The sequence below is a fragment of the Mytilus edulis genome, chromosome 13, assembly GCF_963676685.1.
Source record: "Mytilus edulis chromosome 13, xbMytEdul2.2, whole genome shotgun sequence".
NCBI lineage: Eukaryota > Metazoa > Mollusca > Bivalvia > Mytilida > Mytilidae > Mytilus > Mytilus edulis.
This window is the reverse complement of record NC_092356.1, coordinates 47,891,237-47,952,184: the sequence shown is the minus strand read 5'-3', so window position 1 is coordinate 47,952,184 and position 60,948 is coordinate 47,891,237. Positions and strand designations below refer to the sequence as shown.

The 60,948-nt window shown below is 32.9% G+C and overlaps 2 protein-coding genes and 1 long non-coding RNA gene across 3 annotated transcripts in view; 2 read left to right on the top strand and 1 right to left on the bottom strand.

Moving 5' to 3' along the window:
• Window positions 1–1,376: 1,376 nt before the first annotated feature.
• Window positions 1,377–46,029, top strand: LOC139501446 (large subunit GTPase 1 homolog). Its single transcript, XM_071290524.1, has 15 exons — window positions 1,377–1,541; window positions 4,856–4,982; window positions 6,336–6,456; window positions 10,153–10,239; window positions 16,608–16,694; window positions 25,124–25,267; window positions 26,494–26,581; window positions 27,192–27,605; window positions 28,434–28,535; window positions 30,124–30,267; window positions 31,208–31,331; window positions 32,196–32,275; window positions 32,520–32,630; window positions 33,774–33,821; window positions 45,771–46,029. The coding sequence occupies exons 1-15, from the start codon at window positions 1,449–1,451 to the stop codon at window positions 45,984–45,986; spliced, it is 1,986 nt and encodes a 661-aa protein (XP_071146625.1). The 5' UTR covers window positions 1,377–1,448; the 3' UTR covers window positions 45,987–46,029.
• On the top strand, window positions 35,382–38,508 carry LOC139501447 (uncharacterized). The gene is made up of 2 exons (XR_011658570.1): window positions 35,382–35,494; window positions 38,322–38,508. It is a non-coding gene; the product is annotated as an uncharacterized lncRNA (long non-coding RNA).
• Window positions 46,030–53,994: 7,965 nt separating the features above from the next.
• Window positions 53,995–60,948, bottom strand: part of LOC139501163 (uncharacterized) — a 7,747-nt gene continuing 793 nt past the window's right edge. The window contains exon 2 of the mRNA XM_071290153.1: window positions 53,995–56,092. Coding sequence (XP_071146254.1) covers window positions 54,036–56,084 — 2,049 coding nt within the window. The 5' untranslated portion in view covers window positions 56,085–56,092 and the 3' untranslated portion in view covers window positions 53,995–54,035. The remainder of the gene's footprint in view (window positions 56,093–60,948) is intronic.

Genomic DNA, 60,948 nt, shown 5'->3' with positions numbered 1-60,948 from the left:
AATTATGTTTAAAATATGAAATTAAGGACTTGTATGCTTATTTAAACAACCCGTTATCAAAATTTCAATGGAAAAAGCTAGTTAAATCCAAAATTCATGACTATTGGACATCTAAAATTATTGATGATTCAAAAGGTTATTCAACTCTTAAATTCATGGACCATGATAAATATAATATTGGATCCGTACATCCTTCAGCAATTTCAGTTAGTGCAAATCTAAAAGACATCAGAAAAATTCCTGTACGACTTAAAATTTCAACTGGGAATTATATCCTACAAACCCACAAGGCATCATTCTCAAAGAAGCATTATATGATCCCATGCAACTTGTAAACTCTGTAGTAAAGCGGATGCAACGGTGGAACATTTTATTCTATTGTGTGAAAAGTTAGAAGAGGCAAGAATACCACTTTTGTTAAAAATTCTAGATAATGGAAGCCTGATCCTAGCCAAAGTTGCAACTTCGTTTCCAATTGATCTTATCCAACTAATTATCAAAATTAATCCGTTTTGTTATGTAGACATTATTGAAAACAGAACTGTTTCTGAGGAAACCAGTAACCGATTTTGAAACCCCTGTGTAGACAGTTGCAGTTATAATTTGCTTAACAAACGCTATGCTTTCTAGCTAATATAGATAAGCAAGGCAGTAGAAAATCTAACTTCCAAATGCTTAATAGTGTAGTATACATGGTATGGGAAGCTTGGCCTTGCAATAACATAACGGGCACACATGGTCCCAGAATGAGTTGTTATTGCATTGAAAGAACATTACATTTATTTCTATCAAAGATTTTTTCTTTTTTTTGCTTTATTTGTGTATGTAACATAAATTCTTGAGGTGGCGGAAATTTTTATATTTTAATATATAAAGTGATGCGCGTTGTATTGTGATATATTGTGTACTTGTTTTATGCTTTATTCTGGCATAAGTAATTAAACTAAAGTTCAAGTTAATAATGTTCTATTCTTCAAAAACACATCTACATGGTATCGTAACAATAAATCAAGAGAACAAGATCAACTAACATATCATACAAATACGGAATGCAATCCGCATATCAATACACCAAAGACTGGTTAAGGAGAGATAACTCTCATAAAAGTATGTTAACTTTACCAAACGACTTGACATACCAAACTGACATATATATAAACACTTGTCATTTTCCTCTATGTGAATGGAGGTGTGCCTTGATTGGCAGAACTACGTTAACAGACAGATAGAACTGAGAAAAACATATCTTGAAATGAGTATTGCTTTAATATATTTTATAAAACAAATGTAACAACAACTCGTCGAATATTATTTTATGCCAGTGACATGTCTTGAAAATAAAAATGAATCCGGAATTGGATTAGTCCGTTGTTGTACTACACTTATTTTGTCTACAGCGCTTCCTGTTTATATTTCTGGTGCAACACGTGAAAGAGAAAATTATTATTATGGGGAAAAAGAAGAAAGAAGGTAACCTGGGGAAGATGTTAATCAGAGACAGATTTAGTCACAAAAAGCACAGATCTTCAGGGGACCAGTTTGTAAGATTATAGATACTGATAAATAATTATGTCATACATTGTTCGATCCTCTCATACTTTATTTTTTTACATAATTTCATTGTATGATCCGCTCATGTATTTTTTTCATATTCATTGTACGATCCTCTAGTATGAGGCAGGCATTACCTGTGAATGGGGACAATGATCCCTCTGTTGGCTGACCCAACTCCCCTTTAGTGTCATTAAAAGTTACATTTGTCACACGCTATACCCTCCTCAACAACAAACTCTGAACACATAGGGCAAATTTAGGTTGAAGGCTTAGATATGGATTAGTCTAACTAAGCAGTTTTTGGAGAGCCGGTAGAAATGTCCAAGACTTGTGGAGATGATAAAGGGGACAGTGCAAGGCAACACGTCGTGGATTTCCCCACTATTGGTTGCCATGACTTCCCTTTCAGAATGGATGAAGCAGAATTTCCCAAATTTTAATCTTTATCTTTATAATTAGCTGATGTCCTCCAGGTAATTAGCTATTTCATTATTTAAAATGTCAAAAGAATCAAAATAATGGTTAGGTAAGCACAGAGATCTTTGAAAATGCCATTTACAAATAAATCAACTCTACTGCCGTTGATCATGACCATGATCAGGCTATAGCTAGTTGTATTGTATACATTAACTACATATTTCAGTTGTGAGCCAATTTGTCCGTTATTTTTACAGTTGTAAATTCTGTAACAGTGATCTACAATAATGTGGGTTGAATCAAGATTTTTCTGCCTCTCACTGCCAAATTGCTGTTGAAGTTTTCAGAAGTGAAATGAGATAATAGATAGTATTTTGTTGCTTCAAAAGCTGCTGTCATGGCTGTGGAGAATTCAATTACAAAGTTTTTGCCTGGTTTCATCACGTATTGAATATGTTGTTTTTGACATGTACATGTATTCTGTTTTTTGTCCAAGGCTTTTGAGCGATTGAGGGAGTATTTTTTACTTCTAGTAGATATATTGTCTAAAGTTGAATCTTTGGAGTTGCTTACATTTTGTAAGTGATGTGACCCCTTTAGCAAGCCTGTAGATTTTGATTTTGATAACCAAGACAAAAATAATTACTGGTCCAGTTGTTTAAATGTACGAGTCGGGCATAGCATTTCCACATCCCTGGTCACAGTCAGAACATGTATTGATAATTTGCAGCATTAACTACCAGAAGTTTCGTACTCATTTTATAAAACGCTGAAGAAAAGATTTGGAGTGCAAACATTTACAACTTAAATTTTTTTTATAACTTTACATAACTAATTTCATAGAAAATACTATGTCGTATGCAACATTCATTTTTTGATTCTGAATAAAAACCAGAAGACCAGCTGTATCAATATGATTGTAAACTATGGAATGAATTCGTAATTATGATACGGAATTTATCAGATATTATCAAGTTGCAGTTAATACAATGTATTTAAGTATTAATTTTTAAACTTGTAAAGATACATGTATTATTGATAATTGTTGTGCTCCTGTTATGGCATGATTAATGTTTAGTTTAACATCTTATTTTGCAAATGTTTTGTACTCGTTTAAAAAGGGGATGCTGATTGTGTAAGTCGTCAATGTAAGCACATGTTCAACTTGTAAAACTTTTATTCTTTATTCATGTTATTACTCATCTTCGCTAGACAAGGGTTACGATCCACTTCCCTCATCTCCACCCTTGGCAGATTGAGATAGAATTTCAGAAATACAAGATGATGATTTTCATTGGTTGCAGTCGAAACATACTGCATTCAATCAAAAAGCGCCTATAACATGATCATGTGTTAATGTAGAAAGTGTATGTAAATTATTGCCACATGCTTATTGTGCAACAAGTCTACACATCCCTAAACATACAACTATATTTAGTGACAATTTGAATGTTTTTAATCAACTAATAGAAGTTCCTGTGTATGTTTCTTGCACAAATGCATGAATGTCAACGTATATTTTCGTTTCCTGCTTAACCAAGTGTGTAGAATCTAGACGCTACCATGTTTTTACCTCCAAATTGAAGAGTTTAAGCTTGCTACCATTGGTCAAAAATAATGTATTCGGAATGGGCGTGACTTTAATCTACCGATAGATGGCGTCTTAATCTGCCAAGGGTGGAGAGGAGGGAAGTGGATGGTAACCCTTGTCTAGCGAAGATGGTTATTACTGGATTAAACATTTCATTTTTTATGCCCCATTTATGGGCATTATGTTTTCTAGTCTGTGCTTTCGCTCGTTCGTTTGTAAGTTCATCCTTCTGTCCCACTTCGGGTTACAGTTTTTGATCGAGGTAGTTTTTGATGAAGTTGAAAGTCCAATCAACTTGAAACTTATTTCACATGTTCCCTATAATATAATTACTCCAATTTTAATGCCAAATTAGAGTTTTACCCCTTTTCATGGTCCATTGAACATAGAAAATGATAGTGTGGATGGGGCATCTGTGTTCTATGGACACATTTTTGTTTTTATCTAAATTTCCATTTGCTGAAAACTATATTAAATTTTGCAATCAGTCATGTCAGTGGTCTATCTTGTTCTCCTGTCAAGTGTATCAATCTGCCTGTACAAGTGATTAGTGATCTTTAGCCAGAGATCCCTTAGGGCTTTAAAACTATAACAAGGAGCCTCCACCTTTTGGATTAGAATGCAATAACCTTAGGAGTAAATTATTATAATTGATAAAAAGAAATGGTGGTGGATAGAAAGACGACAACAAATTTTGACAATGACGGGTATCATTTGACGATGGTGGAAGATAATTTAAACATGTTAAAGACGGCAGGATCTTTAGACAGTGGCGAATGATATTATTATTGGTGGCAGGCCGCCATCATAAAACAGGTCATGCAGATCCCTGACCTATATAATTCTGTGAAAACTATGTTGGGTATATTTCAATTATTTGGGCTGGATGTACATGTATTTGTGTCAATGCAATTATCAAATTAAATATATACATTTTGTAACACATTCCAAACATACATGTGGCACAATGACATAGTCAATGATAGTGTAAAAAACATGATAGATACAGTATCTTGAAGTAAATTTTTGAAAATACTAAACTTCCCTAGAAGGTTATACAGGAATAGTATATATATATATCAAAAGAAGTGCACACATTTTCTTCTTATCATGCTTATTGCTCCTTGCTAAAAACATGAAAAAATTAAAAAAAATTATAAAAATATATCCAGTTGTTAGTTGATGTACACTTAATATTGGTTGCTGTACTTCATAGAAGATTTCACACAGCAAGAAAAGTGTTGCATGATTATTATATGAAATGATTTTTAAGTTTAATGTTTTATTTACTAGTTACATACTACAGACTTAAATGATGGCTATGAATGGGGAAGACTTAACTTGCAGTCAGTCACAGAACAAAGTAATTTAGATGATTTCCTGGCTACTGCAGAGCTAGCAGGAACTGAATTCACAGCAGGTAACCAGTATATATTTACTATTAAATGTACACAGGATGTATGTTTATACTGAACAAACAAAAATAAGGACCAGCAATAAATATTTTCATTTCAAATACTGATTTCCTGATCTTACCTCACCAAAAAAAATAAACTTATGTAGCATCACGTTTTCCATTTTGTCCTTGTGATCCTTGTAAACTAGTGATTTCTGGAATCAGATATTCCCCTATAAGTAATCAGACCATATAAAAAAGTAAGATGTGTTATGATTGCCAATGAGACAACTCTCTACAAGAGACCAAATGACACAAAAATTAACAACTATAGGTCACCATATAACCTTCAATAATGAGCAAAGCCCAGACCGCATAGTCAGCTATAAAAGGCCCCGAATGACAATGTAAAACAATTCATACACGAAAACTAATGGCCTTATTTATGTAAAAAAAAATAAAAAATATGTAACACATAAACAAACGACAACCACTGAATTACAGGCTCCTGATGTACATGTACAAAAATAGGTCTATCAATAATCATATAGGATTTTCAAAAAGCAGCTTGAAAATTTGTGTTATTTTTGTCAAGTATGGAATTAATATAAATTCTAATGAACATGTGAAAAAATACATACATCTGACAGGATAATAAATACATTATGAAACTTTGTGGGTTATAAACAAGCCACCAATACTGTGGCATTATTTTTTACTGTATATTCAGAAATTTGTTTAATGTTTTTTTATAATTGAGAAGATAAGAGTGGTAGTTTTAAACATATTTATTTATAGTGGATTGGGAAACAAGTTTTGCAACTTATATTAATCCCTTTCCACTTTGCGGATGCGAGTGCTGCCTTGTAGCGGCATTAGCCTGCTCTTTTTCGAAATCTACAAGGGTGTCTTTAACGTGCAAGAGATATGGCTCTCTCTTAACACGGGTCAGCCATTTATCGTCCCCTTCCGACGGACTATCATCGTTTCCTCGAGACCATACTCGCAAATGGTGTCAAGGGAGAGCCGAAAATTTAGTTCCTGAAATTTTCATCCCAGACGGGAATCGAACCAGGAACCTTTGTGTTAGTAGTCCGATGCACTAACCACTACACCACGGCTCTCATCAAATAAGATAAGATAAGAGTGGTACATGTATAACAGTATAAGTTTTGTTCTCTAATGCAATAATTTTCTGTTATTTAAGCAATCTCAATTATAAGTGCAAGAAAAGTTCTGAATTTAAAGTAATTAAGAGAGTGATAAATATTTCAGGAAGCTGGCAAAAACAAAACTAAGACTTTGCCAACCCTGAGTTAAGCTCAGAATTACCAGCAGTTCAAATTGATGTTAACTTTTATTGCCTATATTTTGTAGAGAAATTGAATGTAAAGTTTATAGACCCAAATAAGAATTCTGGACTACTATCTCATACTGAGCAAGCTAATGTAGAATGTCTTCAAGAACAACACAAGGATCTCCTTAGAATCCCAAGAAGGTAAAGATTAAATGAGATTCAAAATGTTTTATTGGGCATCGTAGAAGAGGGTTTGGATGGGGTTAAATGATTAAAGAATAATGCCCTTAAAAAATGAAGATTAGAGAATAACAGGCAAAAAAAAAATGAAGATTAGAGAAAAAAGGGGTTAATTTTTGGAAGATTAGAGAAAAAAAGGGGTTAAAATTAAATGTTTACAGAATAACAGACCCCCCCCCCCATCCAGACCCTCATAGAAATACAGTCAAATGTGCTACATGTAGCTGTCTATAGGATATACTTAAATAATTTTGATTTTCCAATACATTTACATAGGCTAACCATTTTTGCTAAGATTATTTACAGATGGGAGACAACACACTTCTTCCTTATTATTTTTAATTTTAAGTGGAGAAAGAATTAAATTTCTAGAATCCTCTTAATATAAAAAAGAAGATGTGGTATTATTGCCAATGAGACAACTATCCACAAAAGATCAAAATGACACAGACATTAACAACTATAGGTCACCGTACAGCCTTCAACAATGAGCAAAGCCCATATCGCATAGTCAGCTATAAAAGGCCCCAATAAGACAATGTAAAACAATTCAAACAAGAAAACTAACGGCCTTATTTATGTAAAAAAAGAACGAAAAACAAATATGTAACACATAAACAGACTTAAGTTGCATTTTTATGGAAGCTCAATATGTATTTTTCCTAGAGTAATGTTATACAAAATAAGTTTGTGTATGTCAAAAAGGACAATTATGAAAAAAACTCCTGCATGCATTTTGTGAAACTTTTAATTTTTAGTTAGGAAAATTTGGCAAACAGAATAGAGCTTTATTCACATCATAAAAATCTAACAGCAGAAGCGACCTTTGAATTTCTAGAAGAAAATTTAAATCAGCTAGTAAAGTTTTAACTCCATCTTTATTTTGTTGTTATACATGTAATACACTGCAAACAAAGGTTGGGGGGATACATGTATATCTGAATCACCATATATGTCAGCCTATCCAAAACATTTTCCTGTGTGGGGCACAGGGGCATAACTTTTTTACTGTAGAACTTTCATAGAATGGGGTATGTCATACATGTACCAAAGTCAGGTCACTCTGATCTCAACCTTGTTCCATTTTTAAGTAAATCCTTTTCAAATTTGTGTCAGGCTCATACATTGTTGTTATAACTAGTTTACAATAAAATGTAAGGTCATCATACTTGCCAAGTTGGTATGCAGTTGGATCATGGGCTGGTAGTGTGTCATATACATAAAGTTAGGTAACTCTGACTTTGACCCCTTTGATATTATACTGAACCTGACACCTATGATTGTAAAACATTGTGACTTTGACCTTTGACACCTATGATGGTATAACATTGTTTGATGTGTGTACAGTGCATAACTTGTGTACCATAGAACTTAGATTACCAAACTTTGTATGCAGAAGCATCATCATATTTGGATGTGTCAAATACCAAATTAACTCTTCTCTGTAGAACTTGTCTAAGTGTGCAGATAATTTATGGATCTACAGTACATGTATACAAACCTCAGATTTTGTTTTTGAGTCAGTATAATTCTGTGTGATTGACCTATCAGTAACAAATTCTTAGGTTCTAACATAGAGAGGAAATGATTTTCAAAACTCTCAAAATGTCTAGGATTGTCAATTTCCTACCAACAGTTAGTGGTTCTCTTTTAGCACCCTGGCTTCAAAAGGTTGGGTCAAAAAGATCGTGAATTATGTTAAAATGACCGAAAAAGCCTTGAAAACTAAAAAAGTATATGACCGTTTGATGCTTTGGCAAGCCGGATTTTACTGGACAGTATACAAATGTCTGGAATATATGACCGTTTTGGAAGCCCTGTTGAACACAGCGAAATCACATAATGATGATGAAAGTGGTTTGACCACAGCGAAATGACACAATGATGATGAAGGTGGCATTAAACACCAACCAATCAATCTGAATGTCACAGCAGCAACTGAAATGCATCTATGCAGGGTATTAGTCGCAGTGTGTGTGCAGCCCTAGTCATCTATGCAGGGTATTAGTCGCACTGTGTGTGCAGCCCTAGTCATCTATGCAGGGTATTAGTCGCACTGTGTGTACAGCCCTAGTCATCTATGCAGGGTATTAGTCGCACTGTGTGTGCAGCCCTAGTCATCTATGCAGGGTATTAGTCGCACTGTGTGTGCAGCCCTAGTCATCTATGCAGGGTATTAGTCGCACTGTGTGTGCAGCCCTAGTCATCTATGCAGGGTATTAGTTGCACTGTGTGTGCAGCCCTAGTAATCTATGCAGGGAATTAGTCGCACTGTGTGTGCAGCCCTAGTTGTTTTTACTTTTCAACTTCCCTTCAGTAGCATATCTCGTTATTTTTTATTGGCACTTGTTTATTTTATTTTTCTGATTTCCTTACAGTAGGTATTTATCAATGATATAGCGACAGATATTTAAAGTTCAGTAATTTAACAGGTTTTCACATACAATGTTCAGAAAAACATTGGCAAAGAAAAACAAATATAATTGCTATTTCTGTTGCTTGATTTTCATTTCACATCAAACTTTACAGTTATAGTTACTAAATTTTTTATTAAACACATTAAAGTACAAGTGTTATTTTTTTTTTTTTTTTTTTTTTTTTTAATAAAACTGTTTTCTCTTGTTATTTGATATACCCCGGTAAGAATTGAAATAACATTATAAAAGTATATCTTAGTCTAATAAAGTCATATACACACTAAGACAGTCATCATCACTGGTAGTTGATTGTGTTGGTGTCTTAGTGTACAGCAGAAAGTAATGCATGTCAAAGTTTATACAAGTACACGGCTGAGGTATCAAATTAGGAATACATTCTCTAAGAGTGCAGAAAGTGGTGTTAAACATAAAAAAAATCATTCATTGGAAGGAATTTATATTATGTACTTGCACAATACAACGGACAATGTCCATGGCTTTCAAAGTTCAGTTCCTAACAAATGTTAATCCAGAAAGCCCTTTGAATGAAACATATCTGCAGTTCTTTTTAGGTAAGACTTGGTTGATACTACTGCTGTTGGACTGTTGGTCCCATAAGGCACCAGTAGTCTGTGCTTTGCCACTTATAACCAACCAGGGGCTATTTATTAAATTATCTGCCGATCTATTTTAGATATAATACAAAACTAAGATTCCAACTTCATCAAGCAATCTAAACTTATATGGATTTGTCTATTTTTTTATGGTTCATATTTGTATTAATACGTTCTTGACTTTCATATAATGTGCTTTTGAAGTTTCTGATGAAGGTAACTCAAGAAAACCTATATGTACTCACTAAACTTATAAGTGATATTTTTATTGATAAAGAATTTTTTGGCTAAGGCTTCATTAAAAGTGCAACAGTTTGTTTTTGTTTTGTTTCAAACTTCATTTTTTTTAAGGGGCCAGCTGAGGACGCCTCCGGTTGCGGGAGTTTCTTGCTACATTGAAGACCACTTGGTGGACTTTTGCTGTTGTCTGCTCTATGGTCGGGTTGTTGTTGCTTTGACACATTCCCCATTTCCTTTCTCAATTTTATTCATGAAAACAAGTCATGTTATAGACAAAAGTTATACATATAGTCACTTTTTTTGTATCAATGCTATGTTGTGCATTAATTTTCAGATTTTTTTTGTAACAATGATATATATATTTATGTTGTACTATATATTTTCAGACCACCATGGGATATTAATACTTCCCCAGAAGAGTTGGACAGAAGAGAAAAAGCTTCTTTTCTTGACTGGAGGAAATCTCTGTCTGTGTAAGATATTTATTTTGTATTTGAATGTTGTAGAAGGGAGTTTATTGTTTTGCAATCTAGATCAAAACACTCACCAACTTAATAACTTCTAAAGAACCTTATGTTAAGTTTATGAGTATAAGGACAAATTGACACATAAATTATCTCTAAAAAAAATCTTTTTATAACATACACATATATTTCTTCTCTTTCATACACATTTATTTCTTTCCCTGTATCCTTTTTGGAAAATGACGCGTCAGCGGCATTGTTCCAATACCATTGACCAGAACAACAGGAAGTCGATTATTGCCTCCGCCTACCGCACTCGGTTCCATATTTACTATTTTACAAACTAACTGATATCTGCTTGTATTCCGCTACACTCAAACAAAGTGTTGTAGTCGGAAGGGAACCAGTTTACATACTTTATTGTATTTACAACAAAAATGTTGACCTGTCCATAGGAAGGCTTGTATAGTCCTCGCTTTTATTCTCCAAAATTGGACCTTCCAGTGGGGATACGGACTATTATAGTACAATTAGCAAGAAATAAGAGAACAAGTTCAATATTCGCGGCGAGGTGGTTTGTTTACGTTCCGCCATCTTTGTTATTATACGACTGCAAAAATTTTAATTTTTCGTCGTATATTGCTATCACGTTGGCGTCGTCGTCGTCATCGTCCGAATACTTTTAGTTTTCGCACTCTAACTTTAGTAAAAGTGAATAGAAATCTATGAAATTTTAACACAAGGTTTATGACCACAAAAGGAAGGTTGGGATTGATTTTGGGAGTTTTGGTCCCAACATTTTAGGAATTAGGGGCCAAAAAGGGCCCAAATAAGCATTTTCTTGGTTTTCGCACTATAACTTTAGTTTAAGTAAATTGAAATCTATGAAATTTTGACACAAGGTTTATGACCACAAAAGGAAGGTTGGGATTGATTTTGGGAGTTTTGGTTCCAATAGTTTAGGAATAAGGGGCAAAAAAAGGGCCCAAATAAGCATTATTCTTGGTTTTCGTACAATAACTTTAGTATAAGTAAATAGAAATCAAAGAAATTTAAACACAAGGTTTATGATCACAAAAGGAAGGTTAGGATTGATTTTGGGAGTTTTGTTCCCAACAGTTTAGGAATAAGGGGTCCAAAGGGTCCAAAATTGAACTTTGTTTGATTTCATCAAAAATTGAATAATTGGGGTTCTTTGATATGCCGAATCTAACTGTGTATGTAGATTCTTAATTTTTGGTCCCGTTTTCAAATTGGTCTACATTAAGGTCCAACGGGTCCAAAATTAAACTTAGTTTGATTTTAACAAAAATTGACTCCTTTGGGTTCTTTGATATGCTGAATCTAAAAATGTACTTAGATTTTTTATTACTGGCCAAGTTTTCAAGTTGGTCCAAATCGGGGTCCAAAATTAAACTTTGTTTGATTTCATCAAAAATTGAATAATTGGGGTTCTTTGATATACCAAATCTAACTGTGTATGTAGATTCTTAATTTTTGGTCCCGTTTTCAAATTGGTCTACATTAAAGTCCAAAGGGTCCAAAATTAAACTAAGTTTGATTTTAACAAAAGTTGAATTCTTGGGCTTTTTTGATATGCTGAATCTAAACATATACTTAGATTTTTGATTATGGGCCCAGTTTTCAAGTTGGTTCAAATCAGGATCCAAAATTATTATATCAAGTATTGTGCAATAGCAAGAAATTTTCAATTGCACAGTATTCAGCAATAGCAAGAAATCTTCAATTGCACAGTATTGTGCAATAGCAAGCAATTTTCAATTGCACAGTATTGTGCAATAACAAGTAATCTTCAATTGCACAGTATTGTGCAATAGCAAATATTTTCAATTGCACAGTATTGCGCAATAGCAAGAAATATCTAATTGCACAATATTGAATTTTCAATTGATTGGAGTTATCTTTCTTTGTCCAGAATAGTAGTTGAATCAACATAAATCATTGTTTTATACAATATACAATGTATATTCACTTTTACTACCAACTGATAAATTAAAACAATCTTTACCATTCAGTGATAACAAGCACTTTATTTTACATTTTAATATTTTATGATGTATTTAAATGAGTAGTTATTGTTGCAAACTCCATTAGGAATTTGAATTGAGATCAGTTTTGGAAAAAGGGAAAGGGGGATGTGAAAAAAAAATGGGGGGGGGGGGGGGGGGGGGGGGGGGTTAAATTTTTCTCATTTCAGATTTCATAAATAAAAAGAAAATTTCTTCAAACATTTTTTTGAGAGGATAAATATTCAACAGCATAGTGAATTGCTCAAAGGCAAAAAAAATATTTTAAGTTCATTAGACCACATTCATTCTGTGTCAGCAACCTATGCTGTGTCAACTATTTAATCACAATCCAAATTTAGAGCTGAATCCAGCTTAAATGTTGTGTCCATACTTGCCCAAACTGTTCAGGGTTCAACCTCTGCGGTCGTATATAGCTGCACCCTGCGGAGCATCTGGTTGATATTGTAGAGGGCGCTCTCATGATTTTTCAAACTTGTAATTTTAACTCATCCATATTAATAATTTATTTCTATTTAATATCAAAATAAAAGTGATAAATATCAAAATAAAAGTGATAAATATAAAAATAAAAGTGATAAATATAAAAACTAAACCTTTCATTACAAATTTCTCCTTTCGGTTCAATGCATTTAGAATTTGTAAACTACAAAACGTAATCGGTTATTGTTCATTCCGTTTTGGTGTTTCATACCGACTTAAATGGTTTGTATAAACTTAAGACCCTTCAAACATTAATGTGATAGGAATATTAAAGACTGTTTTACAAAAGGATAGAACTGATTTATTTTCAAAGTCGTATTATAGTGATATCTGTCATGTACGGATTTCGACTCTCACCGATCCATTTCTTCTTTTACACATGCTTTTTAAACTTCCTTTCAAAACATCGCAAAGTTCAAAATTGTTTTTTACTTCTACTTCTTCTACTTCTATGTGGTTAATCTGCAGTCGGAAATTTAGGTGAATTAAACTTATTTTAACAATCATGAAGCGTTCTAGAATCATTTTAAAGCAGTTTCTACTTCTGTTTGATGATCGAAAACAGGGTGTCTCAAGAAAATACCGCAAACGATCACAGAGGATTTGAAATGTACAACTCAAATCGGCACCTGGTTAAATCGGCATCTAGTCAAATCGGCACCTATTTGAACTCAATTCGGCATCCAATAATATTTGTTATAATATTTTCTATTCAATTAATTAATAACTTTTACCAAGTACATAGTTAATATGTTGTTGTGTATAAAGGTAAACAACGAAGCCCTTACCTACGCTGTTGTTTTAACAATGAGACAATTAGAAAAATAAAATGGAAAACTACGAGTACCTTTCAATAAATCCAACTTTCATGCCAAATAATAGCAAATTTAAGGTGTTCTTTTTCAGGAAAGTTTAAACAGCATTAAGCCAACACTCCTGTAAAATGCTCAACTGATTAAAAAATGCATAACAAAATATCCAATACCGTTAATTCCTAAATATACCTCATATATATAATTAAAAATACATGTTCCAGACCATAACATGAGTATTTGGACGGTACGTGCACGGTCCGGACTGTTTACGTATAATCGTACGGTCCCACCTGCGCGTACGGTCGGACCATGAGTAGACGTGTATGGTCCAGTACGAGCAAACCATTTATCACAATCTTTATTTTTAGTTTTATAAATTGTGTTCATTACAATTACTTTTAGATGGATAAATTGAACAATACAATTAAACATTTGTTTAATTGTATATCTGAATCAAGGGTCGGAAACGGTCATATATGCCAGTCTTGACCTAAACTGAAAGTAGTTTGTCCTAAATGAGTAATTGGGATTTAGGACAAATTTAATTTTTTTACAGAAATAATTTCAGTCATTCAATGTCATTTCGTTGAGATCGAGTTTCTAACATTGTCTAATAAAATCGCCATTTTGAACTTATTTTTTGTTGTTATCCTTTACCTGTAATAAAACTGCCACTCCAGTAAAGTGTTATAATCCTGAGGGCCCTCCTAATAACTATAGTAATGCCTCCGGGAAATATTGGCTAATGATCGCTAATCTCTTTACCTGTGTTTTTAATTAAATTTTTTATTGATCACGAGCTCAGAACTAATATTTTAAAGAAATTAAAAGTTTATAACAACTGTCTGCATTATTTAATTACTTTTCTCAGCTTAGCTAGACAATTGTCAATTCTGATTTAAAATTAAATTAAAATTAAATTAATTTACTAATTTACGTAGAACAAAATATTGTTTCACTACAAACACACGTGCTTTGTTTACTAATACGCATGCTTGAAATTCTCTTCCGCAAATTAGACACTAAATCGTAAATTAAAAATGATTTCATGCTAAATTGAACAAGTCCAACTATTATAATTAATATTCAAACACTATTAAAGGTAAAACAGTTAAAAAGCCGACGATTTCCTGTGAATTTGATAAACAAAACTAATCCCGGAAATGAGTCCGGAATTGGTCGTTTTACTATTGTCGTAAAACATCCGGTTATAATTTTGTCTTCAAAATCGAAAGAAACGTAAGCGAAGTTTGAGAAATTTATCGTTTTGAGTCATTAAAATCATTTCATTTTTAAACTGGTGCCTTCCTTTTATTGCTCAAGATCGATTTTAAGGAACATGGTAGGGAAATTTCTGAAGTAAATGCGATGCAACAGTTAAACAAGTTCGTTGATGCTACGAGTATGACTGTATGAGCATACACACAATCTTTGTTTAAAAAGGGCACCAACTTTTAAGTTATCCCAAAATGACCGAAATTAGGTGAAAAAATTTCCGGATCTTTGAATTCTGAATCCTATTTTGGTACTCTCGCCCAAGGTGACACTTACTACTACAATAAATGATATATTTTTTACATTTACATGTTTGCAGTTCATTCATGTTCCTTTGCATTTGCATTATTTTGTAAAGTTTCTAATATTCTAAAATTGTCGTCCCACATCATGTTAATTGATATCGTAAATTTCTATGATCATAATTCAATTAATGTATTACTGATCGACATGCTAAATACAAGATATTAACAGATTTAATAAGCGTGAATTTTTGTATTAGTTAAAAAATAAAGTTTTTATTCCAATTACAATTGGAACTTTTCCATATTAATTTGAGAGTTAAGTTATGTTGATCTGTACATGAACTTTACATGCATTTGTAACTTATAAACTTTAACAACTTCTTAACGATATTAATCAGACCGTACGCATACGGTTCGACTGTATGAGTATTTTGAAAAAGTATGCATACGGTCCAGACCGTACATGTACGGTCCAAATACTCATACGGTCCGGAACATACACATTTAGTTGAGAAAAATAAATATATACAAAATGTACATGAACCCCCAAAAATGTGAAAGATAATATTTTTGGACAATCCCTTCCTTAGGTATTCAACTCTTTTTGCTTAAATACTGAAAATAAATCTGGCAACCCCTTTCTTATTTTTACTCTTTTTGCTTAAAATACTGTTAAAGATATATATTTAACATGGGTGACGAATTGAATATATCAGGTGTCGATTTAACCAGGTGCCGGTTTGACTAGAATTCTTTGAAATTACCCGAGTTTCATAAGACCTTTGATAACAGTAACAAAAAGATTATTTAAAATTACCTAAAATTTTCTGGGAGAAGGGGGTTTCGGACTATGCACCAGTGAGAAATATACAAGCCTTTCTACAGTATTTATTTGTACAATTCAGGTAGTCTTGACCTATTCATTTGTCTTAAAAAAAACAGCCAGTTGTCATCTTCACTTCACACACACATATATACGAATATCAATTATATGCTTACGAGACATGTTGCATTGTTAAACTAATTACGGTATGTGAAAATCAAGACTTGCATAAAAAATATTCCAATATTAGAGACAGTGGTGTCATTTTTCCTCAGAGCTTTCAGCTCTTTGATTTTTATTGCTATTGTAATTGACCAACACTTAAAATACAAAATTGGAGTGATTAGAATATTTCTAGCTTATATAAAACTTTATACTTAAAATGTTACTATGGTATGTTCTCAATGACATTCATTATATCAACAACAAGTAAGGCTGATTTAATTACTAAATAATTGCCAGGACAGTTTGGTCTACAACATACTGCACTAACCATCAACACTGTATAAAACATTAAGTCTTGATTTAGGGTAAATTATTTTGTAAATTAGTTTTAAAGAATTCCCTTTGAAAAAAAGAAAATATAAATACTATCTGCATTTGCAGCTATTAGATTTATCATGCAGTTAACATGGTTAACAGTTTACTAAATTGAACAAATGTATTTGATATTCTAATGTATTTGTAGGTTATCTGAGGTAGAAGGCATTATCTTAACACCATATGAAAAGAACTTGGACTTCTGGAGACAGTTATGGAGAGTTATTGAGAGAAGGTATTAATTAATTATTGTGTGTGACTCTATTTGTTATGTTTCCGTGTAATTTAAAATTGTTCTGCAATAGTTAGGATTTTCCTTAATTTTCCTCAGCATCTTATTATGTTCATCCTAGGTCACATTTATAACCCCATATAAAAATTAGAAATCTTTTGAAATTCAAAAAATGACTGCTCCTAAATTAAGAAAATTTTAGGAAACTAAGGAGCCAACTCCATCCAGAAAAGTTGACCTTTGATGAATTATACTATTTTTGGAAAGATTAGAACTTGTTCTAAATCTTTACTTAGGCACCACCCTCCCTAACAACAGGACAGGTTAGCTACTGTTACTAAATGTATTCACACTGAAATATAGTTCCCTATGGTTCTCATGTATGTGCACATAATACACATATAAACTGAAAAAAACTGGGTATATTATTGGAGCAGTTCATTCAAGAATGTATGTCATTAAGGTGTGTTGATGTGCAGGCTTTTTAAAAAACACTTTGATTAGGTAACTGGGTATTGATTCAACTAGTATGATTGACAACTGTCATTATCACTAAACAATCAGAGACAAGGTGGACCTTTAATTACAATGCCCCACCTCCTAAACTGCCAATAAATTGACCACATTACCTATCAACCTCAGTCTTACATAATTAGACAGACCACTCAATATCCATATAATTCTTAATACACAAGTATTTGACCTCATAATTGAATACACAAATGTGTATATTAGATGTTTGATATTTATAAGGATGATAGATTTATTTATTGCCAATTACCTTTGATCAACATTACATAAAGTGATTCTGTAAATTTTATCTGAAAGATAAATGATTAATGGATTAACAAGATCTTAAAAAAAATGAAATATGAATATAAATATGAATAAATAAAAGGTATTCAAGTAAGGCCTATAATTTACTTGATAAATTTCCAATAATCATCTGTAATTAATCAACAATTAAATTAGTACACTTTTTTTTATCAGGAATTGGCTTGAAACAGTTTAAAACTTTTAACTATAACAAACCATTTTTTATTAGTTTATTTCCCATCAATCATCATGTCTATTTAAGTCATTTGAATTTTTATTAGAAGTGAATATATATTTTTGCAATCAAGAAAGAATCCACATTTCAATAAGATAAGTTTTTTAATTGGTTTACGTTGAAAAAGTACATTTTCAATGCCCTGTGTTGAAAAATACTTTAAAAATTGATCAAAAGGCACTCTGAAACTTTTAATTTACAATGCCATATAACCTCTGTTTCAACTTACAAAATGCCCCAAAACAACATTTTCAATTTTTTTTGTTGACACTTTAAAGTTTTAAGCTGTTGGTCCAGATTTATGTCTTACAAGGATAGTTGGTAACATTTACTAGAAGAATTTTTGCATTTTTTTGTTTTTTTGAAACATGTTCAGAACCGGCAACATAATTTTGATAAGATATAATCTGCAGTTTAAATAAAATTGTGCAAATTAAGAGACCCATATTATTTAATTTGAGCTCATTTTATCCTCATACTGGAAAAGCAAGTTTACTTCTAAAGACCTGCTGTAAATGCAATTTTCAGCAATTGTGCTTTATAAATGTAAAATTTTTCCCCACCATACCTTAATATGAAATAATTCAAACTACTCTTCTAATCTTTCCATGAGTGATTTCCATCACTTTGATTGGAAGTCCTTTTAGTCATATATATATTGCTTTTCAATTCTTTTGGTTGTGTATATCAGTACCTTTGGTAGGAATACTGATGTCCCTAGTCAATTAAGTTTAGAGTCCAATGCACCTGCCCAGAGCAAGGTCCAAACTCACAACCTCATTGTTGACAGGCTAGTGTTTGCTGAAGATAAACTACTTGGACCACTCAGCTGCTGAGGCACCGAAATATTGTTAAACCATATCTATGAAAGTGATCAATTCTAAGAAAATTTTGTTAACCAAGAAAGTTTACAGCAATGCTAAAACTAGTTTTTTCATGCATCTGTATAGTTTTTGCATAACTATTTCGACTTAATAAGATGTTGATTGCTCATGTGCTTATGCAAATTCAGGAAACCCTTCACTGGTTGTATTTATAATTATCTTATAATTTGTTCCCCGGTTTGAGATTATGCTGAGATGGCAGATCTTTACAAGTCCTTGGTAAGATATTATCACAAAGAGTATTTTAAGATATATGTTGTAAATTGAAGTCAAGGCCTGTTATCACCATTATTCATTGGCTAGCACATTAATTTCTCACAAAATTTGCAAGATGGTTCAAAGTTGATTTAATAGGTATAGAACCACTAATTCAGGCCCAGTCAGAAAGAACAGACAAGAAAGTAGTACATATTTTAAACGAATTAGTTCCTACGCATAGCTGTATCTTTGTCAATAGTGCGTATATTTGGTTAGTTGTGGTATCAAATGAAACTAAGGGACTTGGGAGCACTGTAGAACCCTTGTTGAAAGATTTGTTTTTGAATAATAAAGAAGTATATGAAATTTTGAAAGAAGGGCACATTTGAACTGTTGTTCAGATCAGAAGTTCCTGTTTTTGTACTTTATCAAACTTCCAGAAACCAGTACACTCTAATATGCAATTAAAGATATATGTTGATTTTTTCAGCACAAGTCAGCATAAGGTACAGTTTTGACAGGAAATAACTGCCACTTTATTTGAACTTAAGATAAAGTAGCTATTAAAGCTTGAAATTGCAGAATTTAATATAGAAAGCAATATATGGGGCTATGAATTACTGATTTTATACCAATAACTCAACCAAATGATATTTTTTATTTTTTTAAATTTAACCACTGAAGCTGAAAACAAGTCTTCTACAATCAACAGTAAAATGGTATTTTTCACAGATTTCTGTGCCTGATAAAAACTTAAATTATCATATAAAACTGTTAAATGTCATCATATTTTTGTTCAATCCTTCAAATCAGAAATATCTCGACTTATATTTCCTTTTGTCTTCATGGATAGTTTTCTCACTGGCAAGCATACCACATCTTAATATTTTAGGACAATCATTAAGAAAATTTAGATACATTATGATAAATAAAGTCATGGCCTGTTTTCATCTTTATGATGGATATTTTATTATTTACGCTAAATTCAGGAGTGATTTTGGGAAAACAAAATTTGTGTCCAGTACAGGAATAAAGGATTTAAAAGAACCATGATAAGTGCTTGACATATGGTGAAGACACTGAATGTTGACCTTTAGATGCCCTTTTCTGATTTCTTTTGTTTAAAAGGTTGATGGCTGATCAAACTCCACATCTATTTATTTTCATGCTTTATGATGTTAAAAGCTCCTTTAGAATATAACTTTTTAAGTACTGTAGATTCAGAAACTATTGCTTGCATTTATTATTGCTATTTTGTCATTACAGACTGAAATGCAATTTCAATTTTTACAATTTTGAGAAAAAGTCCTGTATAATTCATATAAAATATTTCAAAATGCGAGTTTAAATTATTGGTTCACAATTGCAAGTTTCCTGTATTTTTCGCAATAATAAAAACCCTGCAATTATTTTTGAATTTATAGTTTCTAAATATATTTGCAGAGCACCAATTAGTTATAATAACTTTCCCTTGCAAACAAGATATGAAAAATGAGGATAAACACCAATTAAATAGCTGCACTCGTGATATATTGGTAATTCCCTCTGACTTCATAACATGAGGTAAATGTACATTTACCTCATCATTTCTGCTCCAGTTTATAATTACTTCTGGTGGATTCTTCAGTAATCACTAGACCATCACCTTTGTGGTTGTGAGTATGAACCAAAATCCTAGTGAGGTGTGTTTGATTTCTTCAGTGATCACTAGGCCAACACCTTTGTGGTTGAGAGTATGAACCAAAATCTTAGTGAGGTGTGTTTGATTTCTTCAGTGATCACTAGGCCAACACCTTTGTGGTTGAGAGTATGAACCAAAATCCTAGTGAGGTGTGTTTGATTTCTTCACTGATCACGAGGCCATCACTTTTGTGGTTGTGAGTATGAACCAAAATCCTAGTTAGGTGTGTTTGATTTCTTCAGTGATCACTAGGCCATCACCTTTGTGGTTGTGAGTATGAACCACAATCCTAGTGAGGTGTGTTTGATTTCAGGGTTATTTGACAATGTTTCTAGTTCTCTCCAGTCAACCTGGTTACCTTTAACAGCAAATGACAAAAAAACAATACTAGTATTAAAGTTTGTTCCTTTTTTGTGTCTATGTAATTGAATCATTACATTTGAATCTGGATTATACTCATTGCATGATGAAAATAATAATCTTCAAAGTAAATAATTTGATATAAGAAGATGTGGTATGAGTGCCAATGAGACAACTCTACATCCAAGTCAAAATTTGTAAAAGTAAACCATTACATCCTTCTACACAGAACCTTGGCTCACACCGAACACCAGGGGCCTCGGTGGCAGAGTGGTCTGAGTAGTTACTACTGTAATCACTAGGTTGTGAGTTAGAAACCTCGTGTGGGTGCACTCGACTTCAAACTTATCTGTCTAGGATTGTCAGTTTTCCTATTGAAGGTCGGTGGTTTTCTCAAGGCACTCCAGGTTCCTCCAGCAATAAAAACTGGCCGCAACAATAAAGCCTAAATGTAGTGCTTAAAAGTGGCGTTAAAACGCCAAAAATCAATTCAAATCACACCGAACACCAAGCTATAATTTCCCTGTTTTTTAGGCAGTTAAGCTGCCTTATGCGAGCGCCCTGGATTTATGTGCTACCCAATAAATGCTGAAATACGTGCCATTGTTATCATCTAGCTGGCTACTATATTATTTATAACTTATTGGACAGTTTTTTCATACTTTTCATTCTGGATTACAAAAAATATGACCAGAAAAACCTTAAATGATCGTCGATTTCCCCAAAAGTTTTGAAGTTGCACATAGGAAGTAGAGCACATTAGGAATCCTTATGTAGTTTATTATCCCCTTAGCTTTTGGCAAAGATGTCAAAGAACAAATGTATGAAATATTTAATCGCCGAAAATCTCTAAAGACAAGTAGTTGAGATTTCCCAAATTACAAAAGTCGTAGGAATATTGTTTGTCGTCAATACGTAGTCAACTACGTATATATACGTCAGTAGTCTATTAATATAAGTTCAACTGATCACGCCGTTGGCGGCAATTTTGAATTAGAAGACGAAATTTTCGTATCTTTTCAATTTGGACGCAGGGGTTCAAAATAGCGGTGGTCCGAGGTCTGCGACCTTCCACTTTTGCAGTCGGACTTTCTACTTGGTTACTAGCTACGCCCGACGGACCTTGAAAGAAAATTAAAAAAATAACTTTGCAAACATTTTTACCGAAGTTTCCTAATAAACGATTTCAAACTTATTTTCATCATTACCATTCATGACAGCGATGTTCAATTTGTTCAACCGCTAGCTTTATACAGAAAATCGCCGATAAATAATGTGTAAATCCGAGTAAAATCTTATCTCACTATCTGTCAAAAACAACATTGAAAACAAAATGGCTGCCGCGAGATTACAATATCGGATCCGATTCCGGAAGCGGATAAGGGTAATCCCGGGTTTTGGCTATTAACTAAAAAAATCCAGACATGTGAAAATACATCTATGCCTGGTAAATAAATATAAACACTAGAATTTAAAACCAAAAGATATATGTAAAAGAAAGAAAAAGCAGAAAATATTTTGTACACCAATTTTAATGTCAAAATCCAATACAATGTGACAGCTGGGAACAGTTTAGCTAACAATATGTATGTTCCTGGTAACAGTATAATTTTTTATATCAGTGATAAATGTTGGTAATGATGGTTAAATGCTTTTCAAGTTAAACATATTACTGCAATTTCAAGGGGTATTTTTTTCTTCTCAATTTTGATAGGTCAGATAAAAAAAAAAAGATGTGGTATGATTGCCAATGAGACAACTATCCACAAGAGACCAAACTGACCAAAACTAGGTAATGGTCAAGATCCTCACCCCTAAACCATATATATTCATGTATGGGACAATATATCAAATCATATGAAATAAAGGTGGAGTTCGTTGGGCCACTCTGACTACCCCTTTCTGTTTGAGAATTTATAACGGTCGAGATCCACAATCTTAAACAATATATATTTATGTATGGGACAATATTACAAATCAAATGAATTATAAGGGGGTCCCTATGGTCACTGTACACCCTCCTGTAGACTATGTATATAACAAATCAAAGGAAATATAGGGGAAGTACTTGGGTCACCCTACCCCTCACGTTTTATGAACTTTGAAACAGTTGGGATCCCCAACTCTAAATTAAATGAAATATAGGGGGAGTCCCTGCAGTCACCTGATTGAGAAATTGGAAACAGTCGAGATCCCCACCTTTAAATTAAACCATATATATTCATGTATGAGAACTAATCAAATGAAATATAGGGAGAGTCCTTAAGGTCACCCTACCCACTCCTGTTTGATAACTTAGAAACAGATGAGATCCCCACCCCTCAACCATACATATTCATGTGTTGGACAATATAACAAATCAAATGAAATATAGGGGAAGTCACTGGGGTCCCCCACCCCCTCCTGTTTGAAAACTTGATAACGGTCGAGATCCCCACCCATAAACCATATATATTCATGTATGGGACAATATAAAAAATCAAATAAAAAATAAAAAAAAAAGAGAACTTGTAAAAGATTGAGATACCAACACCTAAACCATATTCATTCCTGTTTGTCATTTCAAAAAAGATTGAATGACATACAAGGTCAATATCATAGGCGACACATATGCATATCACTTTGCAGGACCCTAACACCTGTCATTATATTCCAAACTGAGACATCATGGACTTGGGGTGAAGGTGGGAGTCATTTACATTTACTATGGACAGGTCAGTCAGACCTCACCATTGATCCCTGTAGTAGTAAGCATTTGTCTGATTTGTGTCTCATAACTTTTGTACTGTACAACACAAACTCAGTTTTCTTTCCAGGGAAGCAAGTCTATTCATACTTTTACAAGCTAGTACTAAAGTCAACTTGAACTACTAACAGTCAACTAATACGAACAATTACGATCAACTAGCAGAACTGCAATCATTGCAAATTTGTACCACTGCTGACTCATGAAAGACTCCTGACCATTCGTGGTCATGTGCGTTGCTATTGAAAACCTTGATAAAATATGAATTATTTGCCTTAATGATTAATTCATTAAATGAACATAAATGTACAATTATATATGAATGTTTAATGTTTGTTCTTTTATATCTTTAAAAAAAAAGTTGAATCAACATTGCCACAGTTTTCATAATTAACCAGATTTTTGTGACAAAAGTGTCGGTTATTGATTTGGGGATGTACGGCGGGCGGTCGGGCGGCCAGGCGGCACCAAATGTTGTCCGTGCATTTTCTCATGAACCGTGCATCCAAAGCTTTTAAAATTTTAATATGTTGTTACTGACAACAAAATGAAGGTCAAGTTCAAGAATGACGATTTTGACTTTTACCGTTAAGGAGTTATGGTTCTTGAAAGATTGAAAAATGGCGTTTCCAGTCGTGTCCGTGTGTTTACGCATGAACTGTTCAACCAAAGCTTTTCAAATTTTAATATGTTGTTACTGATGACAAAATGGAGGTCAAGTTCAATAATGTTGATTTTGACTTTTACCGTTCAGGAGTTATGGTTCTTGAAAGATAAAAAAATGGCGTTTCCATTCATGTTGTTGCATTTACTCATGAATCCTTCAACCTAAGCTCTTTCAAATTTTAATATGTTGATGCAATAAACTGATGATAAAATGCAGGTCAAATTTGATATTGACGATTTTCACTTTCACCGTTTATCAGTTATGGTTCTTGTGATATTGCCAGGAGACAAATAAATGTTAATAAATCCGGTTTGCTGTCGTTGTGACAGCCTCTTGTTATGTTTGCCTTGGTTTTTGGTTAACTGCCTACAGTGCTTACAGCGCTTTGATTTTACAGTGACATTGTTGTACAGATTGTGGATGCAAGGAATCCATTATTGTTTTATTTTACAGTGATATCGTTGTACAGATTGAGGATGCTAGGAACACATTATTGTTTTATTTTGCAGTGATATCGTTGTACAGATTGAGGATGCTAGGAACACATTATTGTTTTATTTTACAGTGATATCGTTCAACAGATTGTGGATGCCAGGAATCCATTATTGTTTTATTTGACAGTGATATCCTTGTACAGATTGAGGATGCTAGGAACAAATTATTGTTTTATTTTGCAGTGATATCGTTGTACAGATTGTGGATGCCAGGAACAAATTATTGTTTTATTTTACAGTGATATCCTTGTACAGATTGAGGATGCTAGGAACAAATTATTGTTTTATTTTACAGTGATATCGTTGTACAGATTGTGGATGCCAGGAATCCATTATTGTTTTATTTTACAGTGATATCGTTGTACAGATTGTGGATGCCAGGAATCCATTATTGTTTTATTGTGAAGATGTTGCAGCATACGTACAGGAAGTGAACCCTGAAAAGGTCAACTTTTTACTGGTTAATAAAGCTGATCTTCTGACACCAGAGCAGAGGTATAAATAACATTTTTATTAAATTAGTAGTTTTTACAGAAATTGGAGCAAAGTACAAATGTTCAATAAGATGTGAACTTTTAAAGTTTATCCCAAATTAAGGTTTACTAAACATAGAAATGTGATCATGCAGGTGTGGCATAGTATTCTTAGAAACATATTATGGTGAACTTTAAAAGTCTATAATATATTTACTGCAATATATTTTAAAATGTAATAGTAATAAAGGTTATTTTGAAGGAATGTACAGCTCTGTAAACTCTGTCAACTGACTCACAAACTGTATAAAATAAGAAAAATATTGTACTTATTAATTTTTGCTAAAAATTGAATTGAATTTATTTATGTATAGCATTATTAAGTAATAAATTGGGCAAAAAGGATTTTGCCAAAAAAAAAGAATGCATTCACAGAATGGTTATTTCTGAAACTAAAAGTGACATGGTTCATATAAAACTTTTCATTAGACCAAACATCATTTAACTTCACATATCAGTAAATTTCAATGTTGAAATACATAATTTTGTTGTTGTTTGCAGTGCAAGATGAAGCAATATTTTACATTTATGATTACAAATAGTTAATTCAATTCTCTAAATGGTGACTACAAAAGGTTATTGATACTAAAATTACAATTTAAAAAAAACCAGAATATATAACTTGATTCATTATTATTCATAGAGAAGTAATTTTTATGGGAAATGGGAACCTCAAATTTAAGTGTTCAACAAACTAATATTTTCCATAGTGTTGTAAGCAGAATTTTTAAATCTAAGACAAATATCTTTAAAAGAATACAGTTTTTCTGCAATCCATGAAAAATTAGTGCAATATGAAATAGATGAAACAACAGTGCATAGCTTCCAAATATGATGGTCAAGTTATACCATTCATATATTACAAATTGATGAATCATGCTGCTTTTTTTTAGATTCATTGTGTCATCATTTGGTCCTTTCGAAGTAACTGAATACCATATTTTGTCATTTATAGTATGCAATTATGCATAGAACGCACCTCTTTTAATCCCCAGAAAACCATGGACTAAATGTCTCTTCAAAAAAAAAAGTTAAAAAAATTGGTGAATAAAAGATAATTTTTTTTTTATTAAAAGTCTAAAAATTATAACAACTACAGGTACATAAAAAATGTTGGTATCCCATGATTAATCAGTTATTCATAATATATTGTTAATATAAACCTTTTTTTTAATATTTTTTTTGTAGGCAAATGTGGTGTGATTACTTCAATGCGAGAAATATCAAGTTAGCATTTTGGTCAGCCTTAGCAGAAACAGAAAGACAGAAAGAAGAGGTAACAATTAATACAAAAATATCATATAGAATATGAATTATGACTTATATAATTATTATAACTCAGTTTATCTAGCAAGTAAAATTGAGAATGTAAATGGGGAAAAAACACACCAAGAAGCAGAAAACAGCCCAAGCCCATCAAAGGGTCTTTAACACATCGAAAAAATCCTGCACCCAAAGGACTAGTCTGTTTTGAATTTGTGATTGACAGAAACAAATCAGAAAATGTGCAACATTGTTTGAAGTACACAAATTCATCAATGGCCTAACCTTGTCATAATTTTGATTTGACATATATCTGTTCTTAAAAATGTAAGAAAACTCAGATAAATTGTATATTATATGTATGAACAATAGCCAAACTTTTAGCCATACAAAGTAGATACCAATATAACTGGTTATTAGATATGAGAAGATGTGGTATGAGTGCCAATGAGACAACTCTTCATCCAAGTCAGAATTTGTAAAAAGAAAACCATTATAGGTCAAAGTATGGTCTTCAAAATGGAACCTTGACTCACATCCAACAGCAAGCTATAAAGGGCCTAAAAAATTATAAGTGTAAAAGCGTTCAAATATAAAAACCAACGGTATAATCTATATTTCAGAAAGATGAAGATTCATCAGATGATAACAATTCAGATGCAGATGAAAGTGATGAAGACGATGAAAAAATGTCAGATGAAAATGACGAAGATGAAGTTATGAATGAAGTTGATGAGGATGACAAAGATACAAATCAAGAAAAAGAAATGTCACATGACATGTCACGTGATATACAGGAACGTCTGCAAGGTGCATCTGTAACAGACTCTGATCACAAACAGTCAAGTGACAGCAAAAGTGAGGACATTAAATCTAAAAGTCAGAAATCAGGAACAGACTGTAGTGATGATGCATCAGCAGATGATTGTAGTCATAGAGACCAACATGATGTTTTGAATGGAGAAGAACTTTTGAAAATGTTAAGAACCCTTCATAGCAGTACTAAAGCAACTCCAGATCAAACCACTGTTGGAATGGTATTTTATTTTTTATTGATGAAAAAAACCTCTGAATATTAATAAGGAGATGTGGTATCATTGCCAATGAAACAACTATCCACCCGAGTTCAAATGATTCCAATTAAAGGACACTGTATGGCCTTCAATAATGAAAAAAACCCAATGCACTATGGTCAGTTATAAATTGCCCAGACATACAAATGTATGACAATTTAAACAAGAAAACCAACGACCTAACATATAACAGTAAATGAAAAACAAATCTGACAGACTTGAACCAATTACAACTACTGAACTACAGGCTACTATCTTTGGAGAATGTGTTAAACATGTTTGTAAGCGCTTAACCCTCCCCTAACCTAGGACAGGGGTATATCAGCACAACATAAGAACAAACTGTAAAAATCATTTGCATTTGGCTTAACTCAAAAGATTGGTACGAGGCACAAAAACACTGAAATAAGTGTGCTTGCAGTTACTGAAAGCCAGTTCAAAGCCAATTACAACTAAATAATAAATCATATTAACCCAGATTAAAAGATAAAGCATTACACATTTAACAGATTAGATGTAAAGAAATCATAACATTTTGAGAAATGGAGGATCTTGTGCAATGTCAAAATCTAGGTAAACTTGATCAACAGGATGTAGGATCATAAATAGCAATATATATTTAGTCATGTTTTGAAACAAAATCTTACCGATAAAAACAATATTAAAAAACATTTTTAAACAATTTATGAAAAAAATTATGACAGTCAAGAAACAATATAACACCAACTGTGTTATTTATGTAATGTTTGTAACTCACAAAAAAAATTAAATATGTATTTTGATTTGTTTAAGATTGGTTACCCAAATGTTGGTAAGAGTTCTACAATAAATGCTATACTAAAGATGAAGAAAGTACCGGTATCTGCCACGCCTGGGAGGACTAAACATTTCCAGGTAAACTTTCCATATAAATACAATAAATGCTATACTCTTGATGAAAAAAGCACCTGTATCAGCCACACCTGGTAGGACCAAACACTTCCAGGTAAGCTGTCTACGGCAGAAGCAATTTGTTCATGACTTCCAATTGTTGTTCTCTTATGTTTATTACACATCCTGTAAGCATAGTTTTAGGGGCTTTTTGGGGAACCACAATTTTTGTTCATCTGTCTGTCTCTCGGTCTGAGTGTCAATCTATCCATGTGTCTTGTTAGTACATTTTACCTAAAAAGCTTGACGGATATAGATGACACTTAAATCGGTTGTAGAACACTTCCTGAGCAAATGAATCAAGAAATATTATCCCAGTGCTTCATGTTAAGGGCATATGTTACAGTTACAGGGGAGGTAATGAAGTTGCTAACGTAAAATGTTATTTTCACGACGTCAAACTGTGACATATCGTTAAAAGATGCATTTTTCGACTGATTTTTATCATTCAAACTGATTTAACTTTTAAACAAGTTCATGGACCTTTCTGTTTTAAAATGACATTTGGTTTGATTACGTATGAAGATTATTTGTACCTGTTTTTCATGAAAATGTCAATAATGCAATTTTTTTTAATTTGATAAATAAATATACAGCAAAAAAAGACGTTTTTTTCAAAATTCATGAACATTTGATAAATTTAAGTTATTTCTAAACAAAATTTTTATAAATTTATAGGATACTTATATAAAAGAGAACTTATAAATAATTTAACAAAAAACAGCTTGTGTTTATCTTTTAAAACAAAAAAGTTATGCATTTTTGTCGGGAGGAAAAATACGTTCACAAATCCGAATTTTGAGCAAATATTGGAAATTTTGACCCTATTTTACTCAAAAAGTAGCACATGAAGGTATAGTTTTTATTACATATTTGATTTAAGCAGGTAAAAAATAGCCTATACAAAGTAAAGGGGAAAATTCTCACCGTCAGAAATAAACTGTTGGATATGCCCTTAGATGGGAGAGTTCAAATTTAAACTTAACAATTCAATATTGGAATATGTGGTTTATATTTTATGTGTGTCCTTGTTTATATATTTTCAGACACTGTTTGTAGAGAAGGATCTCACATTGAGTTATTGCCCTTGTTTATATATTTTCAGACCTTTGAGTTATTGCCCTTGTTTATATTTTCAGACACTATTTGTAGAGAAGGATCTTACATTGAGTTATTGTCCTTGTTTATATATTTTTAGACACTGTTTGTAGAGAAGGGTCTTGCATTGAGTTATTGCCCTTGTTTATATATTTTCAGACACTGTTTGTAGAGAAGGATCTCACATTGAGTTATTGCCCTTGTTTATATATTTTCAGACACTGTTTGTAGAGAAGGATCTCACATTGAGTTATTGCCCTTGTTTATATATTTTCAGACACTGTTAGAAGAGAAGGATCTCACATTGAGTTATTGCCCTTGTTTATATATTTTCAGACACTGTTTGTAGAGAAGGATCTCACATTGAGTTATTGCCCTTGTTTATATATTTTCAGACACTGTTTGTAGAGAAGGATCTCACATTGAGTTATTGCCCTTGTATATATATTTTCAGACACTGTTTGTAGAGAAGGATCTGATGTTGTGTGATTGTCCTGGTTTGGTTTTCCCGTCATTTGTATCGACTAAAGCTGAGTTAGTTGTCAATGGCATCTTACCTATTGATCAGATGAGAGACCATATACCTCCAGTTTCTCTTGTATCCTTTGCTATAAATTTATACAAAACTGATGTAGGACATTATCTAATACTTTTATAATGTTGAGATAATAATTATTTTAATACAACATTGTTTGTAACGTTCACTTTGATTGGATTACATCATCAATTTTTAAGGCATCAATTCACAATTGATGCTATGAAATTATAGGTGCAAGCACAAATGGCGTTTTACAGATTTTAAAAGTAATTTTTAACGTAATTATCAGTCAGTTTCATTCGAGAGGAGATAATAATATTGTATTTTAATCTCAGATGGCATCAATTGGTGATTTGATGGTGGTAAATACCTGTTTACTGGCTCTGTTACAACAAATGGAAGTTTTTAACGACCTTGACTGGCTATACAGCCCTTGCACTGTCGGCTTGGCTCTGTTAACAGGTCGTCAGTAAACTTAATTTGTGACCATCAAATCACAAATTGATGCCATCGGAGCTTAACACACTTCAGTTATCTTCAAAATGATCTTTCTAGCAAGGGCATTGGATTGTTATGAAAAAAAAATGCCTACAAAGTTTACAAAAACTGATATGTAATGCCTACCCACTTTAATTTGAGGTCATATCGTGCCATGAAATAATTAATTGATGGGATGAAATGATCATTTTGAATCTAATATGAAAATTTAGATCTTTTAGGAACTGAAACATGTAGATCTCATTAAATTACTGCAGCAATCCCTTAAGTGATGTTATTATAACTGCTTAAATATTTTATGTTTCAATCAACAAAACAACACTGCATACCTGATCCTTAGGTATCCATTATCGATTCTGTTGATGAAACAAAATTAACAAGTCCGTAGATCACTGTCCTTTTTAAAAACTTATTATAAGTATGAACAGGAGTTGTTTTCATTGGTCAGTTTTGATTTGCTGTCAGATTACAGTTTATGATATTTTTCTTAACTGATGTAAAGGTCTGTCACTATATTCCAAGAAATATAATGGAAGAGATGTATGGTATTAATCTGCCTCTCCCAGGGGAAGGGGAGGAACCAGGGAGAGATCCTACAGCTTATGAACTACTAAATACATATGGAAGTTAGTATATATGCACCACCTTTTTTTTCTCTCTACCCTTCCTTTGGTTTTTCTATCCAAATTTTATAAAACTCATACTCAATATATACTGAGAACCACATTTGAATTTGGACAGTATGTCATTAACTATTATCCCACTTTTTAACATTTTTTTAATTTAAAAGTTTTTTTTGTTTCTGCACTCTAACCTTATGAAGTTTGTCTCCTCCAAGTTTTATGAAACTCATATAGAACCACAACTTTGTCTCCTCCAAGTTTTATGAAACTCATATAGAACCACAACTTTGTCTCCTCCAAACTTTATGAAACTCGTAAACACCCACAACATGCATAAAAGTTTGAATTTGGGCAATCGGTTATTAAGTGTTATAGTGTTATTTGCCTGTTCAAATTGGAAAATTGCAAAGAATGAGTTTGAGCATATGTGCCCCAAGGTACATTTTTTTATTTTACTTTTGAGGTAAGAAAATCTTATAATTTTAATAAACTTTCAAAGATTTAATCAAACTGCTCAGAACAAGATTATAAAAATACAGAATTAGAGAAATGTTTATTGAAAAAGTTAGAAGAGGCTGAAGATACCAAATGAGAATAAAAAGTTGAAATGAGACGGCTAAAAAAAGGAAAAATTAGTAGAATCGTAAACACCAGTTTTCAAAACATTATATAAAAATCTAAAGAATGAGTACCATGAACATCACCAAAGAATTGGTGGTGATCTTGGGTGTAACTATGTAATTGCAATTTTTCTAACAATACTTTATTGAATTGGTTGCTAAAATATCATACAGTAAATAGTACTAGTAAATGTTGACATTTTTTCTAGTTCGTGTAACTTCAAAATTAATGATCATGTAATTTCAGCTATGAGAGGCTTTATGACATCAAATGGATTACCTGACTGTCCAAGAACATCAAGATATATACTGAAAGATTATGTGAAAGTAAGTATATATTGTATTGATCCTAGGTAACTTGAAACATTTTAGAGTTTATTTCATGTATTTTTTTTTTTATCTTGATAGAAAAATAAGCCAATAAGAAATCCTTCTCAAATATTTTCCACTTTATAGTAGATAAAGTATGAAAGAAAAATGAAAAAATAGACAATACTTAAATTTCAGTATGTACACATGAGTAAAAGTTATTTAATATTTTTAATACAGATAGAAATGGTTTTATTTGCAGGGTAAATTGTTGTATTGTAAGAATCCTCCAGGAACTGATCCTGAAAAGTTTCAATGTGCCTGTACAGTTATCCCAGAGGATAAGAAGAAAACAGTATCAGCTATGATATTAGTAAGATATTTACATTCACATTTTAAAGTATATAGCTTCATCTAACCTCATGGATATCAGTTGTGTATGAATATGCCTTCCTCTGCCATGGTCTGGTTAATTTCTGTGTTATCTGTCCTGCAGAGCCTCATATTCTCCTCAAAATTAAAAGCATGCAAATGAAACTACATCTCACATACCAGTTGTGTGTAATAAGTTCTTACTTTTAGTCATAAATGCAGCTTAGCAAAAACATAAAAGTTTTAGTCACTGGATATAAAAATAAGATATGGCATGACTGTCAATGAGACAACTGTTTTAAGGGGACATAATTCTATGAGGTTAAAGTGACACCACCAAAATTCAAACTTGATCTGTGTTTTGTGGTGATTAGCAGGACAAGTAATTTGTGCTCCATAGACACATTTAAACCTGTTTGCAAATATGTTTGCCATTACTTAATACCACACAGGTTCCTGGAAAATATAGCATTACAATATAAACATTTGACACATGATTTACATCAGAAGGTTTGAGACAAGTCTTAGGCCATTCAGATAAATACCCAAAAGATTGAATGTCTTTTGTTTGAAAAGATAAGATAAATATTGTAAACAGTCATATGTTGAAAAGTAACCAATAACAGTAGAAAAATCAATAAAATAAAAAAAAATAAAAATCGGAAAATTTTCCAGAAATTTTCATTGTACTAATGAACTCAAAATCGGGAAATTTTTTGGATGTCATGTTTTTGAATTCCCGCATCTGCGCAAAAATCTACAATGTACTTCCTTTTTCCGGTCTCGTTTGTATGAAACTTTGAGTAAAATATATATTTATCAGTCTAGTATAAAATAGGAAGGAACGCAATACCAATTTCATTTTTAATAATTCCTTGATATGAAAAAACGTTACCTGATGATAGCATTTCTTCCTTTACATTGTATATGACATCATAGTCATAACTTAAATAACGTCACAACTAAAATCCCTTACAACACAACCAAAATAGGAAACGTTACGGTATTTCCGTTTCTTTTTTTTTAACAATATTTAAGTTACAAAAAAATAATGCATACAGACTTCATCCCCATTTACAGGTAATGCCTGCCTCATATTAGATATGCTTATATATTCATTTACCATAATTTTTCTTATTTTTAGGCTTCAGCTCCTAAGCAGTCAAGATTAGATAGAGAATTTTTTAAAAAGGTATGTGAACACCAAGTGTTTCCCGTAACTTTGATTTTATTGTCAAGCCTGCGACTTTTGTTGCAGAAAGCTTGACATAGGGATAGTGATCCGATGACAGCGCAGTGTTAGCTAACTTCTTAAAAGCTTTATATTTTAGGTGGAAGACCTTGATGCTTCATACTTTGTAGATGGATGCTTCATGTTACCAAGTTTCCGTCAGTCACATGTCCAATGTCCTTGACCTCAGTTTTATGGATCAGTGACTGCTTGAAAAAATAGTTAAGAATTCTTGTAATGTTAAATTCTCTCTTATTATAAGTAATAGGATAACTATATTTCGTATGTGTGTACCTTGCAAGGTCCTCATGCCCATCAGACAGTTTTCACTTGACCTCGTCCTCATTTCATGGATCAGTGAACAAATTTAAGTTTTGGTGGTCAAGTCCATATCTCAGATACTATCAGTGATCTCCCCAGAAAGTTTGGATAGCATCACATTTGTCGTAAAAAAAATAACTGTATTTTTTCAATGTCATTTGTCGCGTCGTGGCGATGCTCTATTTCCTTTATTTTATATATGTTTATAATTCATAACTGAGAATACAATTAAACTATAACCATGATAACAGATGTTTCACTTATTTATAGTTACAGAATTATTTTTTTCCTCTTGTGCCAAATAAAAATGTATGTGGTTTCAGTTACCCTACCTATACCCAACTATTACTAATAAATGGTTTATTATAGTGCAACCTGTATATATACAAAACTAAATACCTAGTACAAAAAAGAACTGCTTTTTATATTAAAAGTGAAGAGAAAATATCATAAATAGCAATACAATTTCAATTTAAAAACTTTTTATACCCCCGCTTTAAAAAAGGGGGGGTATACTGTTTTACCTCTGTCTGTCAGTCCGTCCGTCCATCAGTCCGTCAGTCAGTCCGTCAGTCAGTCCGTCCCATGAAACTTTCGTCACATTTTTCTCAGGAACTACACATCCACCCTTTCTGTAATTTGGTATCAACATTTATATATGTCAGCCACACCGTGTGATGCGTTTTCAGATTCATCGCTTAACAACTTCCTGTTTACCGAACACTTGTCTGATTTTACACATGATAGCCAAGTTGAAAATTTTCGTCACATTTTTCTCAGGAACTACAATACAAGGATTTCTGAAATTTGGTTTCAGGATTTATATAAGTCAGCTATACTGTGTGATGCGTTTTCAGATTCATCACTCGACAACTTCCTGTTTACCGAACACTTGTATGATTTTACACATGATAGCCAAGTTGAAAATTTTCGTCACATTTTTCTCAGGAACTACAATACAAGGATTTCTGAAATTTTGTTTCAGGATTTATATAAGTCAGCTATACCGTGTGATACGTTTTCAGATTCATCACTCGACTACTTCCTGTTTACCGAACACTTGTATGATTTTACACATGATAGCCAAGTTAAAAATTTTCGTCACATTTTTCTCAGGAACTACAATACAACTGGGAACAGTATATCTAACGGGAAATGAATATCGTACGCATTTCAGTATACAGTTATTTCACTCCCGTACGTCACGAGACTTCACGAGATTAATGGAGACTGGAAGCGTCGGACTGAAAGCTATCGTGACTGCTAATGAATCATCCACATAATTCCACACGTTCAACAACTTTAATGAGTTGGTAAGTTTAAGCATAAAGAAGATATATTTTTTCACATGAAGTAACTAATATGAGAGTGATTTATTCTATGTAAAGTGTTTTATTACGTTGGCCAAATTCACGATCATTGAAAAATGCTACTGGTGCCATTTTTTTTGTATTATCCGATTGCATTGCCCAACGTTTTGTGATGAAAAAAATGCGATCATGACAAATTTGAAGCGACAGTTTACAAGTTTAGTACACTAGCTTCACGTTTCATGTAGTTTGGATGTTATTTTATTGGTATTGATAAAGAAATCAGTCATCATTCGCGGTCTCATTCCGAAATGCCATTGGCGCCATTTTTATTATCCCCCCTCTTGCATTGTCCAACGTATTGTGATTAAATGAATGCAATTATTACAAAAAAAATGTTGCAGATTACAAGTTTGATACACTGGTATCCCGTGTAACTTAGTTTTAATGACATTTTATTGATATTAAAAGAAATATCGAGTCATCAATTTTGCCATTTTTGGTCCTTATCTGGCCAGTCTGTGTACCCAGGAACATATATATATTATTATATTATACTATTCCAAGGTGTACCTTATTTAATCTCCATCACAATAAAACTCCTTTTAAAGCACATAAACACTAAAATAAATATAAAATTTGACATGCATATGTGATTTTGATGTTGTCAAAGTACATAAATGTCCCCCCCCCCCCCCCCCCCCCCCCCCCCACACACACACACACAAACACACAGAAAAATGTCATTATTTTACAACAATAACACTATTTTTTTTATTTATAATATATAAGTGTTGCAACCTTTATTTGTCCCATTTCTTTCAAAGTTTAAGATCATAAATGCATCATTTCTTCACAAAATTTAGAGGTGGCTTATGAGGGTGTACAAAGGGTTCATTCTCATTTATCCAACTTTTTAAAATTTTAGGTTGTAAAGGTAAAAAAAAAAGTTGGATAGATGAGATCAAAGGAATCAAGAACAAAGGGTTTTTGAATTAGAGTTTGGGTTGAATGACAGGTGAAAAATAAGACTGAAAATTATACCGGGATTAAATTTTCTGTAGTATTATTTAGAATAGCATGTTAAAATGTGCAACTGACATTAAGTTAATTTAATTTGAATCATTTAAAAGTATTTAAGTTTTTTAATCGTTAATTAAAATGTGAATTTAATAGAAAAATATCAGTTGCACTTTTATTCATGAAGAGATTTGTCAATGAGATGGAGCTTTTTTTTGTGTAACAGATTTCCTTCATTCGTTTTTGTCTGTTCTTCTGACCAAATGGGACAAAATATAAGTTGAATACGTTTTACTACACAAAGACTGAACAGAACAAAATTCAAACAATATATATATATATCTATACTATTAAACGTTCTAAAGGTACCACGTATAGTCGCATTAACATTCTCTCTTATGATTATTCCATTGGTGTTATTTTGGGAGAAAAAACGAAAATAAAGGCGTCCGGATATAAAATTACAAGTTTATTAATAAATTACAAACAGTTCCGTACTATATCCCTATCTTCCCTTGACCAGAGGTCAATTAAATTTCTGCAGCAGTACCTTAAGTGTTGTTGTTATAAGACTCTCTACATTTTATTTCTAGTAATGAATGTTCATAATATACAGATAAACTCTTACATTATTGAAATTAATAGAAAAAAATGAAATTTTTAGGGAGGAAAAGCAGAAGCTGGGCTAGAAAAACAATGTTTCTGTCCCAAAGTACCTTTTCTGAAATTCCCCAGTCATAAAATCTTTTACAAAAATTCATCGGGTGACCGTCACTTATAAGTATATTAAATAGAGAGGATCTATATTATATAACAATGACCGCCGTGGATTGATTAGTGAACTAAGAATTGATAGTAAAAAGCAAATACACTTTATTTTCGCAGATTTAAACGATTTCGCAAGTGTGTTCTAGTACATATATGTAAATATATAAACAAAATCAAAAGCAATTCAAGCACATTGGTTATAAATTACTGGCACAGAAATATCAATAGCACACAGTGACTAAATGAATGTCAGTCAGTAGATTTCAATTCTTTTAAATGTTAATATAAAAATATTACTGATTTGTGGGTTTCTTCTGTATAAATGATGAAACATTTATTTATTATTTAATATATACCAAATTTTATTTAAAAATAAAATTTAACAAGTTTTATACTATCGCCTATTTTTATATAATCTTTTTTAGATATGATAAAAACATACAGGAACAAATTCACTGTCAAATTTTAGAAAGACACCTTATTATTACTAAACAAACAACCCAATAATTAACAAAAATAAAAAGTTGGCTAAATGAGAATGCCTTTTTTTTAAAAGTTGGATAAATGAGAAGACAAGCGAATGTAGGACAGGAAGTCACAATTATTTTTTTCTGATTATTTTCTTTGAATAAAAGACGCTTATTTATACAAAAAATATTTTTGTATTATACTTGAACTAATTGTATATAAACAAACTTTGTAAACAAAATTTATCAAAAAAAAATTAAAGATGATCAAATTATTGTTAAAAAAACAAAATGTCAAAGTGGCTTGGCACCTAAATGGCTTCATGGTGCCAAGAAATATTATTTTTGCATGATTAATATTAAATAAATCTTCATTTTTCAAGTATAATGACACATTTCCTAAACTTTAATATGAATATATGTATATGTGTTCAAAAGTAAATATATAATCATGATAATAGTTTAGGTTTAGTTTGAATTTTTGAAGCTTTGCAGCAGGGGTATAATTTGTGCCCTATGGACACATTCCCAATTTATATTTTATCAATTTAGTAAAATTATAATTTTTATTGCAGATACGTATACAGTTCATACAGATACAGTTTTTTGGGCCATCACTGAATTGACAGTATTATGTGATATAAGCAGTGTTCAGACACAAGCTTTCCTTATTGAGCAAGATGAGACATATAAAAATATCGAACATTATATTATCTACCAATGCGATCCTTTCTCTATTAAAGAGAGCATATCAATATATAAGTTTGTTTGTCATTTATTTCATTATTAATAAAAAGTCTAATTGGTATCGTCACAAATAGAAAACGTTAATCAATCATTGCAAGAATTATAGCAGTTAAATTATTGATTGCCAATGAGACAACTATCCACAAAAGACCAAAATGACACAGACATTATCAACTATAGGTCACCATACGGCCTTCAACAATGAGCAAAGCCCATACCGCATAGTCAGCTATAAAAGGCCCTGATAAGACAATGTAAAACAATTCAAACGAGAAAACTAACGGCCTTATTTATGTAAAAAATATCATTGAAAAACAAATATGTTATACAGAAACAAACGAAAACCACTGAACCCAGTCTCTTGACTTGGGACAGGCACATACATACAGAATGTGGCTTGTTAAACATGGGAAAATACTTGTTATAGTTATTCAATCTAACTAGGATACAATTGATATGAAGACTTAAAATATATATACCAAAGAACTGGTCATGATTGAGGTTTAAGGTTTTCCATACTAAAATACGCATTGCAAATGTTAATCTGTCTTTCAAGCACGACAAAATCTACACCTTTTTCGGAAAATTTATGTTTATATTTAGGAACTAGAAAAAGTGCGAAAAGCTTGCACAATCTTATCAAAAAAGGAAAGTAAGCTCATGTGCAATCATTCCACATCTGGTATCATTATGTTTTTAAAGCACTGCAATATATATATATATATATTAATATGTCTTCTTTTCTAAAAAGACTTTTGAGAAAAGAAGACATATTAATATAGGTGTGAATAGAAGTAAATTCCTTTTATTCTTGTAATGCCAATCTTTTTGTTGTACATGACCTCTAAACCCAGCAATTGACTTTTACATCTTATCACAATCTGCACACTGATAACAGGGTGTGTTCAGTTGGCTAGGCTGACATGGTGGTGTTATTGCAATTTTAGACTTTTTGGCAGCTAAAGGTTCAAACTCTTCATCTGAAAAACTCAGCAGTGTCAGACTCTGTTTAGCATTCTAGTAAACCATCAAAGTCCATATCATCAGACCGAGAAGACTTGCTTTGATCACGATTCCTCAACATTCATGACAAAATACACACAAGCCCACAACATGAGAATGAAGTTTGTAAATCCAAATCATTCATTTGCTAACCATGTACGACAAAGAGAACTTCTTATCTTGGTCTGATGGTCTGCCTCTTTTCCGGTTAGGCCGATGCCTTAAGAAAGTTTCCAAAAACCCACAGAAGAAGAAAAAAGAGAACTTCTCTTCTCGGTCTGATGATATGGACTTTGATGGTTTACTAGAATGCTAAACAGAGTCTGACACTGCTGAGTTTTTCAGATGAAGAGTTTGAACCTTTAGCTGCCAAAAAGAATCATTTTGTTTCTGAACATGAAAAGGCTCTTTTTCATTGTGTTACCCTCACATTAAAAAATTGTATTAATATTTTTGCAATTATCTCTTTTCTGTCATAAAATAGTGACGTAAATGTTGCATGTAACGTGGACATAAAAAATATGAATAATGAACCATGCCAAAATTGACCTCAAAAGATATAAAAAGCCTCCAAACAACCATTTGAATGTAAATTATACTCCCACATTTCTCATATATGATATTATTTAAATATATAGTGGTTAATACCTAAACCATTCACCTAAATCAGACAGCAGACATATTTTTTTAACTATACCAGTAGTTATGCTTGTTCATGGTGTTACACCATGGAAGGCTAATTATATTAAAAGATATTCAAATGTCAAAATAACCAGAAAAATAAAACTAAGACCAAAGATAGATCAATTGATGAAGGAGTCATCCAAAATTTCCACAACATGAAACATTTTTATATCATCAGTAAGTAAGTAACCCGTTTTTTTATGCACAGGATGAGATTGATAAAACCACCACACAACCATCAGCATCCACAAGTTTCTCACTCAATAACTAATACTGACAAAGTAAGAGTACAAAATGATTACATGTATCCCTCATTCATGTGACACAGTTACACTTAAAACTAATAGTATGAAAAACCAAGGAAAAATATGGACAAATCTGCGAGAGGTTGATACAGCTGCATTTATGGAGAATCTTATTTTCAATCGTTTACATAACTTCTATAAAGCACAATTTGGGTTTTATTTTTGAGGTTGTTGTCTGAGAGACATTACCCCATATCTTGTTTTATTTCTGCTGGTTAATCTTACATTTATGATAACTTTTTAAGGTTTAAACAATAAATTTTATTTCAAACATTCAAAACAAGTTTCTTGTTTCTTGTTTTCTGTCTCCAACATCTTCAACTATCTATCTGAAAAAAGAAAAAGAAAAAAACAATTAATCTACCCTCAATCAGAACCAAAATCCATGCATAGATTATAAAATTTACAATAATATACAAACTCTCAAATTTCTTGTTTCGATTTTTCAATGCCATTTCATCTCGAAAACTTGTTACCAAAACTACAGGAAGTCATAATTTAAAAGGCCCCATAATGATCAGTGTAAAACAATTCAGAAGAGAAAACCAACACCCACTAGACCACTGTCCTGTTTTCAACTTTATTTGGCCTTCTTTTACTTTTTTGATTCATTAGCGTCACTGAAGAGTATTTTGTAGACGAAAAGCGTGTCTGGCCTACAAAATTTCAATTTTGGTATCCATGATGAGTTTATTAGTATTATTTTGAAATCAGGAGGAGCCTGAACATCTTATAATGCAAAAGAAATTCTGGAATGACACATGTCAATTATTGGCATAACAAATTAAAAAAAAAATGTTTCAAATTGAATTCCTCATGATTTCTATAATGAGCATCAGTAAATACATGTGTTGACTGGTGATTGAAAAGGGATAAATAAACAAGATTTTGAAATAACTATCTTCTACCCTGCTGTAGAATGGTCAAATGGGCGATCACTAGTATGTCTGCAAACACAGTCATCATTGCCTGGTTTTCTGACACAGACAAACACTACTATCTGACTGGCTGAAAGGACTGTCACCACCTGAGTCACTAACAGGGACCTTATCAGACTGGCTAACACAGACATCATAATCTGCTAGGCTGACAAGGGCATCACTATCTGACAGGCTGCCAGGGATATTACCATCTGACTGGCTGACAGGGACATCACCATCTGACTGGCTGACAGGAACATCACCATATGACTGACTGACAGGAACATCACCAACTAACTGATTGACTGATATGTACATCCCCATCTTCCAGGCTGACAGGTACATCACCATCTGTCTGGCTGGCAGGGACATCACCATCTGACTGGTTGACAGGGACAGTATTTTTTTGCAGCATCTTCCTAAGAGTTTTCTTTGTCACATTTATTGCCTGTACTCTTTTTCTTTCTTAGGTTCATATTGCCTGTAGATTTTTTTTTTAAATTGCATGTAAATTTTCAAGACCGACACCAATTTTGTTGTCAATGAAGAAAATACACTTCCAAAAAGAATATCTATGTTTAGAAATAAAGATGAAGTTTGATGGTGGTAAAACAAGTTAAATTATCAATAATCTCTTTATAGAGCAAAATAGTTAGTAAATGTTATCAGTTCTGTTCATGTGTGTAACATTGACAGAAAAGTAAAAGGTTGTTTGTCAATGTTACGTACATGAAGACCATAAGATGAAAGTGGTGTGCTTAATAGTCAACTTTAGAGAAATAATATTATTGCTGCTCAGTAATATCTAATTAATCATTTAGGTTATAAAATGTTATATAAAAGTCTGACTTTAAGGAAGTAATACCATGTAATACCTTTGCATGTAACATAAAAAAATCTTGACACAAAATATTGTTGTCAATGTTACTAACTAGTGTTAAAAGACAAATTAAACAGGAAAACTTGAAAACGCTTTCATTTGTAAAATAAAAAAAAAATAATAGCTCCATATGCATGATATGGTAGTAAGTTTTGTTTACGCACGTAACACTGGCCTGAACATGTAAAAGTCTAAATAATAGACTCTGTCAATGTTACATACACAATTTCTTAATTGAAAAAAAAGTTTAATTTGGGTTTACTTTATACATTATTTTTTAAAATAAGTATCATAATAATAACTTTGAATATTAAAAATTAGATTAACTGTTGATTACAACACAGTAAAATCTTCTCATATAACACAAAAAAGACCTGACATGAAAATTGCTGTCCATGTTACTCATAAAGTTATCATATAAGCATCAAAGAAATTGTGTGATGACAATATTTCAGATGTTAGATAGTCATTTATAAACTCAGATAAATTCATTTTAAAGCTCATATCAGAGGTTTGGAAATCAATGCTTTTAAAACATTATAATTCTGGGTTATGCATGTAACATTGATAGGAACACCAACAAATGATGAGGAAAAATTGCTAGTCAATCAAGGAAAAAAATAAACTTAAATAATAAAAACTCATTTATTTCTTTAATATCATTTTTATAAAGCAAATTTAAATTTCAACAAGATTTTATTGATTGAATAATTGTATGAACATTTATTAGGTTGTAGCATGTAACCTGGACGCAGAAGATGGTGTCAATGTTACATGCCTTTAAAAGATAAAAATTACAAGTAAATATTGTAAAGTCTAGAAATCAAGAAAGACCAACAACTTCTCTGTTAAGAATTCAGCATAAATTTATATTTGATTTGATATTATGCACTGGCCAATTATGCATTAAGTGTACATGTAATAAAGTAATATTGTTTTTATTCTGGTGTCAATGTTACATTTTATGTTTTCAAATTAAGTGGCCAGTTATCTTTATAATGCTGAGAAAGAATACAAGTACTAGTTAATCAAATTGGCAATTAATCTGTGGTATTTCATGTAAAAAAATTAGATTGATTAGGCAAACCGTACAAAAAAAAGCTCTTGCATGTATCATAGACACCAATCCTTGGTAAATATTTTCGTGTCAATGTTATGTACAGAAATCTCTCCAGCAATAAAATGGGTATCGTAAGGGTCAAACCTGTTTAAATACAAGATAAACTTATATTTTTTGATAAAATTGCAAAGCAAGTCACACATCATTATCAAAGAACCTAATCTACTCAGAAAGTGCATGTAACACTTCATTGTGAGGTCAAATTAACCTGGTCCCACTCTCTTATCATCTGCTTGATCACTGGTAGATGCCTAGTGTGAAAGATGACAAAGCCACATTTTAATGTAATTGTCAGTGGGTTGAAATGTGAAAAAAATATTTATGGTAATGCTTACTATAAAAAGTATACAACTGTTATAAAAAGATGAGTATTATTGGGCAGTATTGACACGAAAATGAAATAAATTTTCTTACCTTCTATATTTTTCAAACTTCAGTTGATTGACGAAAATGATGAAATCCAAATTGTACCCATTGTTGACACCTTTCAAAACTTGCAATGCTGGACCAATAACTTGTTTCCAAAGCTAATTAGCTGATAAAAAGGTGCATGTAACATTTGTTGACGCGAAAAGTTACATGCACTTGTCCATTTTCAAGCATATTTTATTTGCAGAAATAATCGGATTCTGTACAAAATGGGGTTTCTAATCGATAGACTGATCATTTTGCAGTTGATTTTCATCTATTACAGTAGAACAATTCTTCAGGCATATTCTAAATATGACTTGGGGTTTTGCCACTGCAGAAATGTCACACTTTTTGTCTACTATTTTCCACTGCTGGCACATAACAAGTGCTGATTTCTTGTTGATTTTTATACCCCACGCAACGGAGGGTATAATGTTTTTGACCCGTCCGTCCATCCGTCAGTCCGTCCGTCCATCAGTCCGTCAGTCCTGTTTCTTGTCATCGCAACTCCTCTCAAACCACACAACAGAATTTCACGAAACCTTTTCAGATAATAAGGACATACTATGTAGTTGTGCATATCGACGGGAAATTGCGATTCAATTTTTTTTCTAGGAGTTACGCCCCTTTGAACTTATTTACTTTAATGTATTACTGCAACAGTTTGTCATCGCAACTCCTCTCAAACCACACAACAGAATTTCACGAAACCTTTTTAGATAATAAGGACATACTATGTAGTTGTGCATAACGACGGGAAATTGCGATTCAATTTTTTTTCTAGGAGTTACGCCCCTTTGAACTTATTTACTTTAATGTATTACTGCAACAGTTTGTCATCGCAACTCCTCTCAAACCACACAACAGAATTTCACGAAACCTTTTCAGATAATAAGGACATACTATGTAGTTGTGCATATCGACGGGAAATTGTGATTCAATTTTTTTTCTAGGAGTTACGCCCCTTTGAACTTATTTACTTTAATGTATTACTGCAACAGTTTGTCATCGCAACTCCTCTCAAACCACACAACAGAATTTCACGAAACCTTTTCAGATAATAAGGACATACTATGTAGTTGTGCATATCGACAGGAAATTGTGATTCAATTTTTTTTCTAGGAGTTACGCCCCTTTGAACTTATTTACTTTAATGTATTACTGCAACAGTTTGTCTTCGCAACTCCTCTCAAACCACACAACAGAATTTCACGAAACCTTTTCAGATAATAAAGACATACTATGTAGTTGTGCATATCGACGGGAAATTGCGATTCAATTTTTTTTTCTAGGAGTTATGCCCCTTTGAACTTATTTACTTTAATGTACTACTGCAACAGTTTGTCATCGCAACTCCTCTCAAACCACACAACAGAATTTCATGAAACTTTGTAGATAATAAGGACATACTATGTATATTGACAGGAAATTATTATTCAATATTTTTTCTTATACTTATTTAATTTCTCCAATGACAATGTGGGGACGTGGGGTATGTGAGCGTGCTCACTAAGGTTCTTTAATTTTAATTGGATCCATTTTTTTTGCATGTGGCAATAAAGATTAACCCACTTTGATATTTAAACAATGTTTATTCTCCATATTTGCATGATTTCTTTATTTTTTTATTGGATAAACACTATTGACCCTAAAATTTCATTAGCGAATTCCTGCCCATATTTTATTATTTTGTGATTGCATTTTTCCATGTCGAAATTGGCAATTGCAGACCACATGGTATTAGTCATGTCTCAAGTGTCAGCTTGGGATCTTCGCATTCAGGTTGAAGTCAAATGCACCTTGTGACAAGGAGGGATTTAACTCACAACCTTAGTGTTGACAGGCTTGTGATTACTACAGATAAAATACTAAGAGCAAGCAATCTAATTGTCAAAAAATATATCTTGGTTTCGTAGCTACATGATAATTGTTGAAATGTTTGTTTATAATTCCAGAGTCAACATAAAGCCCATTCCATGGGAGTGACAGGAGTTTCAAACTTTGCCCGAGTACAGGGAGTTACACAGATTAGTTCAGACTCAAATATTGCTTCACCTAGCAGTAGTAGTAGCAGTGTACAAACTTTGAATGAAAAACCATGGAAAAAACACAACAACACCAAGAAAAGAGAAAAGTTACGCAGAGTTTACAAGGATCATGATGATGATTAAAATGATTTCTGTGATTACATAAATAAATTTTATGGAAAATACATTTTTTTTTATTATTTATTATTGATTGTGAGTATATAAATAAAAAAAAAACAGAACAGAATAGTGTATTTGATATTGAGAAGTTGGAATAATTCTTAGGAAGCATTTAACTTTATTTAATGTCTCTGAAAACTGTAAAATTGAGAATGGAAATGGGGAATGTGTCAAAGAGACAACAACCAGACCAAAGAGCAGAAAACAGCCACAGGTCACCAATGGGTCTTCTTCTGGACCCTAAACAAAATTGGACACTAGTACAGTGAAAATGGATGTCACACTAAACTCAAAAACATATAAATGAATTAAAATTTTAAAAAAACATACCAGACAAACATAGTCTCCTTACTTGGGACAGACGCCAAAATACAGTGAGATTAAACATTTTTTGTGAGATCTCAACCCTCCCCATATACCTCTATAGCCAATGTAAATAAATAAACACATGGCAATACACACAGTAAAACTCAGTTTAAAAGAATTCAGAGTACGATGTCAGAATAGGTAACAATAGAAACTTAACTAAATGATTATGAAACATAAATTACTAGTAACAAACTATATACTAGTAGTTACTGACTTGCCAGCTCCAGTCCTCAATTAAACTGATTGAAAGATTGTGTCTGCTTCACATGAAAATCAAGCACAATCTCTCCCTTTTAGGGGTTTACAATTATAAAATATATGACAACCCATATGTTGTTCGAATCTTTCATTCTGTGCACTTTTTTTCATTCAAATGGTAATTAGACTTTCCTTAATCTCTAAATGTTTACTGTATTTTTGGTCCATAAGTTTTCTTTCAATTTTTACAACTTTTCTGGGAATCAGCAAAACTTGAATATCTTTTACAACTTTCACCTAAGTTTACAAGAAAGTTTTTTAGGTTATGATAAGAATTTTTAAGCCAGCCATTGTTAACTCACCTTGTCATCATTTTCATACTCCTTCTTCTTAGTATAAGCCTCCTTTAATTAGGAGCACCTCCAAATATACATACATGTATATGGAATTTTCCCTTAACTTTAAAATTTAAAAGGATAAAACAAAAGTTCTTTTTCCAACAAATGTACAGCACTTATAAACTAACTGTGTAATGCATGGCATATCATCATGGACCTTTTTATTACAAATTCAGTGTAAACTCCAGTGTGCATGTAAAATATTCTGAAAAGGATCGGTTTCTTAATTTCAAAACTAAACCAGTAAAAAGTTATGGACACTATATAACCAGAAGTGCTAAAAGTTGTGTAAAACAACAATCAATCAATCATTGAAATTATTGATGATTAATTGGTTAGAAGCATTTGATTTTGTTCAGACATCTTGAAGGACTTCGACTGAAATTTCATACTTTAGTTGTCTAGGTTTTAATGTAATTTTCCTTTACCAATCACAATTGACGAATGTAAACAATGTTTGGCTTGTGGATTGATTGTATAGAGTTAATGCGATATAGGATATATTGCCGAAGTCATGTTTTGGTTTATTTTATGCTAATTTGAAATAGCCATGAGTATAGGAAGTGGTGTTTAACACCCGCAATCAATCAATCAATCAAACGTTTGAACAGTTGATTCATACCCCTCTTTAAGGGACGACATCAAAAGATCGATGTAGGATAAAAAACTTAAATCGAATAGTTTTGGGGTGGGGGGTCAACATTGCTGCAAGTTTTGTTAATCTAAAATCGATTTTACATATATCCATATAGGTAAATCAATTTTTCCCAAATTAAGTTAAGAGGGGGGTAGGGGGGTCAGCGAAAAAACTATGTGAATTAAGTTTTTTATCCTACATTGAACTTTTGATGTCGTACCTAAATTAATTACAAAAAGTCAACACTATTGGTATACTGAATGGTTTGGAGGGATAGATGTCTGTCTCCAATGCATAAACAAGATTTACATATATGTAGCTTAGTAAGATCCTCTGCGTCTGTTGTCTCTTTTCCAGTTGTTATGTATTTTTTTCAATAAACTAGGTTTATCCTCTTAATATTAATTTGGTTGTTTGTATTGTTGTAGGATTGCTGTCTCATCAAGTTATTTTACATTTACTCTTATTGATATGACTGACATAAAGAGCGATTTCTATGAAAACAATATGAGATTCATTATAGGCAAACTTATTTTATGAAATGAAATGTAAGAATATACATTTTTAATAAACATACCGCATAATAATGAGACAGTAAAACTGAGAAAGTGTTTACACACTAGAAAGCCTCTCTACTACAATATTACAGTTGGTTTTATGGGAAATGAACTCAATTTGCATTTAAGATAAACATACATGTATAAAAATACTTTCAAGTTGTCATGTAAAATTTCTGAACTACAACTGAAAAGTATCTTATGCTTAAAATTGTCAAGAATCTAAAAATTGTGATTTGATATGTCAAAGAATATTAAAGATAATTAAAAACCAATTGTTCAGAGAACCATTGATGGTCTTTCCACCAGTAAGGATCTCTTTTATATGAAAATATTAAAATTCGGTTTTAAATGTCAATTTTAGCGTCAAATGACAGCTTATTGGACGCTGATTCCAAAAATATATGGTTTCTATACAAAAAGATATACATAAGGGAGATCATTTTTTACTTCCAGTTTAAAAGATGTTATTTCCGGTTTGATAGTTTACTTGACACCGATTCCAAAAATAGATGGTTCTATATACTTTTACATTAAATTAGTACAAAAAATGGCTACTTCCGGTTTACAAAAGGTCACTTCCGGTTGGCCTTTTCAAGGTCACATTGCTTGCAACCTTTTACCAAAAGTCCCATGTCTTTATCATGTATATATAAGAGGAAAAAGCAAAGGTCAAAATCTAGAACGTTAAATTTACCTATGACCTTGAGCTCAATTTCAAGGTCATCAACCAAGGACCTCAAATCAAAAGACTCTAGGCCTCTACTTTATATTGTTAATGAGTTATATTACCATACAACTAATATTAGATATAAAAGGGGGCAAAACTCGCATTAAATGTTACCTACCCTTTTAAGTAAAATTTACATGTTACGACATGTCGCAACTAACAATTGTGTGAAAATATTTTGTCGATATCTTGTATGATTTCTGAAAATAAGAGATAACAAGCCAAAATCAAAAATTTGAACATGACCTTGACCTTTGACCTTGACCTCATTTTCATACTTTTTGAGCAAGGGCCTCAAATCAAAAGACCCTAGGCCTCTATCACTTATGGTTTTCCAGTTACAAATTTATTTCATTTATTTCAATACAAAAGGGGAAATTACTCTCATATGGGGTCTTCGTAAAGCTTCGGTCAAAATAAAACGTAACATCCTGAGGATATAACGAGCAATTTGGAAAAATAAATTTGTCGCTTTCTTCTACGGTTGCGGAGGAGATCTGATAACAAGAAAAACAGTGTTTGGGGAGATAACTCTTACAAAGAAAAGTGTTCGGTTAAACAGGGTGAGTTTCAAAAGCGTATAGACTGTATGATCTCATATACAAAAAAACTAAGCGACATCTTTTGAAACATTTTTACACCGCAAGAAAAAAATTAGGCGGAAGAAAAAAAAAATAATCAGAACAAAATCAATAGGTCTTTCCACACGAAAGGTGGAAAGACCTAATAAGGTCTTCACTACCAAATTCGTCAAATAACATGAATCATTAATTTTTTTTCAAAAGATAACCACATGCAGACTAAAATCATGTATGTCTCGTTCTGGTGTACATGATACTTGCAACTAAACTCAAAACACCACTCTATCATTATCATCATCATCTACCTTGGTTCGGCTTCTCAAGTACTATATGTATAGGAGATATTTCAGCTTGTTCACTCTTTTTTTGGGGCTCTCAAACCTACATATATATGTCTAATCCGACACCCGAGTATTCCAACATCCTGCTTTAACCAACACATTTTCATGGTCCCAAAATATGCTTATCCTTGCAGAGTATTCCGACACCCTGCTTAATTCGACATATTTTACTGGTCACTCAGTGTGTTGGATTACATAGGTTACACTGTAACATTGATCGATGGGTGTTTTACCCCACTTCAAGCACTATTGTTTTTTTCTTGGTGGTCAGTTGTGGTATTAAAGTATAAGATGTATGTTATATTTCAATTAGTTTGTAATCACTTGATATTGCAATGGGTATCATTTTAGGGTGTTTGCTATAGGACCTTTATCTGAAATGTAAGTGTTTGCCTCAGTGTAATCGAAGACTGATATTGTTTGTTGAGTATATTTGCTTTCTTAGATGGACTTGAATACAGGGAGCCTTCACTTCGCAGAGGAGTTATGCCGGTGTTTTCGTTTTCCTGGTTTTTAATGTAAGAATATAGTTCAGTTTTTTTAAGCATGGTTGACCTGGTTCCCTTATTTCAATATCAAAAATCATATTTTGATATATTGCCAGTACGAGTTTCTCATTTCTTTTCAAAACTGTTTGTAGGTTTCAGTGAGGTACTTATTTTTCTATTTGTTCCCACTTTGACTTTTTTTAGTTTAGTACTGTATGAACCTGTTGTTTATTTTGCTGCAGGGCTAAGTTAATTAGTTTAGTACTGTATGAACCTGTTGTTTATTTTGCTGCAGGGCTAAGTTAATTAGTTTAGTACTGTATGAACCTGTTGTTTACTTTGCTGCAGGGCTAAGTTAATTAGTTTAGTACTGTATGAACCTGTTGTTTACTTTGCTGCAGGGCTAAGTTAATTAGTTTAGTACTGTATGAACCTGTTGTTTACTTTGCTGCAGGGCTAAGTTAATTTGACTGTAAACAATGTTGTGAACACTTGCTCCTATTGGTGGTTAAGTTTGGACTCTACTGACAAATGAGGGATGGTCATATATAACAGGTATAAGGTTGTGTCTTTTCTTGTTTATGACCTATGTTAAGTTGTCATTTAGCTATGTCGAAGAGTTTTTGCTTTCGGCAATCCTCGGTAGAATCCGCTGCTCTCCTTGAGGGTACGGAATCGACCGAGTTGAGACGAATGAGAGTTGTTGGTGTACCAGATTTACTATGTATGGCTGCTGATGTTTTCAATTCAATATGGCCAAGGTTGAAATCGCAACGTACCCAGATATTTAAGTTTGTTTGCATAGAACTCTGTTGAGTTAGATACCTAGTTGTTCTATGGATTCTCCTTTATCTGATGGTGGTCGATAGTAAGTGCGTAGGTAAAGTGATTTTTTTTACCTTCATATGATTTTTTTTTGCCCACAGATTTTCATAATTTGTATCGAGGTCTTGATCGGTAGCTGTATTTGTGATTTGTGTGAATGTGAGTTGGTTTGAGATATAGTCTATGAGGGGATTCACACTGGTTAATTTGTCTTCTCGTAATATTGTTAAACAATAGTTTGATTCGGTTACCAATCCATTATTATTGTCACGGAATAGAAGTTCCTTCAGAATATAAGTTTCAAAATGAAAAAAATATTCTGGAATATTTCCACAGGAATAAATATTACAGGATATGTTCCTAACGGTTTATATTAAAATTTCCATTGGAACTTCTGTTAAGCGGAACAAATACACGTTGACATTATGACATATCGTATAATTATTTAGCCACGTTTCAGTTTTGAAATGTATCTCAGATAACAGTTAACAACACCTTGAAAAGGGCCATAACAGGTTAACAGAAAAAGGTATCTCCCCTCGTCAAAGTTGTATGCAACCTAACAGCACGATCTAATGGTTAAATGTATATTACCGATTAATAAGTTTGAGTCAGCCTGGGTTCGAATGGAAATGCGTACAACATTAGTAGGAGACGGTGACTGGAAAAGTAAAATCACAAAAATACTCAACTCCGAGGAAATTTCAAAACGGAAAGTCCCTAATTAAATGGCAAAATCAAATAAAAAAAACACATCAGACGAATGGACAACAACTGTCATATTCCTGACTTGGTACAGGCATTTTCAAATGTAGAAAATGGTGGATTGAACCTGGTTTTACAGTGCTTAACCTCTCACTTGTATGACAATCGCATCAAATTCCATTATACAAAAATAATAGGTAAAATTGTCAACATAGGGTTTAGTCTTAGATGCATGATTTGTTTTATTATAGTTGTAAGTGGATTTCAACTAGCAGTCAGATAACTGCGAGTACTCTCAGATCTGTTCCCAGTGTCTTTTTTTGTCGGAATGTACAAGTACCCGGCCACGTCCAGTTGTATTTTTGTCCATCTGATGAGTTAAGCCTTTTTCAACTGATTTTTATAGTTCGTTCTTATGTTGTACTGTTATACCACTGTCCCAGGTTAGGGGAGGACTGGGATCCCGCTAACATGTTCAACCCCGCCACATTATTTAAGTATGTGCCTGTCCCAAGTCAGTAGCCTGTAATTCAGTGGTTGTCGTTTGTTTATGTGTTACATATTTGTTTCTTCGTTCATTTTTTTTATATAAATAAGGCCGTTAGTTTTCTCGTTTGAATTGTTTTACATTGTCTTATCGGGGCTTTTATAGCTGACTATGTGGTATGGGCTTTGCTCATTGTTGAAGGCCGTACGGTGACCTATAGTTGTTAATGTCTGTGTCATTTTGGTCTCTTGTTGACAGTTGTCTCATTGGCAATCATACCACATCTTCTTTTTTATGTTTACAACAGTCACCAATACGTGCATATCATAAGATGCTGACCCTACGCATTCTTATACATCAGTTTCGTTCCGTTTGGTATTCATGTGATTTTCCTTTAACATTGATTTTTAAAAGAGTTCTTTTGATTAGGTAACAAATAGTGCATCTTATCAATGAACGCACCTGAGTGACATTGAGCTACATTTGGTAGTCAGCTGTTATCAGAGTTCATTTATTAAGTCTTATCTCGTATATTAGAAATTCTGGTAGGTACATTGTATTTTGAAATATATAATTTCAATATTGAAATTTTTCACTTTCAACTTAGCATTTCTCATTTCCAAATTGATATTTCTTAGTTCCAACTTATTTGTTGAACAATTTAAACTTCAAACTAAGAAATGTCAACCTAGAAGTGAAAACGTCAAGTTTGGAATTTAGAAAAATCAAGTTAAAAGTTAGAAAAGTGTCTAAATGGAAGCGAAAAAAGTCAACCTAGAAATTTGAACTGACAGCTTGAAATTAACAATGCCAAGCAGAAACTTAGAAAAAAGTAAAATAACGAAAAAAACGAACTACAAGGAAATTTATAACGAAAAGTCCCTTTTCAAATGCGAAAATCAAAAGCCCAAACACATCCGAAAAGATAACAACTGTCATATTCCTGACTTGGTACAGACATTTTTTTATCAAGAAAATGGCGGATTAAACCTGGTTTAACAGTGCTTAACCTCTCACTTGTATGACAGTCGTATAAAATTCCATTATATTGACAACGATGTGTGAACAAATCAAACATAAACTGATTAGGCGGTTAGTTTTCTCGTTTGGATTGTTTTACTTTTGTCATTTCGGGGCTTTTTATAGCGGACTATGTGATATTGGCTTTGTTCATTGTTGACGGTCATACGGTGACCTATAGTAGTTAATTTCAGTATCATTTGGTCTTTTATGTGGAGTTGTCTCATTAGCAATCATACCACATCTTCTTGTAACATATAATGGGTTAAAATGTCAAAAATAGCATTAGGGATACAGTAGTCAACTTTACGTTATAATCTTAATCACTATATAAACAGACAAATACATGTATGTAGAAAGGTCGGATAAAACCTGGTTATATATAGTTAGCTTAAACCTTTCACTTATAAATATGACAGTCACACAGAAATTAAAGATGCCAACTCTGAACTGAGAAACGTCAAATTAGAACTGAGAAATATCAATGTTGAAACGGAAAATGTCATATGAATAACCATTTGTAATTCGTTCTTTCCTCTGTCACTTAATTTTTGTATGTGATGTTTAGCTGAGCTCGTCTATGAAGTGGATCATTGATCAAATATCTTTATTGGGAAAAAGCAAAACAAAAATCTGTCACCTTTTTATTTTTATTGTAAATAAAATTGCACACCTTCTTAATCCAAAGAGTAAAGATCTGCTGAGTGACCATCCCAACACTTAGCTTGGCCATCACACTTGTGTATTTTATATGTATGTGTGTTTGCGTCAAAGCTTATCTCAAGTTGATGAGAATGTGAGTTATCGGTCGTGGTTCCTACTGTTACTGTCAGGCCTTTAGCCAAATCCTGCATGTCCTCATAGTCAATATAAAACTCGTGGAAATGATGACCAGGTGGGTCTTGGTTGGTGACAGATGTTCGGAAGTGTGAGTCAGCTTGTGTTATTCCAGCACCAGCAAGTGCACTTGGTTTTTGATCAAGATATCCACCCAAATTTTTCAAGTGATTCAGAACGTCTTTAACCGCGTCAAGCTCCTTTCCAATCTGGTTACCTTCTCGAGTGACAGGCATGACGGGATATCTAAGTCGAAGTTTTCCAACGCCTGGGATATCTGGGAGTGTGATACGTTGACCGGAAGACACTACTTTTTTAAGAGCGCCATGCTTGTCGAGTACACCTACTGCCCCTCGGTCAGTATCGGCCTTATCCTTATCGACGTTTGTACCATGGAAAAATTCGACGGGTGTTTTATAGAAAAGTTTATAAGATGTACCATTATATGCTTTATCTACTGTTGTTCCACCGTTCCTTTTACCGCCTTCAACGATTACTGCTTGTCCACGACGGTCTCTCCTGTCTACGTATTTAAGGTTATGAGGATTCCAACTAAATAAAGGAGTCAAATAAATAATTTCTAATGGAATAGCGTAGGAATACCTGACTGCTTCTGTTTTACATTCCTTGTGGTGAGTATGTTCATTCTTTGCACAGTAATGTATTTTCATTGGTGCTACCTTTGGGTTAGACGTCTGAGCAACGAACAAGTTACTATCTGAAAATCCACGATGAACATCTCTTATACCCATAGCTCCCTTTCTATCGTGTTTGAATCGTCGATGATAGTAGGCGGTATTTAGAAGAGTGGCATTTACCTTACGAGGATCTAAAGTATCCATTCCAAACGTATTATCGTGTAAGACAGCTCCATAGTTGTCTTTTCCTGGGATCTCATTCATAATTTTATCGAGAACACCATTATGATAAGCAGCATCTTTAAAGTTACCGAATCCATCTTCCCATTGGAAATGATTTTCTCTTCCAAATCTTCTAGCAAATGAAAATCTTGCTGCTCTTGTATGTGCATATCTTGTCAAGTTCATTTTGTGTCCAATTCTTCCTGCCATATCATCAACTGGTTTCATTGCGGATAAAGGTAGATCAAATGACAATGGATGGCATGATATCCTATAGTTCCATTGCGCATACTCAGGAGTTCCGTTGATCATATTCATGATTGTTGTTGGGAGGTATGAGAAATTCTCTAGGTAGTGTTTTCCTCCAGTATAAGATGTAAATCGGATCTTTTCTTGTAAGTCGAACCAGCTCTCAGCATCGATGGAATGACGATCGCTTTGAAATGGTTCGTCAATCGACTTTGTACTTGTTGTCCATGTACCCTCTAGATAACACAAAACCGGTTTGAAGTATGGTCTATAGTCTCTAAAGTTATGATTTTGAAATGCAAAAGCACGGAAATAGTTTTGCATTTCATGAACTTGTTCTTGTAGATTGGGTTTGGCTAATACGGATGGCGGTACCGCAGGGAAAGGAATTTCGTCCTGTTGGTTATAATTTTTAGAGGTTTTGCTGGGCATGCGCAATTTGTAATCATTATGTCTTGTTCTAAATTCTACGCCATTCATGTTAGCAATAAATTCTCCCATTCCGACAGTTCTGTCGTAATTTGAATGTTCATGGATAGAGCAGACAGAGTTATAACTGTGGGTTTGTGTGAAATATGATTTTGTACCATCATTTGTAGTACGTATCTGTTTGATTCCGGAATCGGCATCGGAACGAGCTCTTTCTCCGATTGAAAGTTCTGTTAACATGAGCTGTCTAGTAAGATCTTCCACCTTTTTGGCGAGCGTTTCAAACTGGTGATCAGTCACGGCTGACAGGGTTCCTGTGACCAGCAGGGAAATTGCTAGTAACAACCTCATTATGAGTTCTGAAAAAAATATGAATTGATATAAGAAATTCAAAATGTGTCATTAGTGCCAATGAGACAACACTCCATCAAAGTCAAAAGTAAACAATAATAGGGCACATTTAAATATGAGGATAAATAAATTGATATTGAGTATGTCACGTATCATGTACATTTTGGTGTATGCTGGCGATTCCTGTCCAATGGTTCGTTTCTCTATAGTATCGAGCATTTAACGTCTTTGAATACAGCCGTTTTCTATTAACCTTTTTATACCACGTGACCGACCCAGAGAGAGGTTAGAGGGCACACATCCCTTCATTTTATTGATGTTTAGTTTAATCATATGATGTAGAGAAGCGTTACAGCAAAACGCATTGAGTTCGTAGGTAAAGTTGATATGTTTGATTAGCTTGCTTGCTAGTTGAACCGTGAAGTCATTATTATGTAAGGTGTACTACTCCCCTTTAAAGGTAGACTAGTCCGACAAACAACCAATCTATATCTGTATGTAGGACTAGACTACTCTGAATGAAGGTTGTATACCTAATGTAATAATTATTGCACAAGTCAGCTAGCAAGCTAGCTAACCAAAGATATTATCTTTACCTTCACACTCATGGCCTTTTGCTGTAAACGAGTCCGACAAGTTTACAGCAAACTGAAGGCAGATACACAGTATGGAGCTACGATATGTTGCCTAGACGTGAGGACTTGGATTAGGTTTACAGAATAATTTCATGATGGGACTAATTTACAGAAAATTGGGGAAAAAATAGAATAGTGTAAAAATAGAGCAAAACGAAAAGAGAGTGGTATGGTGCTCAAATATAACGGATGGAGAAAAATGGGCGAAAAAATATAAGAATAGAAAAAAATTGTCTAAAAATTTAAAGAATACAAAAATGATGCACCTTCTATCCAGACAATCCTAGATTCTTAATGTATTTAAAATGTGTGTGCAAATTCATGATGGTTTTATTGTAAATGCCACTGCTAACAATTTATTAGATACGATGAAGATGATTGTTTCTTTCAAATTTATATGCATGCATGAATCGGAGAATTTGTAATTTTGATTTATGCTGATGTATTACTTGTACACAAATGTCAGTGGCAGATCCAGAACTTTTTATAAAGGCTCTGACTGACCTAAAAAAAAAAAGGGGGGCTCCAGTCATGCTTCAGTGATTCCCTATATAATCAACCAAATGTTTCCCATTAAAAGGGGACGGGGCCCTCAGAGCCTTCCATGGACCCACCCTATGAATGTATTCAATAAATGAGGAATAATGAAAAAAATATAAATTCAGACCAGCCCACCAATGTTTGCACTACTTGTTTTGAAAAACCAAGACAACTAACAAGATAATATGAATAAATATAAGACGAGATAGCAACCCAATCGTCAAAATAAAATCCAAACTTTAGGCTAAAACATCCGGAGTGTAAAAATTCTCCATTAATGGACAAGCCCTAATCGTCATTATTCTAAAAATACTGTACAGTAACAAAAACTATTCTAAAAAGTACAATTTTACGTAATTTTGAATGCGCAAGCATTGTTTGCCTAGTCTGACAACAGTATATCCGGTGTAAGCTATTAGTTTAATGCTCTATATTTTGGGAGGTAGAAGACCTAAATAATTTATTATCGCTATTTTGTGCATTTTTCTTTGATCTTTTTTTGTGATAATTTTTCATGTCATGCTATTCGCTTGAGATGGAAAATTATCGCTAGAAACTAAGGAGGCACGTGGCATTGCTAAGGAAATTGACATGAAATTGACATCGTCGTCATATGTAAAATAGCAATAAACAGATTATCATCATTGGTCATCTCAACTTGATTGCTTTTCTCGCTTTCGCCGTACTGGCTCAAGCGAGAAATTCAATCTCGTTGAGATGATCAACAATAATCTATAAATATTTTCATAAAGTCACATGCCTTATATTCTCGATGAAGCATATGTCCGTTGTCTATGACCTCATTTTCATGATTCAATGATTGCGTTTATCTAGTACTAGATTATTTCATAGTGTTAATGCGATTTACAGGACAACTGCGATTACTTCTGTTCAAGGTAAGCATGTTCGTCAATTTTGGATTAACTTACCTTGACCTCATTCAAAGATATGGTGATCAGTGTAAGTCTTCGTGATTAGGCCCGTTTCTCATGTAATGTAAGAAGGTCAACCATTTTTAGCGAATTGAATGTTGTAAGTTATGAAGTTCCATATGTAAACTTGACCTCAATAGAGTTTGTTTACATAAACCTAGTTATGCTAGCTAATGTCATTATATGTGCCAACTGCTTATCTTATTTTGAAAACGTTGTGTTGCTTTGACTGTTGCTTATTATATATTGCATTATATTTTATTAAGATTTCTTCAGAGGTAAATATGTACTATGAAAATTGAAAAATAAAATAGTTGTTTCTTCCTTTAATTCCTTAAAATTATTAGGAAAGCAGGATACATCAAATTATCGTATAACACGATATCTCTCCACTCTCGGTGGCAGTGAAATATGAATTATTAAATGTATCACTCGGCAAACCTCGCATTTTAAATTTGAAAATATAATTTTCTTTGGAGGATAAATAGCGTAGCACACTGGGAGCAATAGTAGTAAATGCATCAATAATTCATTGAAAATAAGACAAAACTGGGACTAATAGATAACTGTATAAGTTCTAGTATATAAAAATACAATAATACTTAACTGGATACCATTGTAAATGAAAGACAAACAAATGAAGAATGTATAGAGAGATTTGAGTATGATACCTTCTTTATTAGGAGTGATATTGAATGATATTAGTTTGAATTAACTAATTTCATAAAAATACCGAACGAGCTTTTGTTAGTTTATCAGTATTTTAGAAAATAAAATAAAATGAGAGTTGAAATCAAGCTAGATCAGGGGCGGATCCGGCCATTTTCAAAGGGTGGGGTGGGGAGGGTCCAACCATATGTCCCCTTCAAATGCATTGATCGTCCAAAAAAATGGGGGGGTTCCAATCCCCGGAACCCCCCTCTGGCTCCGAGATCAGATATAGATCCAACCCCAATTACAAATTATTAAACTTATTTCTCTACTTAACACTATCTTTCTCCTCGGATATATTTGCGATTTTGTTCTTGCAAGCTTAACATGAAATATACTAGTGTCCTCACTGCAATGAGAATATATTGTTGGGAACCGGTATACTGCAAAGTATCAGCTTCGAGTCACAGTATAAAGAACATTGTTAAGTGATCATGAGTAGAACCAATGAGGTAAAAAATGCTCCCATAATGCACCGTAAAGCTGATATTTTCCGATATCAATCTAATGAAAACCAGTTGAGATTGTATTGTTTGTTTTTTCATGATAGAAACGATACTTTTTCTTTCGTTCCTTTGCAAACCGGAAGAGAAAGTGATAAACTCGGGTTCTTATTGACGTCAGTTCAAACATTACCTTTGACGTTATATGTCTGATTTTATGAACATCTGACATGGATGATAGTTATCAAAGGTACCAGGATTATAATTTAGTACGCCAGACGCGCGTTTCGTCTTCATAAGACTCATCAGTGACGCTCATATCAAAATATTTATAAAGCCAAACAAGTACATAGTTGAAGAGCATTGAGGATTAAAAATTCCAAATAGTTGTGCCAAATACGGACAGGGGCGGATCCAGCCATTTAAGAAAGGGGGGGGGGGTTCCTAACCCAGTATAAATGGGGGGTTCCAAATACATGTCCCCATTCAAATGCATTGATCGTCCAAAAAAAGGGGGGGTTCCAACCCCCGGAACCCCCCCCCCCCTCTGGATCCGCGCCTGAATACGCGTACGGATAAGGTAATATATGCCTGGGATAAGAAAATCCTTAGTTTTTCGATATAAGGCAAAGTAAAGGTAATAAAAGAGAAATATCGCACTAGATCATGTCATGAAACATATAATTATCAAATGATTTTTAGATAATGTGCATGCAACTTTTGATGATTATTTTTTAATGACCGAAATGCGGTCTCTCGATCTGAAGGCCCCCTCATGTTTGTTGGCAAGTAATCATATAATCGCGATTTTTTTTGCCAATAAGATTCAATATAATCACATGATTATTAATTATTGTTTTAAAACAAGATAATCAAATTATCAAAAATACAGACAGTCCTAGATGATCAAATAATCACACATAAATGATCATGAAATATTTGGTCTGGTAATCAAATAATCACTAAAAAAAACAACCAAGTAATCATCGCGGAGGAAATTTAGCGCATTGATAGGATATTTGAGCGAAAAATACCGGACGTTTAGGGTCAAAGTAGAACCCATTTTAGCGCCTGATTTTCAACACAATATAAAGGTATGATGTTTATCAAAATACAGCACTATTTTTCTAAACAATTTAATCAAATGTTAAAAGTTCGTTCCTGTCTGCAATTGATATACTAGAGAACGTACGTAATGGGCTCTGGACATACCCCTGCACAATACTGTTGAATTGCGTTAGGAACTGTTCTTCCTCTTTATCTTGTCTAGATTTTGGTGCACATTCATCTATACTTCGTATTTTTATATATGGTGTTGTTTGTAATTTGATATAAGTATATAAAAAAGTAAAAAGCTGGGTGACAACTATAACATTGCTCATTATTATGGGTATGGAACTACTCAGATCCATTATTAGTTCGCTTTGAATTGCACTGATGTTCTGCCCAAGTCTTAGCAAATATTATTCAACCAGGTAAGTTTTCGCTAAAATGGGCTATCGAAAATACATGTGAACGGATTAATTTGGCGCTAAAATGGGCTTTAATTTCAGCGCTCAAATGTCCCCTGGTAGTTATTTTCGCTAAAATGTCCTGCGCCCGT

Coding starts and splice junctions, on each gene's coding strand:
- LOC139501446 (XM_071290524.1), top strand. CDS start 1,449: ATGGGGAAAAAGAAGAAAGAAGGTAACCTGGGGAAGATGTTAATCAGA. Junction 6,457..10,152: donor CTCCTTAGAATCCCAAGAAG/GTAAAGATTAAA, acceptor ATATATTTTCAG/ACCACCATGGGATATTAATA. Junction 30,268..31,207: donor ATATACCTCCAGTTTCTCTT/GTATCCTTTGCT, acceptor ACTGATGTAAAG/GTCTGTCACTATATTCCAAG.